This window comes from Apium graveolens, unplaced genomic scaffold (assembly GCF_009905375.1).
Source record: "Apium graveolens cultivar Ventura unplaced genomic scaffold, ASM990537v1 ctg2518, whole genome shotgun sequence".
NCBI classification, from domain to species: Eukaryota; Viridiplantae; Streptophyta; class Magnoliopsida; order Apiales; family Apiaceae; genus Apium; species Apium graveolens.
Window position 1 is genome coordinate 57,290 of NW_027417700.1, and position 65,031 is coordinate 122,320.

The window sequence follows — 65,031 nt, forward strand, 5'->3', positions numbered from 1 at the left end:
TTAAGTGTTTTGTTATCATCAAGCTAAACCCAAATTTATGCCTACAGTTCTAGTAGACATAAATAGGGGGGGATTGTTAGGAATATGTGTATTAGTTTGATGATAAGTTCAGCAAAACACTTAAGTAGAAATCTAGTGTTTGTAGCCTCAACGGATAAGACCATCTTGGCTATCCATTGAAGGAGTAGCCTTACTTAGCAATAAGTTTGGTATTGTAGCACATCTCACTATCTGGTTTCAAGATGTAATTCTTAGATGTTGTTAGGAGATAATCAGTCATGTTGACTACTAATGGATGTACAAATAGGAGGGCTAATTGTAAATATTTCATGCCTTGTAATTTTGTATAAGTGAAGAAGTGTCAACGGATATTGAAGACCTTCAACGGATAAGAAACTAAGCTTCAACGGATGTCTCTAACGCTTCAACGGATAATATCCATCAACGGATAAGTGCTTCAATGGATAAAGCTTCAACTGCTAGAGCATCAACGGATAAAGCCATCAACGGATGAAAGCTTCAACGGATGCACTGCTAGAGCATCAACAGATAAAGCCATCAACAGATGAAAGCTTCAACGGATGCTCAGTCTCATAGCAGTTGATAGTGACAGTTAACAAAGCTGACAGAGGCACATGGATTGACAGAGATGTGGTAGCCTATTTCAGGAACAGCAGAAAAAGCAGTTGTTTTTAGTCTGGTTCAAAATGGAAAGTCAACAGATAATTCCATATTACACTGGATAAAAATGGAACAGAAAAAGTGGAGAACTATTGTCTTATTGTACTTTATCTTTATCTTCACTTGTAAACTTGGTGTTATATAAACCAAGTAGTGGCTAGTAATTAGATGTGAATTTCTCTGAGCTGTTTAGAAATATCAAGAGAGAAAATCATCTAGTTTGTACTAGGAAGCAGCTGTGATTTAGTTTTGAATCACAGATTTTCTGAAATAACACATCTCTGGTGGAACAACAAATCCACCAGAAAAGTTTTTAAGTTCTTTGTGTTCATTACATTTGTGTTTGAATATATATATGTCTGCATCAGCTCCAAGCAATTCACACACATTCGATCACTCAAACATTTAGTCTTACAAACTGCTCAAAACTTGAAAAAGTTTTGAGATTTACATTCAACCCCCCTTCTGTAAATCTCATTATTAGTCCACTGGGAATAACAATAATTCTTGAACTCATTTGACATGAACTCACCACCTCGATCAGTTCTGAAAGTTTTTATCTTTCGTTCAGCTCCATTCTCAACCAGTGCTCGAAAAATCTTGAATGCAGCAAAAGCTTCCCCTTTAGTTTTGAGAAAGTACACCCACATAGCACGACTATAATCATCAACCAACAGAAAAGCATATCTCTTTCCAGAGGCTATTTCTGGAGTAATAGGCCCGCACAAATCGCCATGTATAATTTCTAGAACCTTGCTTGCTACAAAACTCGATCTGGTTGGAACGTGTTTGCGCGCTTGCTTTGACATGAGACACCCAGTGCACATATCTTTGGGTTGTACTACTCGAGGTAACCCCTTTACCATTTTATCCTTAAACATCCAGGACAATGCCTGATAATTCACATGGCCTAAGCGAGCATGCCACAGTTTAGACACCTCGTCAATCTTAGACAGTAAACATTCAGAATTCTCAGACTCAATCAGAAGCTTATACAAACGATTTAACGATCGTTTGACTTTCATGACCAATTTCTCATTTTTATCGAACATCCACATGTACTCTCCTCTGATTATAACTTTATTCCCATCTTCTGAAAGCTGACCAATACTTATAATGTTATTACGCAGACTAGGAATGAAATATACCTCATTCAGTATACGATTATGTCCATCCTTGCATTTCAGAATGATAGATCATCTGCCTTTGATCTCCACTGTTGTTCTGTCTCCAAATTTGACACTACCAGTTATTCCTTCATCAAGCATGTTGAATTTCGATTTTTGCCCAGTCATGTGATTGCTGGCACCATTATCGAGATACCAAATATCACAATCATACTTCATGTTCTCAACACCTGATGACAGTCGTGGCCTCACGTTCATTTCATTTAACATCAACTTCGAATCTTCCTTTTCATGCTTAGCAAGCAATAAAGCTGGTTCATCGTCTTCGATTCTTGTCAAATATGCCTCCTGCTTCTGCTCCTTATTTCTCTTGGGCTTTCGACATTCGGAAGCAAAATGTCCATACAGATAATAATTAAAACACTTTACCCTGGTTTATCACGAACCATGCGACCTTTGAACTGCGATGACTGACTTTCTGCAACTCCTTTACGCTTCAGCCATTCCTCTCGCGTGAATAACAGTTTTTCTTCGTTGTTTTCTCGATTTTGCCACTCTTCTTCTGTGAGTAGCAACTGGGTTTCATTTGTTTCGACCTTGCCTCTGGTTCTCTCCTCGTGAGCCTTCAGAGCACCCATGGCTTCTTCAACTATCATGGTTTCCAAGTCACTGAATTGCTCTATTGCGGACGTAATCTGTAAGAACTTTTCTGGTACTGCTCGCAGCAGTTTCTTTACTACGTAGGTTTCCCCCATAGTTTCACCCAATGCTCATATATTTGTCATGAGTGCATTCATCTTCATATAGAAATCATCGAGATGATCAGAGTCCTTCATACTCAATGCCTCGAACTCGGCCTTTAGAGTTTGAACCCGTGCTTTCTTTACTCTGTCTGCACCTTGGCAAAGAGTTTTGATCACATCCCATGCTTCTTTAGCTGATTTCTTCTCTGCAACTGAAAGTAGGATCTCCTCTGGTACCCTGATATATCATGGCCAACGCGATATTATCTGTTCTTTCATCAATTACAGCCTTTTCATCGGTTGGTTCCTGTAATACCCCCAAATCCGGGGTCGGGGATCCGGGTTATCACGAGTTCCATTTCCCTTAATAACACCCAATATTAATAAATAATCAACTACTCTGTACTGTGACCCCACAATAAATACACACACCACAAGTTATAGTCTCAGAGATGAATATCCAAAAATAATCACAAGTCATTTTATTCCAAAATTATATGCCATTACACCTTAAAAGGGTTTCTGAATAAATTTACATTTCTTTGCCATTATTACAATTCATAAATATACATAATCTGGTACATCAAACGTTGAAAGCCTAGCCTATTGGTAGCTCCTACCTCAGCTACGGCGGCATCAACGCTTCCAGAAAACTGCGGAACGTTTCATAACCGCTTGCGAATTGGAAGCTTGGTCTTGTTCATCTTTTCTATCTGTTGTTGTGTGATGAAAGAAGAAAGCAAGGGTGAGCAGCAAGCCCACCAAAATAATATGTATAATGATTTACAATATGCGAGCCTTCTCATAGTACTCATGAAAGTCTTGGTCAAAAGAAATGAACCAAGTTTGATATCTTAATGCGATGAAGTCGCAAAATATTCAATATATATACATATATACTTTTCAAAATCTTGGAAGTCCTCTTCCATGTATAATATACACAAAGTTCCAGTTTATAACTGTATAAAAATATCGTTGCAAGGTGATATCATATATCTAACCTTGTCTCAACGTTTTTCTGAAAGTCTTTGATATGCATAAGATAATCATTTACTAGATATAAGTTTAAAAGATGAAGTTACAAGATACTCCAATATACTTATATCTTTTCCGAATACTACTTGAACTACCACCATTCAAGTTATAATTAGTTTCAAAAGTTCATCACACTGATGAGACTACAAGATAAGACTTGAATAGATTCAATCTTTGAAATATTTTGAAGGAAATGAAGTTATGATATACTTCATTAAGTCCCGATATATATATACACCTATATATATACATACGTTTCCTGAAAACCTCTGTCATGTAAAGTATGAACAGAATTGCAATATCCAATAAATTTGGAAATGAAAGAATTTTGGCATAAACCTGATATCTTGCTGATCAGGCAAAGATACCAATAAGTAACCTTTTCTACTATTAGATGGACGAATTCCCCACTGGTCATCACCCTGGTCGCAATAGGACCTTATGCTGGACTGCCACTCAGCCACTTATGCATTTGATGGACTCCTACTGAGCCACTTACACTATCATGGACGCCCACTGAGCCCATGTTGCTTATGCCGACTCGATAGATGGACTTACTTCCCGAACGTTGGGTAAGTAATCAATTCATTTACCAAAACTGCAACCTTGTTGCGAATATAAAATACACCACAGAGCCGGATCCCTCTGGTTTTGAGCGAGTATTTAAATCCCCTTTAAAAAGGAAGATCATAAATATAAAAATGAGTTTTGGGATCCGCTCTAACTTTTAAAAATCATTTTGAAGACTCGAAAACACTTTAAGGAGTGGTTGGAGCAATGCTGATTTAATAAAATAAATCAGTCCTAATGTATTTAGAAAATATCTGAATATTATTATTTAAATAATATTCCCATAAAGAATAATTGAGGTAGAAGTTGGAAAACTTATACTTGAAATGAATAGTAAATAATCAAAGATATACTTATACGAAAGTAATATCTTTATTTGAATAATCAAAAGTAAGTTTGATTATCGAACATTATTCTTTAATAAAATAAAGAATATTATTAAATAATAAGCGGAGTCATAATACCTCGAATGAATATTATAAATAATATTCATATAATAAAATAAACTGAGCCATAAGCCCTCGAATGAATATTCAAATAATATTCAAATAATAAAATAAACTGAGTCATAAGCCCTCGAATGAACATTCAAATAATATTCAAATAATAAAATAAACTTAAAGTTATCGAATAAATCTTATTCGATTAATAGTTTTGAAAACTATAACCATATATATATATAAAAATATATAAATTATACTTGGGAACATCGACTCCCGGTTTAGAAATATGTTCACCTTTTTATCCCCTATACTAAGGGTAAACTCAAATACCGCTTATCTCTAGCATAGGTATTATGCAACTATAAGCATTTGAACCAACATATATATAAATCAAGAATATGAAACAGGCATGCATATATACCATATCACATGCTACAATATATCGCAAGAATTTGCTAATAACAAATATGCATTTATCACAAGATCATGCATATACACATATACATCACAACAACAGTTATACGGGTTAAAAACTTGCCTGAGTGCTCCCGGATAGACTTAAGCTTAGAGTGGGTCCGATAACCTATGAACAACAACATAAGTCGGAATTAAACCCCGGTCGCTTAAGAAACTAGACTTTAACCATTTAGAGTCCTAACGTTCGCTTTCGCGCTTAACGATTCACTTAAGTCGCTCGAGTACTCTCGGCTCCACCATTTTTAATAAATTAACCATTAAGGGTTTTAAGGCGATTCTTTCGCGAGTGTCTTACCAACTGCCTAACACACTTAACATAATTGTTTCATACTTCAATTAGTCCTTTAAGGTCTTTAACCTATGTTTCGAAGTAAGGCGAGGGGTAATGATTCGTTCGCGAAATATCGTTACTTAAAACGGCCGTTTCTCCTAAACCGTACATCGGAATCAAACGAACCACATATCAAAACGAAGCTCGTAACATGAACTATCTAAACATGGCAATGGTCAAAACCTAGCAGGGAGTTCTCAGGTCCTAATGTTATGAACAAAAGCAGTCTAAAGTAAATCGGACATTACGACGGCTATGTTTACGCGATTTCTCAATTTTATACCATGCCAATTCAACCACCAATCAATCCCAATTCATTCATACAATCAATATTCATCCAAAACACACTACAACAGTCCCAACACCTCAAGTTCTTCCAATTTATGTTATTCTCATCATGAACTTAAACTATACTTAATTCCTTTAACAAATCAACAAGATTCAACATTCATACCACTACCACTCCAACCCAAACTCTAAACAAACAAGCTTCATGCTTCACATATACTATATTACTCATAACCATTCCTAAATACTCAAAACTAAAGCTAGGATTTGGAGTTTATACCTTCTTGAAGCTTTTTAATCAATTAAAGATCCTTGGAATGCCCATGGAAGCCTTGATCTATGCTTAAGCTACCTTGAACTTTCATAAAAATCAAGAAAACCAAAGTTATTTCGTGAAGGTTACTATTCACCATCTTCTTCCTTAATTTATTGGAAGAGATTGTGAAGGAATTAGAAGTTTAAACTTATAGGATATCCATATCTATGTACAAGGAACCTTAGATAATTACCTTGTAATTTAACAATGCTTGGAACTTGATTTTTGATTTTTCTTCCTTTGAAAAAGAAGAAAAGCCGAGAGCAAGATGATGAGAATGAAATGATTTTGTGTTTTTTGATTTGTTTGGCTTAGCTTGGTTGTTTTTTGTTTTGTTTTTGGTTAATTACCTTAATAACCTTATATTTGTGTGGTTATAAACCAACCACACCTCCTCCTTCCCTATGTCATGCTTGCATCACCTTATTTTGTCAGCATCTCTTACTTGCCCTCTTCTCATTGGTTGGATGACCTCATCATCCCTAACCTCCTTGATTAACCTCTTAATTGTTTGCCTAATGACCGCTGATCTGTTATACGGTTCGCTTAACTTTCGTTTTCGTTTATCGTTTGAGGGATCATATCCGGGATCTTATTACTTGGGTTTCCTTAACCTTTCTCAATACATTATAATCCTTTTATGATCCTCTCTTATAATCCTTTAATTTAAATCCTTTTTACCTTGTTACCTTATACTCAATTCTTTCCGTATCTAGTGGATTTTCGGGAAAAATCAAAGTGTTCGGAATTGGATTCTGACGATCTTTACATACACTTATATACCATATAGAGTACTAATAAAATCTCAAAATATCCATAACAGAACCCCTACATAGTGTGGCATGAAAAATTTTCTCATTCAGCATAATCTGCCAAAATCACTATTCATAAGGGTTTCAAAAAATTCCAAAATTTGGGGTTATTACAGTTCCACAGCAGTCCACACCCCTTGGGCGAGCATGAATACTTTCATCTTGACAGACCAAGCCGTGTAATTACCCATGGCCAACATTGGATAAGTTAGCCCAAACGATCCTCCCTTTATCTTGTTCGCATCCATATACTCTTTCATATATATGGTGCAACCCAATTCTTATGTTTTTTTTTCTTTTTTTTGAATTGAACCACTTAAATATAACTTGAATAATAAGAAATTCCCTCCTTAGAGTGGCCTATGTTGTATATGTACTCTTTCGACTCTATTTTTTATCTTTTTGTGATTTTATTTTTCTTTCCTACCAAGTGTTGTAAACAACTTTGTATGTTAAACAAAGAAATGATATACTCAGAGTATTTGGAACATAAAAGACGTTGGATACTTTATTAATGTTCACCACAAGTACATATAAAGAGAAGATAAAACGGATAAATCAAACAAGCTACAAACTAGGGCCACTTGCCAACAACCTTCCTAAAACAAACTATTTATTCCAACAGTAGCACAAAACTCCTTGAAAATAGCATGACCAAGTCCAGAACAATCAAACTCTATGCTTACTCAATCAAACAATTACTGAATATTTTATACTTTTCAACATATAATTAAACATTAATAATAAGAAAAATATAATTTGCAAAAAAATTAAATCCTGGAAAAAGAAAAATATATAGCAAAAAGTAACATTTTTCTTAATTTTTATGTTATTTTTCTCAAAGGAGAGATTTATTGCTCAATTTTGTTTTATTACTTACACAATGGTAGTCATTCATCTTAACTTCAAATCAGGAGGCGACAAAGAACAAAAATATAAATACTTGTAAAGCATATATATATAGTACCAGGCTTTCCAAATTTTAGTAAATATTGTATTTCCATACCTTCTGCTTCCGATTATTCATGTTCAGAACGTGAATGGAAAGATAGTTATAATAATCATCTGTTTTAACAAGGTATTATGATTAATTTTTCCATGCAATCAAAAACTGTGTAGGACAAATACTGTCAACCAAGAAGACAAGACAACTAAAAGAAACTTCACCTTCAAACTAATTTGAAGATCCATCTTCTACATGTAGTGCCCATTATAAGTTCATTAAAATTGATATGTAAATGCTAGAACTTTAGTGAAGTCTTACGAGATAGAAAGTATATAATATTATTAGAAAATAAAGAAATGATAGATTGAAATTTGAAGAATCAAAGTATTATAACACTAATATTCAATTAGCCTAGGTAGAATAATATTTAGCGCATGCAGCTTATAAATACTATTTTCTACTAGTGCCAGTAAGTGGCCTAAATATGAATTTCACACCTTTGGATATTAACTTGCTATAAATGAGACGCATACAAGTCGTATTGAGGAAGTCTCATTAGAAACTTTTTCATAAAGGTTTGGTATAACTTTTATATAATACAGTAGCATGGAGAACTAATAATATAAGGTACTTGCCAGTATAATGGGCTGTTTGACAATATACTTATGGCTTATAAGCCCGTAACAGCTTATCGACGAGTGTTTGTCGACCCAATTTATAAGCTGAATTTACAACTTATAAGCTGATAAGTTGAAAGTTGGCAGTGACGTACTTTTTTCCAACTTATTTTCATTTTTTCACTTTTTTCTAAAGTTTTGGTTTTAAAATATAAATTTTAAAATATTTTCTAATTTAAAATTCATGAACTAAGATAATTGTATTTAATAATTATTTGTTTTAATTCATTTAAGTAATAAAAGTTCTGACTTATAAGTAAATTTATCCAAACACTTGTAGAACTTATAAGTATCTATCAACTTATCACTTATTTCGCACTTAATCATTTTAAGTTATAACTTACTTATTTTAAGATTTCCCAAACGGACATAATATTTACAATTAATGAACATATTAAGAGAAGAATTCACCGAAATGTAGAGGCCGGGATTCCCCCACCATATCCGTCATCAACGATATTCATAGAAGAATTTGAATATTGTAAAATTGAGCTATTATCGACTGCTTTAAGGAAACATTTCATTGAAGCACCAGTAGGCACCATTTGATTTACTATAGATACATGTAAATATTTACAAAAATGAATTAACATGTATATACTACTTCTAATCTGGTTAAAACAATAAAAATAAAAAGGATACGACACAAAGCAAAAACGGTACCGTGTGATGCAAGCAGCGTCCCATATATATATCAAGAATGTAAAACCCAAATATGATATCTAGCCTATGTAAGCAACAGTAAAAAGTTGTAACCATACAATTTGCATATGCATTAGTTATTGCATAATATATGCATCGGTTTATAGCTGATGTTAAAAAAAATTAAATATTGCATTAGACATCGGTTTATAGCCGATGTTAAAAAAAATTGAAGTGATGTCATCGTGTGTGGTATTAAATATCATTAGCATTTAATATCGGTTATTAGCATATGTCTATTACACTCCTACACAATGTTTTACAATGTTTTACAGATTATATCAGATGTCTTTTGCACAAATTTCAACTAAAATTGCAGTATTTTTAACTGAATTTGAGTAAATTATGAGCTATATATTCATTAAAATATGTAACCTACAAGTTATAAAGAGCCATTTATATAAATTAATCCGACAAAACCAATGTCTAAAGTTAGTATCAACATCGAAGTTTTTTATGAACTAATGTGAAAAGATGGTTAAGACATTATAACAGTAACTGATGTGAAATAGTAGTAAATAACATCATATCATTTTAGAAACCGATGTCTAATATGACACATTCAAAATTTAACATCGATACTTATACAAATGTCTTTGTTTCATTTAGGTATTGTAAAATATGTTTTTAGACATCGATTTAATGATAATAGTACTTTTTACATCATTTCCAGTAACTTTTCATATGCTTTATTATATTTATAATTATTTTACAGACATTTAATACCAAAGAATCAAACTAACCAAACTTTAATTTTCAAAACAAAACTAACCAAATTTAAGATCAAACTACAACAGAGCATAATCCAACATTCCATAACAAAAGCATCCAATATTCCAACCCATTTACATCCAATTTTCCAACTCAAAATCAAACATTTCAACCCATTTACATCCACCATCCTAAACAAAGTATTTAACTAATTAATAAGTACCTAACTGAAAGATTGTGATGAATCCAGAAATAGCCCACATTGGCCACACATGTGTTATCAACCAGTAAAATAAATACCACGAAGATACCTCAGTCATTTAAAGATTCTAAACCGAGCTTTCCGCATTCTTGTTGTCTTGAGCTCCCTAAAAATCAAATTTGTGTAGCTGATTAGTTAATCCTATATTCTACATAATAATTTGGAAATAGATCATCAACATGATATCTTTAAAAAATATATTAAAGGTTTTCTCCAAATTCAGAAATACCTCAATATTAATAACATGGTAAACAATGAAAGTTATACCTTGTAAACAGAGCATGTATGCTTCCGCCTTGCTAGCCCATACACTTTATTAAAAGTGTTAAAACCCGGTACCAAAGGCATCAGAGCAAGTGAACAAAATAAATAACTAAAACTAAATGAAGAATTAGATACAAGCATTAGGTGACCTTTTTATTGTTGGTCAGTGAATTATATATTTTAAGAATAGAATCATTTGTGAGACTAGCATGTGTTCTTTCAAAACGTCAATTTTTTATACTTCACAGATAAGTCTCAACAAAATATTACCAATACAAAGATACAAGACCCTGCAAAACCAAATGCAACTTACGATCTGCAGTCTCAACACGTATTGTAGGTGTTGCCGACATCAACTATTTAAAATACTTTGTCTAGTGACGGAAATTACAAATTATAATTGAATTGCACCAACATGAGGGTTTCAGTCATTTCAACTAATTAAAAATTAATCCCACAACACTCTCAAAAGATGATAAATTAGAAATAAGTTTTGAGATGCCTTTACATACCAAGGACTAATGACGCGTTTATATTGGACAGGAAACTTATTCATTTTGGGCAGTGGAATAAAAAATGGATCCTTCACGATCCAGCTGAAGAACCCACCTGCATAAATAGCAAAAATATACATAACCATCCCAGAAGGAATTTATGACCATAGAATACTTTGATAAACATTCTTGTCAAGATATAGATACCATGAGAAATTAAACAATATCAATTGTGCCTTCCTTAGTTGTCTTTATGTATAGCTCAACCTCCTCATGACTATCTGACCTATTGATTATTCTTTATATGCAAACTTATAAGCATTTTGTGCAGTTTTCTTAAATACCGACTGGTCATATTCTACTATTGACTATACAGAGATATATTTGGTAAATTAAAGGATACATTTAGTTAATCCAAACACACCTTAATAGCTACTCTTTACTTGAATTTATTGGTCACTTACATTCAGTAAAAACTATATTTAATTAGCTTAGAAACCTGACAATTGATCAATCATATAGTGAATGGTGCTGATAAGTAGGAGAAAGGCTAAGAGCTGAGTAAAAATTACATAGTAGAATTATAGACCTAATCTTCCAGAAGAATCAAGCCCTCGTTTTTGCAAAACTCCACTATATCCCGCTGGTTGTCCTCAGAAAGAACATAAACAAGAGAGCACAAAAAAGCATTAATTATACATTACTTTAAGAATATATCATTTGGGTTGGCAGGATATTGTCACGACCTTCAATGCAAGCACTAGCAGCAATTATTTCACCCAATCCCTTGATATCTTGTTGTAAGTCTTGTAAATCTTCAATAAGAAAGGCAAGTTATTGATAAGTTAGATCTATAAAAGCTTACAAAATTAAAGGTTTTAGTCAATCCTTCATAACAAAAACAAACAACTCGTAGTACAATAAATTACAGCTACAATAAATAAACAAAGAGGAGCATACATCTATCATAAACAAACATGCATAATGATAGGCTAAATAAACATACATAATGATAGGCTATATCGTATTACTCGCATTCTCAATATACACCTGAAGTCACTGAATAATAAAAACTCCTTCCCTTTCATCAAACAATCCTTGGTTGCTTTCATTAAAGCCAGAATCCAATCTTTCACCAATCGATTTCAAACATATCGAACCAAAGAAGTTATTTGTAAGATTATTTAGCATAAATTGAACCAATTTCGAGTTGGGTTTGTACTAGTCGCACTTAATTTGGTTATGTGGTTTGAATTTGTGAAACAGTGAATACTAATGTGTGAGGATGTGGTAAATTAGGGTTTAAGATAGGTTGGTAGAGAGATGGGAGAGTGAGAGTGAAACGGTGGGAGAGAGACGAAAGAGAGAGGAGAAAGAGATGGTTAGAGAGAATACAGAGATAAAGTGGAGAGAGAGCGCGATTTGAAGTTTAATTAGGCCCAGGTATAAATTAGGGTTTATGAGAGGGAATGGTGAGAAAGGAGAGACAGAGAGGAGAGACGAGGGAGATGGAGTTGAGGCTTGAGAGTGAGATGGTTAAAGTGTTTGAGATGTATGTTTAGGTTTGAGAGATAGTTGCAGCGGTGAGTTGAGAGAGAGAAAGAGATAGAGACGGGCGTGAGTAAAGGGGCTGAGGAGAAAAAAAGTCGGAAATAAAAATTGAGTTAAGGAGGGGGAGATTTTTATGAACAGGGGAAATTTTCGTACTGAACGAGGGAAATGACAAGTCAATCTTTAAAAAAAAATTGATCAGAGACAACGGCTCCTAAAAACAACTGATGTCAAAGTTAAATATGTTTATTTGACAGTTTTTAAAATAAAACATGGGCAACAATTGGTATACAAAATCGATTTTAATATTCTTTTTCAACATCGCTTTAAGAGAAACTGATGTTAAAAATTCTTTTAACATCGGGTGCATTACGTGCCGATATTTAAGCACCAATATCGTACGCCCTATTTCTATAGTAATGAAAAGACAGAACTTCACCTTCAAAATAATTTGAAGATCCATCTTTTACATGTAGTGCCCTTAGAAGTTCATTAAAATTGATATGTAAGTGCTAGACCTTTAGTGCAGTCTTACGAGATAACAAGTAGATGATATTATTAGAAAATAAAGAAATGAAAGATTGAAATTAGAAGAATCAGAGTATTATAACACTAATATTTAGTTAGCCAAGGTAGAATAATACTCGGCGCATGCAGCATATAAATACTATTTTCTACTAGTGTCAGTATGTGGCATAACTATAAATTTCACACCTTTGGATATTAACTTGCTATAAATGAGACGCAAACAAGTCTTATTGAGTAAGTCTCATTGGAAACCTTTTCATAAAGGTTTGGTATAACTTTTATGTAATACAGTAGCATGGAGAACTAATAATATAAAATATTTGCCAGTATAATATTTACAATTAATGAACATATTAAGAGAAGAATTCACCAGAATGTAATGGTCGGGATTCCCCCACCATCTCCGCCATCAACGGTATTCATAGAAGAATTTGAATATTGTAAAATTGAGCTATTATCGACCGCTTTAAGGAAACATTTCACTGAAGCACCAGTAGGAACCATTTGATTTACTATAGATACCTGTAAATATTTATAAAAATGAATGAACATGTATATACTACTACTAATCTAGTTAGTAATAATAAAAATAAAAAGGATAAGACACAAAGCAAAAACGGTACCATGTGATACAAGCAGCGTTCCATATATATCAAGAATGTAAAACCCAAATATGATATCTAGCCTATGTAAGCAACAGTAAAAAGTTTGTTAGGAATGTATGTGCATTAGTTTGATGATATGTTTAACAAAATACTTAAGTAGAAATTTAGTGTCTGTAGCCTCAACGGATAAGACCACTTTGGCTATCCGTTGATGGTGTAGCTTTACTTAGAAATAAGTCTAGTGTTGTAGCATATTTCAGTCTCTGTATTTAAAATGTAATTCTTGGAAGTTGAGAGAAACTATGAGTCATGTTGACTACTAGATGATATGCAGATAGGAAGGCCAATTGTAAATACTTCATGCCTTGTAATTTTGTATAAGTGAAGTGGTATCAACGGATGACTTAAAGACCTTCAACGGATGAGAAGCTAAGCTTCAACGGATGTCTCTAAAGCTTCAACGGATAAAGTCATCAACGGATAACATCCTTCAACGGATGAGTGCATCAACGGATGAAAGCTTCAACGGATAACATCCTTCAACGGATGAGTGCATCAACGGATGAAAGCTTCAACGGATGTTCTGATGATTAGCCGTTGATAAGGGGTAGTTGTACCTACAAACAGAGGCACATGGGTTGATAGAGACAACTGAGATGTGGTAGCCGAATTTCAGGAACAACAGAAAAAGCAGCCGTTCTTCTTTAGTACAAAGATGCAATAGTCAACAAAGTACTGGAGTGAACAGGAAAAGAAGCAAGTGAAGATCTTATTTTATTACTGTATTTTATATTGTTCTTCACTTGTACACTTGGTAATATATAAACCAAGGAGAAGCTAGTAATTAGGTGTGAGATTTTCCAGAGCTGTTTAGAAAAATATTGAGAGAAAATTCATCTAGTTTGTACTAGGATGCAGCTGTGATCAACATTGTTTAATCACAGATTTTCTAAAATACCATCTCTGGTGGAACAACAAATCCACCAGAAAAGTTTTTAAGGTCTGTTGTGTTCTTTACATTTGTGCTTGAATATATATCTGTCTGTATTAGCTTAAAGCAATTCACACACTTGTTCTTCTTGAACACACAACTTTCATAAACTGCTCAAAACTTGAAAAAGTTTTGAGATTTACATTCAACCCCCCCTTCTGTAAATCTCATTGTTAGTCCACTAGGAATAACAATTGGTATCAGAGCAGGCTCTTGACATACAAAGAGTTTAAAGATCTTGGAATCTAACAAAGATGAGTAAGAAGGATATTGGAGTAAAGATCCCAGTTCTTGACAAAGACAGTTATCACCATTGGAAGGTGAAAATGCACCTTCATCTACTATCCCAAGATGAAGGTTATGTAAACTGCATTGAGAATGGTCCTCACATTCCCCACAAAGTAGCAACAGTTGCTACAGCCACAGTTGCTGTTGGTCAATCCATTCCAAAACCTAGAGCAGAATGGACAATGGAAGACACAGAAGAAGTACACAAGGATAAGAAGGCTATGAACATTTTGTTTAATGGTCTTAACATGGATATGTTTGATAATGTGATAAATTGCACAACTGCCAAAGAGGTTTGGGACACAGTTCAACTACTGTGTGAAGGTACAGAACAAGTGAAAGAAAACACAAAATGCAGCTTCTCATTCAACAGTATGAATACTTTCATTTTGAAGAAAATGAATCTTTAAATGAAACATTCAATAGGTTCCAAAAGCTGTTGAATGGACTGAAGCTGTATGGAAGAGTGTACCAGGTGAAGGATTCAAATCTTAAATTTTTAAGATCCTTGCCAAAGGAATGGAAACCCATGACTGTCTCCTTAAGAAACTCTCAAGATTATAAGGACTTCACTCTTGAAAGATTGTATGGAATCTTGAAGACTTATGAACTAGAGCTGGAACAGGATGAGGTATTGGAGAAGGGGAGAAAGAAAGGAAGTTCAGTTGCATTGGTAGCTGAAGATGAGAGGAAATGCAGACAAGAAACTGCGAGATCTACATCAAACTCCAAAGATGGTATAAGAAATCAGGAATCAAGCAAAGGGAAAGAGCAAGTTGCTGAAAATGAAGACAACTCCAGCCAAGATGACTCAGATGGTATTGATGAGCATCTTGCATTTCTGTCCAGAAGATTTGCAAAGATGGAATTCAAGAAAAACACTAGAGCCACTAAACCTCACAAAAACACTGTGGACAAATCCAAGTTCAAGTGTTTCAATTGTGGTATAAGTGGACACTTTGCAGGTGAGTGCAGAAAGCCAACTTCTGAAAAGAAGAAATTTGAACAAGTAGATTACAAAAAGAAATATTTTGATCTACTCAAGTAAAAGGAGAGGGCTTTCATTACTCAAGAAAGGGACTGGGCAGCTAATGGAGATGAAGAGGATGAAGATGTGGAGTATGTCAACCTTGCTCTCATGGCTGATTCTGAAGAAAATGAAGTTAGTTCATCAAGCAATCAGGTAATCACTACTGACTTAACACAGCTTACTAAAGAAGAGTGCAATGATGCTTTTAATGACATGTCTACTGAATTGTATCATTTGCGTGTGTCTCTTAAATCTCTTGCTAAAGAAAATAGTAGGATTAGAGAGAACAATCTGTTTTTAAGTAATAGAAATACTTTGTTAGAAGATAAGATGATTGACCTAGAGAAAACAAAGTTGCATTGTATATCTGTTGAAAATGGACTAGCTGAATCTGTTAAGAAAGTAGAAATACTTTCCAATCAATTAGAGAAAGAGCAAGAGGTGATTAAAGCCTGGAAGACATCTAGGGATGTAAGTGCTCAAATTGCTAAGGTCCAAGGAATTGAATCATTCTGTGAAACTGCCTGGGATAAAAATAAAAAGAAACTGGAATTAATTGATGGGCTGTCAACGGATGTGGAATCAACGGATGATGAAAGTTATCCGTTGAAGGAAGAAAAGGAGCATCCGTTGAAGGTTCCTCAATCAAAACAGGCAGATGTTTCTAAAAGAGAGAATCTAAAGAAACTCAACAAAAAGTTTGGTTCAACTTCAAAGAACTTTGTCAAAGAAGAAGCAAGCACATCCAAAGATGTCAGTAAGGTGAATGTAGGGCACATGACCTTAGAACAGTTAAATAATAGGCTCAAGATGGTTGAGGATAAAAAGGAATCTAAAAGAAAATCCAACAGAAATGGGAAGGTAGGAGTTAATAAACACAACAATTACACACCTGATAGGTATGCTCCTAGAAAAAGCTGTGTGCATTGTAGTAGTGTTAATCATCTATCTGCTAATTGTAAATCCATTAAGAAGACTCCCATAACTGTACCCTCTTCTATGCCTAATATGTCTGCATCACCTCTGCATGCTATGCCTGTTATGTCTCAACAAAATCCTTATGCACATTTTGTAAACATGCCATATTTTAACAATCCTTATCTTGCTGCATTTAGTATGCCTCAAATGCCATACAATATGCCCATGTGGAATAACATGTTTGCACAATCAATGCCTAATAATTTTACAAATGTGCTAAATGATTCTGTGACTAACCCTACACCTCAACCAACTACATCTAAGACCAAGGTTGACTCAAACTTACCTAAGTCTAAAGATGCAGGAGGAATGAAGTCTAGGAGAAAGGCTAACAAGAATGGACCCAAGGAAACTTGGGTACCAAAATCAAATTGATTGATTTTATGGTGTGCAGGGAAATGGAAGAAATCTATGGTACTTGGACAGTGGTTGTTCAAGACACATGACAGGAGATTTCTCCCTGCTCACAGAGTTCAAGGAGAGAGCTGGCCCTAGCATAACCTTTGGAGATGACAGCAAAGGGTTTACTATGGGATATGGCTTGATTTCAACAAGGAATGTCATCATTAATGAAGTTGCATTAGTTGATGGTCTCAAGCACAATTTACTGAGCATCAGTCAACTATGTGATAGAGGGAATACAGTTTCCTTCAATTCTGAAGCCTGTGTTGTCACTAGTAAGAAAGACAACAAAGTGGTTCTAACTGGAGTTAGAAAAGGAAATGTGTACATAGCTGACTTCAACTCTACAGATGCAGAATCCATTACTTGTCTCTTCAGCAAAGCAAGCACAGTTGAAAGTTGGCTATGGAACAAGAAGCTATCTCACTTGAATTTCAAGACAATGAATGATCTAGTCAAAAAGGACTTAGTTAGAGGAATCCCTCTAGTTGAATTCTCAAGGGATGGTTTGTGTGATGCTTGTCAGAAAGGCAAACAAAGGAAAGCATCATTCAAAAAGAAGCTTGAAACAACAATTGATGAACCATTACAGCTGCTACATATGGATTTGTTTGGACCAGTCAATGTATTGTCTATTGCAAGAAAAAGATATTGCTTAGTGATTGTAGATGATTTCTCAAAGTTCTCATGGGTCTATTTTCTTGGATCAAAGGATGAAGCAAGTGAAATCATTATCAATCACATCAGGCAAGTCAACAATCATCCTGACTTGAAGGTTAGAAATATCAGGAGTGACAATGGAACTGAGTTCAAGAATTTGACATTAAGGCTGTTCTGTGAAGAAAATGGAATCATGCATGAGTTCTCAGCTCCAAGAACACCTCAGCAAAATGGGGTTGTTGAAAGAAAGAACAGATCTTTAATTGAAGCTGCCAGAACAATGCTTGAAGAATCAAAGTTACCAACATATTTCTGGGCTGAAGCTGTTAATTGTGCCTGCTTCACTCAGAATATTTCTTTGATCAATCAAGCTAAAGGCATGACTCCTTATCAGTTGTTCAAGAGAAGAAAACCAACTCTAAACTTTCTTCATGTCTTTGGATGTAAATGCTTTATACTGAGGAATCAATCTGACCATAAAGGGAAGTTTGATGCAAAGGCTGATGAAGGGATATTTGTTGGTTACTCAGCTGGAAAATCTTATAGGGTCTACAATCTAAGAACCAACATTGTTATGGAATCTGTGCATGTTGTGTTTGATGATAAAAAGATTGATGGACTAACAGATGAGGGACATAATGAGAGACTCAAATTTGACAACATTGAGATATATTGTGATGATAGTGAAGAGGAGACTGATGGAGATGACACTTCAAAAGGGATTCAAAACATGCCCTTGGATAATGCACAAAATACTGCATCCGTTGATAGAGGCAATGCAGTATCCGTTGAAAGACATAGTGCATCATCCGTTGAAGTACAAAATGAAGCATCCGTTGATCATAGTTCATCAACGGATAATCGATTTACATCATCAGTTGATAGAACTCCAAGTTCCCTGCAAAGGACCAACAACTCAGGGGGAGTTTCAACTAGTCAACACTCTGTCTCACATCATGACAATACTGAGGCCACCTCATCTAGAGCACATCTTCCACCACAAAGGAAATGGACCAAGAATCATCCCTTTGAACTGATCATTGGTGATGCATCATCTAAAGTGCAAACAAGAAAAGCCACTCAAGATGAATGTCTGTATAGTAGTTTTCTGTCTCAGGAGGAACCTAAGAAAGTGGAAGAAGCTCTATTGGATCCAGATTGGATATTAGCTATGCAGGAAGAGCTGAACCAATTTGAGAGAAACCAAGTATGGAAGCTGGTACCCAAACCAAAGAACAAGAGTCCTATTGACACAAAGTGGGTATTCAGAAACAAGATGGATGAAAATGGCATTATCATAAGGAATAAAGCCAGACTGGTTGCTAAAGGCTATTCTCAGCAAGAGGGAATAGATTTTGATGAAACATATGCTCCTGTTGCAAGACTTGAAGCCATCAGAATATTTCTAGCCCATGCAGCCCATGCCAATTTCAAAGTCTATCAAATGGATGTCAAGAGTGCATTTCTAAATGGGAAATTAGAGGAAGAAGTCTATGTAAGTCAACCTCCAGGATTTGAAGATCCAAATTTTCCAGACTATGTGTATTATCTGTTGAAAGCACTCTATGGACTGAAGCAAGCACCTAGAGCCTGGTATGAAACCTTATCAAAATTTATTTTGGAGAATCACTTCACTAGAGGTACTGTTGATAAAACTCTCTTCTTTAGGGATGTTAATGGCTCTAGTATACTTGTTCAAATTTATGTAGATGACATAATATTTGGCTCTATAGATGATAAACTTTGCAAAAAGTTTGCTAAGCTAATGCAAAGTAATTATGAAATGAGCCTAATGGGAGAACTAACCTATTTTCTTGGTTTACAAGTTAAACAAGTTAGTGATGGAATTTTCATTAGTCAGACTAAATATATTTATGATCTTTTAAAGAAGTTTGACTTAATGGAATGTTCATCTGCAAAAACTCCCATGGCCACTGCCACCAAACTTGAATTAAATAAGACTGAAAGGTCTGTGGATATTACAAGTTATAGAGGCATGGTTGGTTCACTTTTATATTTAACTGCTAGCAGACCAGATATAATGTTTGCTACATGTCTATGTGCTAGATTCCAAGCTGATCCTAGGGAGTCTCACTTAATTGCTATCAAAAGGATTTTCAGATATCTCAAGGGTACACCAAATTTAGGTATTTGGTATCCTAGAGAACCTGGCTTTGATCTAATTGGTTATTCAGATGCAGACTATGCAGGTTGCAAAATAGATAGGAAAAGTACAACAGGCTCCTGCCAATTCCTGGGAAACAAGCTTGTATCATGGTTTAGCAAAAAGCAAAATTCAGTCTCTACTTCTACAGCTGAGGCTGAATACATTGCTGCTGGAAGTTGCTGTTCTCAAGTGTTATGGATGAGGAACCAACTCCTTGACTATGGACTTCATGTTGATAGAATTCCTATCTTTTGTGACAACACAAGTGCCATAGCCATAACAGAGAATCCTGTGCAGCACTCAAGGACCAAGCACATTGATATCAAGTACCACTTCATTAGGGAGCATGTCATGAATGGTACAGTGGAACTACATTTTGTTCCAAGTGAACAACAAATTGCTGACATATTTACCAAGCCACTTGATGAATCAACATTCACAAGATTGGTAAGTGAGCTAGGTATGCTTAATTACTCTTAAAATTCATGTCTTTATTGCAATTTGAATTGAAGCCTGAAATATATTAGTTGCTAAGAACAAATTTGACTTTTAACATAGTTTATTCCATCAACGGATGTTCCCTATCCGTTGAAAGTCAAAATTGCTCTATCAACGGATAGTCATTATCCGTTGAAAGACAAATACATTTCTGGAATTTTTATCCGTCAACGGATAAAACTGAAGTACCTTTCAACGGATGACAATTTGCCTTATCCGTTGAAATGTCACATCAATCGATTCAGGTGTTTAACAGCCGTTGATTCTATTCTCTTAACCGTTGATACTCATACATACATCTGTATGTATTGGTTTTAAAGGTAGTTTTTAGAATACTTACAGTTTATTCTTAAACGGCTGAAATTCACTAACGCATATTTATTGATAAATCTTTCTTTTATATTTTTGTTTATTAATTTGAGAAAGCATATAAGTCCTTCTGATTGTTCATTTTTACTTTACGCTTTCTTGAAATTTCAAGCATTTACCATTTTCTCTCTGCAAAAACTTCAAGTTATTCTCTGCAATTTCTACTCACAACAATGGCACCAGTCGTGAAGATTATGTCTCAATCTGGGTTCATCTATGAAAAGAACAATTTCATAGCTTTGGTAGAAAAGAATGAAGCCCACTCAGACTATCACAAAATGATGGACTTCATCAAAAACTGTAAACTTAGCTATGCAATGCTGGAAGCCCCAACAATTTTCTGTGAAGTAGTTGAGGAGATTTGGACAACTGCTGAGTTCAACTCCATGGATATGACTATCTCCTTCACTCTCAAAGGTAAAACTCACTGTATTAACTGTGATGATTTACAAGCATGTTTTAAATTGCCTGAGAACAATGCCATGACACCACACACTGACAGTGATGTATCCAGCATGTTAGATTCCATAGGTTATTCTCTTAACTCTGCTAATTTAGGGAGTATTAGAAGAAAAGGCCTTAGGAAAGAATGGAGTTTCCTTGGGGATGCCTTTATAAAGGTTTTCTCTGGGAAAATTAGTAATTTTGATGCCATAACTTCATCTCTGGTTAATATGCTCTACATGCTTGTTTCTGATAGGTATTTTAACTTTAGCAACTATGTGATGCTAGAATTAGGTACTAGATTAGGTAACAAAGCTAATAGACCTAATAACATCTATTATGCTAGATTCTTTATGTTATTGGCTAACCATGTTGCTGAAGGTTTAGTCATAATCAATGAGAATAATAAACTCAAGTGCTGGGCACAAGAGAAAAGAGTTCTTGCAGACTTGATGAGAATGGATCTTAACAGCAGTGTGCCATTGGTATATTTACCAATCATGAATGCACCTCAGGTAGGTGAGGTAATTGCTTCTACAACTCCTACTTCTTCCAACCCCTCTATTTCTTTATCTTCTAGTGTGGCCATGAAATTTGTGATGCCCCAACAGATTTCTACCAAGGTCACCAAAACTAAACTTTCAAAATCAAAGACAAAGAAATCCACCTCTGTTGTTTCTCAAAAGACAACAGTTGTAACACCAACTATTAACCCTGAGGTGAGTGAACAGGGTGTGAGTGGTGAGGGGAGGGGTGAACATCAAAGAAACCCCCAGGATAAGGAAGGAAAGTTGAGTGCTTCCCAAGCTAGCCAAGCCACAGTTTCTCAAAAAGCTGTGGTGGTTGAAAAGGTATCTAGCACATCCCTAGTAGCATCCTCCCAAAAGGATGTTACTATTGAAAATAGTTCCAAACCAGGAACACAGAACAAACGAGGGAGGGACACTAAAGCCAAACACTCACCAACAAAAGCCTTTATTAGAAGAAAGAAGGCTAGAACCCAATCTTCTACACAGGGTGCACACACTGCACAGATACATCCATCTGTATCTATGCCTTCTCAAACTCAGTTTGATGTGACTCCAATAAATGTGGAGTCACAGCCCCATTCTCTCACAATAATCACACATCAATCACCAAACACTTCATCACCATCTCTGGATGTGGATATGTTATTCCCATCAATTCCTGATTCTCCCTCTTTACAACTCAGGGAGAAGCCCCACTCAAATACAGGTGATCATCATCTCTTAGATGATTTGTTGGATCACCCGCAAATTCTTTCAGATATAATTGAGGGATCTGTGTCACCACATCTCAAATCAATCTACACAGATTCAACAGTTATATCACTTTCAATTTCAACTTCTTTTCCTTCTTCAACGGATATCACTCATCCGTTGACAAGTGGTTGTTCTTCAACGGATAAGCTTAACAGCAGTTATCCGTTGATAACATCAGTTTCACCTTCAACGGATATTCCACATCCGTTGACAGTCTCTACACAAATAACTGAATTAATCCCAAGTGTAGAAGACATGAATACTGTGCAATCACTCTTAGGATTGAGGGAAGGGAGTGACAATTTGAGTGAGAGGCTGGGTTGCTCCCAGGCAAAAGGAGAGATTGAGAGCTCAAAAATGCATGCTATTTCTTCCAACATGGCAAAAGTAAGTGAGTGGAGTACCACCTTAGTAGGTGAAGGTGAGGGAGTGAGTTGTGTGAGCCAGGGGGAGCCCCTGATGCAAGAACATAGAGAAAAAGAGAGAAAAGCAGGTACAGTAGATACAAGGGTGGAACCAGCCATTGCTAATGAGTCAATGATTGTGGATGATGCTGAAAAGGAAAGACAATTTCAGCAACATTACAAAGCTGTAATTGATAACATTTCCTTGGATGCTGACACTTTTACTCATCCTGTGACAGCCTATCAACTGTTGGCTGCTCAGGGCAATGAGAAGGCAGAAAGGTCACTACATCTAGTGCACACAACAGAATCTCTTCAAAGGGATAAAGCTGCCATTAACAAAATGCCTTCTACAGCTGGTGAGCCATCTGAGGAATTTGGAGCAAATTCTGATGATGATGACTCTATTTCTTTTGATGGAAGCATGAACTTAGGGGGAGATGAAGGCCCTAGTTCAATTCCAAATCTACCTGAATGGGCCTTGACTAAGGAGTATAGATCAGGGGAATTCAATGTCTCTTTAGTCAAACAAATCAACACTATTCAACAGGCCATTCAGAATACTTCACATGCAAGTATCAAGGCTATCCTTCAAGCTCACCTGGACTCACTGCATCTCATGAAGCTGCAGCAAGTGAAGCAGAATCTGAGTATGGATGATCTCAGGAAGGATATTGCTGACTTGAAAACCTATACTTCAGAAAAATTGGATTCAGTCATGCCCTATGGTACATTGCAGGACTTGGTTTTGAGATTGAAGAAAGAATCTGTTACTGAAAAACGGTTGGCCAAGTTAGAAGACAGAGTTCAAGTTATTGAAGATTCTGTGGCCACCATTCTTCACAATCAACAATCTCAAACCAGTCTCCTAATGCAGCTGGCAAAAGCACAAGGCTTGACCCCTCTCCTTGATGATAACAAAAAGGGGGAGAGTAAAAGGGAAGGGGAAGGAGAGCCATCTACAAAAGTCAACATATCTAAAGTGCTAGTTCCTGCCATCACTACTTCTCCAATCATTCAAATCAAGGGCAAGCCTGATGGAATTGATTTGATTCAGCTAGCAGCAGCTGAAATTCAAGTGAAAGAGCAAAGGAGGAGAATTGATGAAAGGTTGCAACTGTTGTTTGGTTCTACACAAGACAAATCAACATTTGTGAAATACAGCACAAAAATTGAACCAATCAACATGGAGCTCATGCCAGTAGGGAGTCATAAGGATGGAGAAGCTTCTTCCAAAGAACTACAAGCTATAATTCTCAAGCCCAATGAAAGATCCAATAAGGACTCAACAAAGAATCCTTTAAAAGAAGTGGACTTTCCTCCTCCAAAAGCTGATGAGAACAAGATTTTAGGCAGGAGTATTGCTTATCTCAAAAAGACCATGGATGAGGCTGTAAGGAGAAATAGAGCTATTATCATTAGAGAGGGAAAGAGCATATGTGTGATGCAAGGACATCCCAAATTCTCAATAGCCAAGAAGGAAGAAGCCAAGCAATTAAAGGCTGACAAAAGAGCACAAGCAAAGCTTGAACAACAGCTAAAGTCAAGTCTAGTTGAAAAAGAAAAAGGGATTGAAGTCAGGGGTGAAGACAAGACTACAAACCTAGATGAGGTTTTAGGGAGTATATTTGGTGAGAGTGTGGAAGAAAGAGAGGAATGGCAGAAGGGAAACAGAAGAAAGGCCAAGGCACATAGAAGGAGTGGAGATAACACTGAAGTAACCAAATCTATATCTAAACCACTACTTTCCATACCTGAACCCCTTGTTGCTGATCCCACAATAAACATCCATGGTGAACCAATCATTCCAAAAGAGGAACCTATTGATTGGGACACTATCAAATTGCCTACCTTTCTAACCACTCTTCCACTACCAAAGAAACAGAAAAGAAAACCAAAATCTACACCTCCCATAACCTCTAAGAAATTCACTCAAAAACAAAAACCTAAGCCTAAGTCACCCATTTCTAAAGATGATTATGTTCACATCTGTGACATAAAAGAAATTTCAGACATTGAACTCTATCTGGATGAGCTGGAGGATGTAAGGGGAATAGCTGCCTACAGACAGCTACCAGAGAGATTAGTGTTCAGATATAAAGGAGCTGGGGAAAGAACATGGCCTCTCCACAGGATTCTGGATGAAGGCTACTCTACCTTGATTAGAGTCTTTTCAGCTATACAAAAGGATTCTAGCTTTACCAGAACTGCCAAGACTGAAATTCTCAACAAGATAGCCAATATAAGGAAAACTTGGAGGGAGCCCAATGCTTTACCCAGGACTTTACTCATTCAAGAAAGGGAAATGAAAATTCACAAATCACCTCATTGGTTGATGGAATTTAGAGATGATAAAGGAGTCAGAAGATTTTTCAGACTTGAAGACCAACTCAAGATTGCCAGCAATGAAACTCTCAAAGAAATGCAATCTAAGTTGGATGTCAGTGTTGAAGATGAAGCTGAATTCTTCAGACAACTCCAACTCCAAATTGAGGAAAATGACAAAAGGCTAGGAAAGAAAACCAGGGAACAAAGAAGAAAAAGATGATTTGCTCAGACTAAAGGAGTGTCCTTGGAAACACTGTAAATCTTCAATTACCTCCTAGTACATACACTTTTGCAGCATTTTTAAATTTCTACTTAGTTTCAATTCATATATCTGTTAAGTGTTTTGTTATCATCAAGTTAACCCTGAATTTATGCCTACAATTCTTATAGACATAAATAGGGGGAGATTGTTAGGAATGTATGTGCATTAGTTTGATGATATGTTTAACAAAATACTTAAGTAGAAATTTAGTGTCTGTAGCCTCAACGGATAAGACCACTTTGGCTATCCGTTGATGGTGTAGCTTTACTTAGAAATAAGTCTAGTGTTGTAGCATATTTCAGTCTCTGTATTTAAAATGTAATTCTTGGAAGTTGAGAGAAACTATGAGTCATGTTGACTACTAGATGATATGCAGATAGGAAGGCCAATTGTAAATACTTCATGCCTTGTAATTTTGTATAAGTGAAGTGGTATCAACGGATGACTTAAAGACCTTCAACGGATGAGAAGCTAAGCTTCAACGGATGTCTCTAAAGCTTCAACGGATAAAGTCATCAACGGATAACATCCTTCAACGGATGAGTGCATCAACGGATGAAAGTTTCAACGGATAACATCCTTCAACGGATGAGTGCATCAACGGATGAAAGCTTCAACGGATGTTCTGATGATTAGCCGTTGATAAGGGGTAGTTGTACCTACAAACAGAGGCACATGGGTTGATAGAGACAACTGAGATGTGGTAGCCGAATTTCAGGAACAACAGAAAAAGCAGCCGTTCTTCTTTAGTACAAAGATGCAATAGTCAACAAAGTACTGGAGTGAACAGGAAAAGAAGCAAGTGAAGATCTTATTTTATTACTGTATTTTATATTGTTCTTCACTTGTACACTTGGTAATATATAAACCAAGGAGAAGCTAGTAATTAGGTGTGAGATTTTCCAGAGCTGTTTAGAAAAATATTGAGAGAAAATTCATCTAGTTTGTACTAGGATGCAGCTGTGATCAACATTGTTTAATCACAGATTTTCTAAAATACCATCTCTGGTGGAACAACAAATCCACCAGAAAAGTTTTTAAGGTCTGTTGTGTTCTTTACATTTGTGCTTGAATATATATCTGTCTGTATTAGCTTAAAGCAATTCACACACTTGTTCTTCTTGAACACACAACTTTCATAAACTGCTCAAAACTTGAAAAAGTTTTGAGATTTACATTCAACCCCCCCTTCTGTAAATCTCATTGTTAGTCCACTAGGAATAACAAAGTTGTTATCATATAATTTGCATATGCATTAGTTATTGCATAATATATGCATACAATGCAAGGATAATCTTTCCACAATCACGGGAGCGAAAAAAATAAAATTTCCCACTTATGCAAAAGAATTCCAAGGTAAAGAATGAATATCATATTCTTGTAGGAAGCTAAAAATTTATTCCTATGAAATTCCTACATAAGAAGAATCAATAAACATAAACATATAATAAAGTTGAAACCTTTATTTAAAAAAAAAAACAAAAAATAGTAAAATTTTAACTATAACAAATTACCTGCTACTTTAACAATTTTAAGAAAGTTTTGTTTTGAACCCCAGGCAAATCAGTTAAGTCACAGAAATCATAACAACAGTACCCCCTTTACGTACACACTAGATATAAATAAGATACATATGAATTACGGGTTTAATTAAATATGAGTGGATGTAAACATAAAAACTTTAAGGAAAGGGAAGAATTAATGAGTAAGAAACAGAGGCCCATTTGTGTCTAAAAGAAGATAAATTAGCCTTGAAATTGATGAACTACTAGTGCTTTTTCTATTTTGCTTCAATAAAAGAACCCTGCAGCTTTTGTGAGCTTATGTTATATATGCATGCGAGTATCTAGATATCAACTCCATAAACATGAAAAGATTCCTAACATTAATCCAGATGCAAATAAAAATGTATAAGGTCTAAGAACAAATTAGCAAGCAACACTTACAAACTTACAGCATATCGATTTTTTAAAATCTTTACTATCTACAAGAAGGGTTCAAAAACCCTTACCGTCTTATGAGCGTTTTTAATAAACTCCCCATTCATAAACCCTAATTCAATACTCAATTCGATTGCAATGCATAAAGCCAATGAAAGACCCGACTGAGGGTTAAAGACCCGACCGAGAGTAGAAAACCTAATAAGAGTGAAGACCTCGTTATGAAAAAAGAGATCAATTAATTAATTGTCATCATTGGGTAAAGAAGAGAGTGAAGAGAGTGAGAGAGGGTTGCTGTGTTCCAAAAACTTTTTTTGGAGAGAAAAGAAAAGAAATGTAAAAAATATATTTCTTCAGCTTGTTCCCGAACAACTTTTATGAAAGAAAGGAAAAGAAAGTTACAGATTTGGAAAGAAGTTTTCTTTATTTTTGTCTCCAAAATCTTCTTCCCACTTTTGGAAAGATTAGGAAAGAAAAGAAAATCGGTTATTTTCTATTTTTTTCTTTTCTAATTGTAGCTCTACAATTATATTATATGGCCATCGGGTAAATGATCATTTGGTTTTGATCAATATTTGATCGGATCAACTTTTAGTTAGTTATAAGTATACTAGTTTACTAAACCGCGCTTCGTAACGGCCTTTTGAAATACTGTTACGATTTTTTCTTTCTTGTATTTCTTATCCGATCGTTGTTATTATGAAATTATGAATAATAAATAAATATAATAAATTGAAAATTTGAAAAAGTCGTTCTCTCGTTAAACATGTTTATTTCAATGAGTCGCTCTCTCGGTACTCATAAATATAATATCATAAAAATTATATTATTTATTAGTCAATAATTAATTTAATATTTTTTATATTTAATAATATTAAATTTGAGAAAATTACAAAAATATACATGAGAGGCGACACATCACTGTCATCGTCTTCTCCTTTACTATAACATATATAATATGTAATATAATTATATAACGATTTTAAAAAAAATATTGAGAAAAAATATTTATAGATACTTGTCTTTGTAATATTTCATAGGCTAAAAATTAAAAGAAAAATTTCTGGAAAATATAATCTAGGAAGGTGATTTTAAGGAAAAGGGGAGAAATGATATTAAAATGAAATTTTGAAAAATTATGAAATTGGTAAGTTGATTTAAATAGAAAGCAGAAGTTTTAGGAGAATATTATGATGACAAAGTTAATTTTTAAAAATCTTAATGGAAGATGTTGTATAAAATTTAGGAGAATATTATGAATGATGATAAATTTTTATAGATATTCGTCTTTGTAATATTTCATTGGCTAAAAAAAATATAGTAAGTTGATGTTAGGAGAAAGAGGAGAAATTGTAATAAAAATGAAATTTATGAGAATATCAAGATGTTAAGTTGATTTAAATAAAAAGTAGAAGTTTTAGAAGAATATAATTGTAAGTTGATTTTAAAAATATTAAATGGAAGATTTTATAGAAATTTTAGGAAAATTTTACGAACGATTGTAATATATTTAGGAGAATATATGGTAATTGTAGTTTTTGATATTTATTAACTCAAAACATTGAGAAAATAAGAAAAGTAGAATGAGTCGATTTGAAGTGTGACACCTAAACGCATTTGTCTTCTACTTTATATAATTATATTGATTGGATGTAGTTAAACTGGATTCGGTTTGGGTTTTATTTAAAAATAAAATTGGATAAATTTCAAATAAATGTTGGATTGAATTTAACTCAGAACTTTTCAATTCATTACTCGTTCATTTTTTTTAATCATTAAACTTTTCCCACTATTCAAGATGAGTCTCATTTGAGTATACGGTTTTAAATTTAATAAAAATGTGTTTAAAGCAAAAACAAATGTTAAAAACAAAAAAAAATATTATTTCAACAATTAAAGCAAAGTATTACAACCATTAAAATGAACATTACAATAAAAGAAAATAGTACTTCAACAATTAAACTAAGGTATTACAGCTCTTTATCAATATCTCATTATGAAAAAATAGCAAAAATATTTGTTGCATCACACTAAGAGTAGCACTTAGGGCTCGTTTGATAACAGCTGAATGAGAATTTTTATGGGCCTCGTCCAGAATGGGCCTCATTCAGAATGTTTGTTTACTTTTTATTTAGGTTACTCACTCTGGACGAAACACAAAATACAGTTGGACGACAGATCTTTATCTTTCTCGCTCAATCGTCCAGAAATCACTCCAATTCACGTAACTGCTACTATCGCATACACAATTTTCGCGGGATTTTTAGGGTTATTTGGTGCCTGTTCTTATCGCTTATCTTATTTATCTATTTAAGGGGCTATCTACTCTCTTCTTTTCATATTCTCTACTTTCATCAGGTAGGCTTCTCCTCCTATAAAGTTAATGTTAATTGATTATACTCGTATTGCTTTCTACTTGTGTATGTGTGTGTCTTTGTATATCTGTTGTTTTTTATTTTAATTGGTTATGTGTTGTGCTTTATCTTGCTAGTAATTGTTTATGCACTGTGTTTGTTCTGTCGGTCTTCTACAACACAGACATATGAATTATGTGCCCTCGAGCAAAATTTGTGCTCGATTTTGGAATTTCTGTACCCAATTCATCACTCTTGTTTAAACACACCCTAGTGAGTTTTCCTCGGATCAGTTTCAACCTGAAAGTATGAATAGAGATTTATTATGCTTTCAATTGATTTGTTAACTTTTGGTGGTGATGAAAACAACTTGCTCATGGTTGCAGCACTTCTTTAGCTCCCAATTTGGCATTTATCTATTTATGTCCACACTTGTTCTATATGATTGCAAGAAATTTAGTGAATATGTTAAAGTTGAAAACGGCTAAACTGATGCAGGAACAATTGCTCAGAAAATAAGAAATAATTAATTTTTGGTAGCTGAGATATAGATAGAGAAAGTAAATGTCATCTAAGTATGGAGATATAAATACTTCCTGATACTGAGTATGAAGTGGAAGAGAGGAGATTCTTTTGTAACAAAAGAAAATGTTCATCAAAGGTTAGGCCCTCAAACTTGGCTAACTTGAGTTAGGTTAACCACGAGAATTAATTTGTTCAATGTAAATACTGAATTTGGAAAAATAACTAATCTATATTTTTACAGATATATTGTACATTCACTCGTCTCTCTGGATTATTTAAGCATAGTCTTTAATTGTTTATAAGACATTTTGGTACTGTAGTTCACTGTCACTGGTATTGTATCTGAAAAAGTGGCCGACTCCAGTGATTTTAACCCCCAAGAAAAGTAAAGTAAAACAAGTAGAAGAAATTGTAAAAGCAACTGAAATTGTGAATGATACATGTTCCTGGTCAGACTTGTAAGATCATCAAAATTAATCTATAAGTATGACACATTGACACCCCTCACATGGTCCAGGCAGTAAAGAAATTGATAGACAAATTTTAATGCAAAACATTCGGTGTCAAGTGTTTATAAATAGATTATATGGAAACTCACATGATAATAGTTTAGTAGTTTAATCACCTATAGTCATTTACCCCTGCAAAGAGAAACTTATAACTTTATGAATCATATATTATTATATTATTTAATTTTTAACTCAATCTGGTTTGTAGGTATGGACAAAGCTAGTGAAACCCAAACTCAAGTTAGTGAGAGTCAAAGTCAAGGTAGCGAAACTCAAAAAAAGAAAAAAGTATTGTGGAGGTGTGAACTTATAACTAAAACATTTCTGGAAGCATGCATTGAGGAAGTTATAGCTAGTGGCAGGCTAGGTAGTAACCTTAAGCCGCATTCATGGATAAAAGTGGGAGAAATTCTTAAGAAAACTCACAACTTTGAGGTTGACGCTAGACAGATGAGAAACCGATATGATTACCTAAGATCCCGATATGTTGCTTGGTGTCGACTCAAATCCAAAACTGGGAATCATTATGATCCGACAACTAATACATTCAACTTCTCAGAAGAAGAATGTGATCAACTTAAAAAGGTGACTTTTTAATTCATATTCGATCAAATTAAAAACCACATCATAAATGAAATTTACTTTATTTTGTTGTCCACAGGGAAATAAGATCGTGGACACATTAAAAACCACACCTTTGAGCTATCCTGAACTTTGCTCAACTTTATGATGGAACTGCTGCCACAAGAGTTAGTGGATGGGGGCCTAGCTCTAAGAAGAACAGGACTATTGATCTAAATGATGATATAGAGATTCCAATAATCGAAGAAAGTCAGTCAAATACTCCGAATCCAATTGTCCACGAAAATCCAAAGAAAAAAGCTAAAATATCACCAAAACTTGCAAAAACTACAAAGTTTGAAGATGAGATGACCAATGCACTAAAATTGATGGTTCAGACCAATAGTGGACCATCACTTAAAGAATGTAAAGAGAAATTGAATAGTCTTGGCTGGGGAGCAACAAATCCCTTGCATCGAAAGGCTCTTGGGATTTTTTGTGAGAGTGCAAAGATAGAGAACAATGGATGCTTCTTGATGCAGAGGAGAATGAGCATTGGGTTAAAATGGTTTCAACTAAATTAGGATTTGATATTTAGTTTTTCATCTAGTTCTATTCATTTCCTACTTTTTTAAAGTTTCGTATTTGATTTGGCTTAGGACTTGATCTTTCTTCAGCTTTGTTGAACTTAGAAATAGGTTTGGTTTCAAATTTTGTCCTTTTCAATTATAATGCATATTTAATGGTTTTACTAACGCTTTTTTAGTTGTTATGATTTTTTATTAGTTTCTTTCTATCTGTTTATAATGTGAAAGTACTTTACAGGGTGATAATGGAAATTCAGGATCAGTTACTATGCTTGATGATTATGTATTGTTATCTGAGAAAACTTTGTCCAAAAAATGTGCCAAGAATAAGAGATAATAATTCAGCATTGCCCGGATTTGCTTATACATTAGAGTTGTTGGAAGGTTCCAACACTCAATGTCAAGAAATGATGCGTCTTTCTCGTGTTGCATATATTCAACTTTGTAAACACTTTAAACAACGTGGTTGGCTGGAAGATAGTCGATATTCAACAGTTGAAGAAAAAATGGCTATATTTTTATATGTTATAAGCCATAACGATCGTTTTATAAAGGTGAAACGTAGGTTCCAGCATTCTACACAAATAATACACAAATATTTGTTATGAGGTCTTGGATGGGATGATGGAGTTTGCAAAAGAAATGATAGTTCCTACAACATCTAATCAAAACTCAAATATTTCAAGGAGACACAAAGAGCAGCTAAAAATATTTCCTGTAAGTAATTACATTTTTTTGCAGTCTAATTTCTTATTAATTAACATGTCGATGTAATACTAACACTCTTTAATATGTTTTCATATTTTTTTATTATTGGGCTACAGGGAGCAATTGGTGTACTTGATGGTACACTTGTTCATGCTGTTATTCCAGTTGGCCAACAAGCTCGATATAGAGGACGAGGAAGAGGCGAGTGTTACCAAAATGTTTTAGGTATATGTGATTTTAATTTGATATTTACATTTGTCTGGGCTGGATGGGAGGGAGTAGCACATGATTCAAGAATATTGACAGAGGTCGCCCTCGATCCTGATTCCGGATTTCCGGTTCCTCCATCAAGTATGTATCTCTTACTATTTTTAAACGAGAATACTTTAATAGGGTAAAGTAAAGAATAATTTTTCTAATTTTGTATTGCAGATAAATATTATCTTTGTGATGCAGCATATACGAACACCAGTGGTTATTTAACCCCGTACCGTAACACAAGATATTGGTTAGCAGATTTTGATCGTCAACGTGCCTTAACTAAGGAGGAAAAATTTAATCATGCCCATGCAAAATTAAGAAATGTTATCGAGCGTGCTTATGGTGTGCTAAAAGCAAGATTTTCAATCTTGAAACAGATGGCTCCATATTCATTTTCTACGCAACGAGATATTGTGATTGCTTGTATTGTTGTTCATAATTTCATAAGAAAAAAGAAATTAGCAGATGAATTATTTGATTGTTGCGATCAAACCAGTGATGGAGAAGAAAATGACGAAGATTTGGAGGGACCAATAAATGAAACACAATGGGAATCTCAAGCCACTCAATACATGAATGATCTTCGAGATCATATTGCTTTGAATTTGTGAAAGTATTCTTAATAATTTTATAATTCTCTATTGATTGTGTTTTGTAATAAAATTTATTAATGACATAAACATTCTCTTCTATTATTATTATCAAAAATATCTTGCTAAAATAATTGTTAAACAAAATTATACAAATAGCAAGTTAATATAGAAAATTATCATCATCCAGATAATTTAGAAATTTTTTTAACAAACAGCATCATCCGTTCAGATTTTCTTATTATCTCTTCATCCAGATCATCCAGAAATTTCTGTCGTTCAGAAAATGTCATTCAGATTTAACAAATGACCCCTTAGCCAAGATGAGCTACTTAGCCTTTGGTTAATAATCTTATCACCGTCCTCCATCCCAACCTATAAAATATATAACAAAATAAATTGAATAAGATACAATTAGGTGGATATGATAATGTAATTAACTTTTTTTAGATAAATTTGATGGATAAAGAATTTTGTGAAAGTCAACCAATTATGCACATTACCTAATTATGTACATTATATACGTGATGTGAATTTGTATTAAATATATATTTGAAATATGTAACAACCGATTTTTTAACAAAAAATTATATTTAGGACAATTTAAAAAATTATGAAAACTCAGAAAAGTTTTTTTGATATAGGTGAAACAATAATAAATTGACAATGATTACCTGGCTAAGAGTTTGTTCAAGGTGGAGTCGATATCCATCAAACTTGAATGCAACAGAATTAACTCCATTGCCTGATGTCATTAGTTTAAGCAGCTTCACATTGAGTTTAATTTTAAAAATAATGATCTGAAAAAACAAAAATCAATACTGGTCACAAGCCTTGGCAAAAACAAAACATATATAAAGCAAAGGATAACAATTAAAAAAAAAGAGGTACATAAGCTTGTAATATGTAATTACCTCAGTTTCGGCTTCCCCAATGTTGCACATGATAGTCCATATAACTCCCGGGAGGACTACTCCTAGGCCTTCAACTCCATACAGCTCCTGGGAGGACTACTCCTAAGCTCCCAACTCCATAGGACTCCTGGGAGGGCTACTCCTAAGCTCCTAACTCCATACAGCTCCTGGAATGTCTGCTCCTAAGTTCCTAACTCCATACAGCTCCTGGGAGGACTACTCCTAAGCTCCTAACTCCATAGGACTCCTTGGAGGGCTACTCCTAAGCTCCTAACTCCATACAGCTCCTGGGAGGCCTACTCCTAGGCTCCTAACTCCATGCAGCTCATTGAAGGAATAGTCCCGCACATTACCACTCCTGACTAGCTCAGTCCCGCAAGCAGAACCTGGATAAACCCCAGCACATGAGGCGTTGGCCCAATCATGTGACGGGGACAACTGTCACACATCAATCATGGGAATAATCAGGGCACGTGTCAGAGGATCCTCACAACACTCCTCGACCGGTCCCGCGCTGACATGTGTAAAGCATCCACTCCCACCAGGTGTCCTCCGCTCCCAGAACCGATGGCTACGATTCAAAGGTACCAACCCCAAAACCCTACCCTTGGGTTATAAATAGCCCAAGAAGGTGAGGTTTTAGGGTTAATAATTCTTTCACACTCACACACACACAGCCACCCTGCATTCATATTTATCTTCATCTTCCCAAAAAGCTGGTTCTTACTCTCACATCTTCATCTTCCCAAAAAGCTGGTTCTTACTCTCACGCCGGAGGCGCCGCGGAACTCCAACCCCCCTTCCGATGTTGTTTTATAGGAACCCAACCACAGCTACACCTCTACAGCGGCGAAGGATCCAGGACACCATCGAAGGAGCAGCCCCGCCACCAGGAGTTATCATTTGGCGCTAGAAGGAGGGGCCGCTCCATCCTTGGGTCTCGGTGCCCCTAGATTCGTCTTCATCAACAAACTCTTCAAAGAGTCCATTTATTCAAACTTGTAAGAATCCAAGCAACCCACCTTTTCCATAAGCATGAATGTTGTTTATTTCGGCCACGTTTGTGTGAGTCCGTTTTGTTGATTTAAGCCACGTTTGTGTGAGCTATCGTTAGTTTTAATCGTTATTGCTCTATTTGGGATATGGCGTTTGCGTTGTACTTCATCGTTGAATAGTGACATATAATTGCTTGAGCTGCTCCCAGGAAGCTATTTGTTAGTTTTTCTTGTTATTCTGGGTAGTTTTTGCAAATTTCATAAAGCAACCATAGGCCGATATTCTCTGTGGCATATTGCTGTTATTTGTTGTTGGTATTATTGAGAAATGGCAAGGCTAGGAAAGAATACCTATGGAAGACCATCTGCTAGTGCTCAGGTCCACGAGCCGGACCACTCCCAGGCCCTTGACCCAGGAGCCGAGAGAGAAACGTTCCAGGAGCAACCACTACACGATCCCGTAGTGGAGAGAATTGTAAACACCAGGGATGCCAGGACCCTCATAGAGCTCAATCAGTACAAGTACACCAATGTCCCGGTAGCCGAGGAGCACATGGCCAACCTTACAAGCGATGAACTAGCAGAAGCAATCAGACTGTACAGGCAGGAGCAGACCCGGCTCCAAGAAGAGGCAGAACTAGACGAGGAGCCGGAGGAGTCCGGGGACTCCCAGCAATCAAAAAGGTCGGTGTTCGACCGCATTGGAGCCAAAGGAAAGAAAAGCAAAAAAGATCAAAACAAGAAAGAAGCAGAAGCTGCTAAACAGAGGAAGTTGGAAGAAGTCCGGGAGCAAATCAGGAAAGAAGAGGAAGCAAAGCTCGAGCTAAAGATCCAAAAGAGAATGCAATTAGAAGAAGAGAAGCTGTTGGCCAAGTCTAGGAGCAAAAGAACTCGGAGAGACCCTACTCCAGAGCTGATTTCTGATGATGAAGAAGAAGAGAAGCAGAAGGACCTAAAAGACATGATCTATGAATTACAGAGGAAGATGGACAAAGACTCAGGAGTGGAGATTGGAGAAACACTCACTCCTTTCAGCCACTCCCTAGAAGCTATCCCCCGGCAACGGAACTTGAAACATTACAACTTTGACTCCTTTGATGGTCTGGGAGACCCGGAGGAGCACCTGAACTACTTCGACCAGATAGCGCATATATACTACTACAATGACTTAACAAAATCAAGGTTCTTCGCTTCAACCCTTAAGGGAGGGGCCCAGAGATGGTTCAGCAGAATCCCCTCCCGCAGCATCCACTCTTGGAAGGAATTTCGAGCCTCTTTCCTTAGGAGATTTCGGGCGAACAAAACGCACGAAATGCACATGTGTCACCTGGAGACGATCCGGCAGCACGACAATGAGTCCCTCTCTGTATACATGCGCCGGTTCCAGGAAGCAATCAATAAAGTTTCAAATCTGGATGAGAGGGAAGCTTTAAGTATTTTTAGAAGAAACCTGGACCCAGAGCACAACGAAAGGTATATTGTGGAGCTAATCAATAAGGAGCCTCAAAGTCTGGCAGTAGCTTATTCCATGGCTGCCAGATTCATTAAGGAAACAGATGTGCTCCAGGCAATGAGAATGACCCGGAATGGGGGGTCCAGGAGTAAAAACACTGATGACCGACCGAAAGGGGGTTATCATCAGGATAAGAAATTCAAGCAAAGCAACCAAAGCCAAGAAAGACAAGCAAGCCCGGTTTTCCAAAGACTTGGTCCTAAGCAGGAGTCGAACAGCGACGAAGGACCCGTGAAGCAAGCTCGGGAGCCGAAGCAGGAGCCGGACTGGACTCCTCTCAACATGACCCGGGAGGAAATCTTGAAAGAAGTCAAAGACAAGCCTTTCTATTATCCTCCGAAGCCAATGCAAACTCCTCTGGAGAGCAGACCCTACAATAGGCAATGTGATTATCACGAGACCCATGGCCACAAAACCGAGAATTGCTTATCACTCAAGTACTTCATTGAAGACCAAGTGAAGAAGGGGAATATGAATAAATACTTAGTTCGGGACCACAGCAGAGGGGAAGCGCAGAAGAAAGGTAAGAATGTAGTCAATGTGGTCCTAGGAGGATCCTACTCCCCACCCCGGAGCCCGGACTTCGGCGAAGAAGTACTCTCAATCCAATCACTCCCAGACATGGTGATATCCTTCAGCAGCAAGGACTACAAAGGAGTCAACCCTCACCACAATGCAGCTTTGGTTATCACTCTAGACATCTTTGATAATGAAGTAAGAAGAATGCTCATAGACAATGGCTCCTCAGTAAATATTCTCTCCAAGCACACAGTGGATAGAATGCAGTTAGGGAGCGTCCGCTCAAATGAATGTCGAGAAGACCCACTCTATGGCTTCGGCCACAACTTAGTCCCAATCCAAGGAACTTTGTATCTGCCAGTCATTTTTAGATCTGCTCCTAACCAAGTGACTCATGTTTATGTGATCAATGCTCCTTCTTCATACAACGGAATCATTGGCAGATCAGCTCTAACCATAATGCAAGCATAACTTCAATCTCCCATCTCAAGATCAAGTTCCCAACCCCGACGGGAGTCGGAGAGATTAAAAGAGATTACGGAGTTGCTGAAACATGCTACAACCAGGGGTTAGTTATGGCAGAAACCCACCAAGATAACAAGAGGAAGGCTACGGTCCTTCGCAAGCAACAAAGCATGAAGAAGCACCGACCCTGGATAAGGAAAGAAGCGAACAAAACAAGTCCAGAGGAACTGGCAAACAACCAAGTCATGGTACTGGACAAGACAAATCGAGTCCTAGAACAACCTTGTCCTACCATGCAAGCAACCAAAGAACCCGAACAAGCAAACATCTATCTGAAGAAGAACTCTGAAGCCCGAATTCATCAAATGGTTTCAAACAAAGAGCAAGCAAAGATCGAGGCCGCAATCGAAATAGAAGAAGTCGAAGTAGATGAAAGCAATTCAAGCAAAAAAGTGAAGATTGGGTCAGGACTCGAGGAGTCCTTCAAGAAGAGATTAGTATCCCTGCTCCGAGAGTACAAAGATGTTTTTGCCTGGAGTCCAAGGGACATGCCAGGACTACATGAGTCTATAGCAATGCACAGCTTGGATGTCAACCCCAACAGGAAACCAGTAAAACAGAAGAGAAGAAACTTTGCTTCGGAGAGGCAAAGAGCCATTGACGAAGAAGTAGAAAAACTACTCAAGGCAGGAATCATCAAAGAAATCAAGTATCCGGAGTGGCTAGCTAATGTGGTGATGGTTAAGAAGTCCAACGGCAAATGGAGAATGTGTGTGGACTACACTGACCTAAATGATGCATGCCCGAAGGACCCGTATCGTCTTCCAAACATTGATCAACTGATAGATGCCACCTCAGGACATGTAATGCTAAGTTTCATGGATGCCTTCTCCGGATACAACCAGATAAAGATGAACCCGAAGGACATCCCTAAGACAGCAATCATAACTCACAGAGCAGTCTACGCTTATGTGATGCTACCCTTCGGCCTTACCAGCGCAGGATCCACTTACCAAAGAACCATGAACAAGATATTCAAGTCCCAGATTGGGAGAAATTTGGAGTGCTATGTCGATGACATGATTTCCAAATCAACAACTATACCAGGGCACGTGGAAGATCTGAAGGAATGCTTTGAAAATCTAAGGAAGAACCAACTCAAGCTAAACCCGGAGAAATGCACCTTCGGAGTAGGAGCAGGCAAGTTCCTAGGATTCATGATCAGCAACAGAGGCATAGAAGCCAATCCGGAGAAAATAAAAGCAATCCAGGAGATGAAAGCTCCCAGGACCCAAAAAGATGTGCAAAAGCTAGCAGGATCACTAGCAACACTCAGGAGATTTGTCTCAAAACTAGCAGAGAGGTGCTTACCCTTCTTTGATTTACTCAAAGGGACAACCAACAAGAAAGAGGTAAACTGGAATCTGGACTGCCAGAAAGCATTCGAGGAAATCAAGAACTACCTCTCTCAGCCACCAGTCCTAACTAAAGCTAAGCCAGGAGAGCCTCTCTACTTATACTTGTCAGCAGGACCACAAGCCGTAGGAGCTTCCCTAATCAGGGAAGAGAATGGAACACAGCAACCAGTCTACTATGTAAGCCAGGTCTTAAAAGATGCAGAAACAAGATACCCAAGACTGGAGAAGTTTGCCTTTGCTCTGGTGACAACTTCAAGGAAACTCAGGCACTACTTCCAAGGGAGGGAAATCAGAGTAGTGACAAATCAACCACTAAGGAAAATAATCCACAAGCCAGATATCTCGGGAAGACTCGTTAATTGGGCCGTGGAATTGAGTCAATTCAACCTAAGCTTCATTCCCAGGACCGCAATCAAAGCTCAAGCTCTTGCAGATTTCATAATCGAATGCAACTTCCCGGAAGAAGACCAAGAACAAATGGACATGGATCAGGAGCCAAAAAAGGAAATTAGTCCGGGAGCCTGGACCTTAAAGGTAGATGGCTCTTCAACAACCGAGAGGTCAGGAGCCGGACTCATACTCAGGAGCCCAGAAGGATTCAAGATTCAGACAGCTATATCCTTCAGCTTTCCAGCAACAAACAATCAAGCAGAATATGAGGCGTTGATTGCAGGACTAAAGCTCTTCCGGACTCTAAGGGTCCAGGACTTAAAAATCTACAGCGACTCCCAGATAGTGGTCAAGCAAACAAATGGAGAATACATAGCAAAGGACCCTACTCTGGCGAAGTACCAGGCACTGGTTCAGAGCTACTTAGCCTCAATCCCAAGCCACCAAGTCCTTCAGATATGCCGAGAAGAAAATGAACAAACGGATACCCTATCCAAATTAGTCCGGAATTCATCAGATCTGGACTGCTCAGTCTACTTCGAAGAACTACACAAACCATCCATTCAATCCGGAGAGGTCTTGGAAATAGAAAGCACTCAAAATTGGATGATTCCCTTCATAAACTACTTGGACAAAGGGGAGCTCCCAGAAGATAAAGGAAAAGCTCAAAGATTAAAAGCAAAAGCAGCCAAGTTCTTCCTCGAAGAAGGAGTACTCTACCGCAGGACCTTCTCATCTCCTATCCTGAAGTGCATTGGCCCAGAAGAAGCAAAGTACTGCTTGGCAGAAGTGCATGAAGGAATATGCGGAGACCACATGTCTGCAAAAGCCCTAGCTCATAAGATCATAAGACAAGGCTACTACTGGCCAACAATTCATCAGGATGTAATACAATTCATCAAGAAGTGCAAGGAGTGCCAGCTCTTCAGCAATGTGTCCCGGATAAGCCCAGTCCTACCATCCTCAGTCCTGTCATCTATCCCCTTCGCTGTTTGGGGTATTGATATCATGGGACCCTTCCCTCGAGCAAAAGGAGACCTCAGGTACCTACTAGTCTCTATTGACTACATGACAAAATGGGTTGAAGCAAAAGCAATGAGAACAATCAATCAGCAAGACTGCATAAGGTTTATGGATAACATTTTGATGAGGTTCGGGATACCACGAGTCCTAGTATCAGACAATGGGCCCCAATTCATTGGATCAGAGTTCGAATCCTACCTCCAAGAGCGCGGGATCAAGCACAAAAAATCATCAGTGGCATATCCCCAAGGAAATGACCAAGTAGAAGTAACTAACAGAATCCTGCTCCGAGGTATCGAGAAAAGACTCAAAGAAAGCAAAAGCAAGTGGCCAGAAGAACTACCAAGCGTACTTTGGTCCTACAGGACAAGCCCAAGGACAAGTACAGGAGAAACTCCATTTAAACTAGCTTATGGAACAGAAGCAATGCTGCCTATTGAAGTGGGCTCTCCTTCGCACAGAGCAATAAACTTTGAAGAAGAAGCAAATGAAGAAGGACTCAAAACAAACATGGAACTAATTGATGAGGTCCGGGATCAAGCTGTGGAAAGAATGGAGAAATATAAGGAGAAAACAAAAGAGCACTTCGGTAAGAAGTCAAGAGTCAAAAACTTCCAAGTTGGCGACTTAGTCCTTCGAGACACTGAAGCATCAGATCCCACAAACACCTGAAAGTTAATGCCCAAATGGGAAGGACCATACAAGATCAAAGAAGTCCTCAGGCCAGGAACCTACAAGCTCCTGAACATGGATGGCTCAGAAGTCCCAAACACCTGGCATGGACTAAGGCTAAGAAAATTCTACCAGTAGTAAAGCAAACAAAACAACCAAAAAACTTGTAGCCAATATTGGCAGGCAACCAAAATGTTTCTCCTTCTATATTATATGAATGATCAATGAAAAGCTTTCTCTTTAACTTGCATATTTGTCAAAAGCCACCACTAGTCCGGACAAGCTATGAGTCAGGACTAGAGCAACCAACTTTTACTTAGAATTAATTTTCTAACTAAAAGCAACCACTAGTCCGGACAAACTATTAGTCAGGACTAGAGCAATCAACTTTGACTTAGAATTAATTTTCTAACTTAAAGCAGCCACTAGTCCGGACAAGCTATGAGTCAGGACTAGAGCAACCAACTTTTACTTAGAATTGATTTTCTAACTAAAAGCTACCACTAGTCCGGACAAGCTATTAGTCAGGACTAGAGCAACCAACTTTGACTTAAAATTAATTTTCTAACTTAAAGCAGCCACTAGTCCGGACAAGCTATGAGTCAGGACTAGAGCAACCAACTTTTACTTAGAATTAGTTTTCTAACTAAAAGCAGCCATTAGTCCGGACAACCTATTAGTCAGGACTAGAGCAACCATTTTTACTTAGAATTAATTTTCTAACTAAAAGCAGCCACTAGTCCGGACATGAAGATTAGCCAGGACTGACCAACAAATTTTATATGCAAAAAATTCTAAGGCAAAAACAAACTAACAGCAACAAAGTAAAATAGCATCAAGGAAAGCATTCATTACAAATTCACCGGACTCAAACGAGCCCGGAGCAACGTGCAAAAATTACAAGAATCAAATGTATCAAATCCTTCGACAAATATCAAGTTCACACAAATAAAGTCAAGAGTCCGGAGCGCTGGAAGGAATGAAACTGGGACAGGGGCCGTCAAATGGCTCTGGTTCCCCCAACCCGAGCTCAATATCTTCTTTCGCCTTGATGAATTCGGAGACGAAGCTATCCCAATCGGCCTCCGGATTAGTCTTGATATGTCGCTCAACAACCAACCAGCATCGAGCTATCTCCGGAGCACCAGCATTGGCAAGAGCCCTATCGTACTCCTCAGATCTTTTAAATTCATCAATAACCTCAGCCTCCGGATGAACAGCAGACATTTGCCTCCGGAGCTCAGCCAATTCAGATTTTAGGTCAGAAACCTCCTTCTCCGCATTACCAGCCCGGATAGTCGCTTCATCCAGATGCTTATTCAACCCGGACAAAGAATTATCCTTCGCAATGATTTGGTCCCGGAGCCGGCTAATCTCAGCATCCTTATCAGCAACAGTGCTCCGGAAACCTTTGATCTCATTGTAAGCAAGAGAGGCGGATCCGGCCATATATCCACCAAGCTACAAAAGACAGATAAACTTAGAAAAATGTTCTAAGTCAAACTAACACAATAAACAAGAAGGGAAAGAAGAAGTACCTGACCCCAGAGCCGGGAACACTCCTTCATAGTGGCATCGAATCCAGACCCATTCATCTTACTCCACTGAGATTGAGTTGGAATCTCAGCCATGAAGCGAGCCACCTTCTCCTCCAGCTCCGGACCACCTTCATCCGGACAATCTTCATCAACTGCTTTACCTTTGCCAGCCCCGGACCCAGAGCCAGCTTCATAATTCTCAGCCCTAGGAGGTTTCGACCCAAGAGTCCGGAGCCTCTTCCTCCTCCGCCCAGAATCAGCACCCGGAATCTCCCCAATAGGACCTAGATCCTTAAGATTGTCAAACTCATTCCCCATATCCAGCTCAACATTGTGCTCCGGAGTAGATTGGTTCACAGGAACTTCAGGCTCCGGATTGGGGATCACATTACTCTGGGACCCTTCCTCCACAGAAGCATTCGATCCGGACCCACCGCCAGCAGTCTTCTTTGGCAACTTGAAAGCTTTACCAAGACCTTTCAATGCATCACTGTACCCTGAAGACGACATGTCCGGATTGTAATGAGGCAAACCTGCAAAGGATCAAAGCAAAAACACAAGTCAAAACTAGTACAGAATCAACGCAAATAAAGACATATAAGAAACACACAAAAGGTCCGGACAAAAAGAGAAAGTACTTACACCCTATTCTATGCATAGTCCTATACATCATAAAGGTATCCCGGGTCATTTGAAAACCCAAGCATTCACAAAATGCAAAAATATCCGGAGCGCATCTCCCTGGAGAACATCCCTTCGGAACCTAGTCCGGACTCCTTCAGCAGCTATATAGGGAAGATAAAACAAATTCAAGCCCCTCAGCATGATAAGCTCTCCATTCCAATACTTCAAAGAAGACTGCTGAATCACTAGCCTATAAGAACCCCCATAACCGCACTCAGCAGCCCGGAACCGAAGCTCATAAAGAGGAGTCTGACCAGACCGGACCAAATGAAATAAGTGATGCCATAGTTTAAAAGTGGGCTGAACTTTAAACTTATTGCAGGTGGTAATAAACCAAGTCATCCATTTTATACCGTTGGGCGTAATCTGCATCGGAGAAACCTTATATATATACTTGCACAAGTGCTTGAGAAACAAGTGCCAGTACGGGTTCCATCCGGACCGGAGATGCTCCAGCCATACCGGAACAAACCCATCAGCCGGCCTATGATAAATCCTTTCCTCCGGAGTCGGCCACCTCCACTCAATCCGTCGATCCAGTTGAAAGGCAGCCCGGACGGAAGAATCCTGTGCCTCATGGTCCAAGGCAGCGTATTCCTCCTTCAACTCATAGGGCTCCTTAGCCACTATACTACCAGCAAACTTCCTATCCAACTCTTCCAGATTGTAAGGCCCCGAAGCCGCATTCTGCTGCCTAGCATATCCGGACCTAATGCTCCTATAATAAAAGCTATCCTCAATTTCCTCACTCTTCGTCACGAAATACCCGAGGTTCTCAACCCAGAGCCCCTCCGGACTACATGGTACCTTCCTCGAGGAGATCTTAGCAACCGAAAGCTTCGTTATGGCCTCGGAGTCCGAAGTAGAAGCTTTCTTACCCATTTCAATTCACTCAGAATTACCTATTATACTCAGAATCCGAACTAGACGACCCCAGATAGCAAGTTATGTAGGCCTTGGCAAGAGCTTTAGTCCGGACCATAAACCTAAAACAAGTGACAAAGGTTAGTCTAAAACTCCTACAGTTTATTTATCTTTGAATCTACATGGTCCGGACTACCCTATCATTCATTTTTATCACAAGTTAAAAGCGACAGTCCGGAGACCCAACAAAGAGCACACCCCTAAACATGCGCTCCGGACTGCAAAAAACCCCGAAGCCAAGCAACCAAAACTACCCCATTACTCCGAACTTAAACAACACACAAACACATAAAAGCAAACCAATTGCAAATTCCAAAACCTAGCCTATTAGTCCGGACTAAGTATCCAAGTCCGGACCCTAACAGAAAACCCTAATTCCAGAAACAATATCAATACAGAATCAAACACCAAAATATAGACAAAAACACACATATACACATATACATACAAGAACATCCAACAATAACCGAAAAAAAAGCATACAAACTATAGCATAAACACAAAACCAAATCAAACAATAAATTTAAGAAAAGAAAAAAAAAGGAGCTTACAAATGAAGATATTACGGAGAGGTTGGAGAAGACCAGGCAGCGGCGACACAACACCAAATAAATCCCGACAGAAAAGCTTCGAAGGAATTGAGAAGAGAAGGAAGAAAGTAAAGAGAAATTTAGAGAAGGTAAAAAATAAAAGAAAAGATGCAGGGTCTCCTTTTATAGACGTGGTGAAACCAAAAGACTCTCGCCACGTGGCATAATCCAATTCGTCCATCAAAACTGTAATTAAGACAAGTAATGATGAGGCACGTCTCTCCAAATTCTTACAGCTGTAATAATTCAAATAATTGGGGGGGGAACCCCCAAAACCGTTTCAACTTCCAAGTCCGGACTCCCCCACTCAACTCACTCCGGACTGGGGGCAAGAAAAGCTCAACTCCTGCTAAATACAACCACCTTAGTCCTGGTTCGCCGAACTCAACGAACTCCGGACTGGGGGGCAAGAAAAAGCTCAACTCCTGCTAAGGACAACCACCTTAGTCCTGATTCGCCGAACTCAGCACAATCCGGACTGGGGGCAAGAAAAGCTCAACTCCTGCTAAATACAACCACCTTAGTCCTGATTCGCTGAACTCACCGCACTCCGGACTGGGGGGCCAGAAAAGCTCAACTCCCACTAAGGACAACCACCTTAGTCCTGATTCGCCGAACTCGACGAACTCCGGACTGGGGGGCAAGAAAAAGCTCAACTCCTGCTAAATACAACCACCTTAGTCCTGGTTCGCCGAACTCAACGAACTCCGGACTGGGGGGCAAGAAAAAGCTCAACTCCCGCTAAGGACAACCACCTTAGTCCTGATTCGCCGAACTCACCGCACTTCGGACTGGGGGGCCAGAAAAGCTCAACTCCCACTAAGGACAACCACCTTAGTCCTAATTCGCCGAACTCAACGAACTCCGGACTGGGGGGCAAGAAAAAGCTCAACTCCCACTAAGGACAACCACCTTAGTCCTGATTCGCCGAACTCAACGAACTCCGGACTGGGGGGCAAGAAAAAGCTCAACTCCTACTAAGGACAACCACCTTAGTCCTGATTCGCCGAACTTAGCGCAATCCAGACTGCAAGCAAGATAAGCTCAACTCCTGCTAAGGACAACCACCTTAGTCCTGATTCGCCGAACTCAACGCAATCCGGACTGGGACCAAGAAAAGCTCAACTCCCACTAAGGACAACCACCTTAGTCCTGATTCGCTGAACTCAACGCAATCCGGACTAGGGGGCAAGAAAAAGCTCAACTCCTACTAAGGACAACCACCTTAGTCCTGATTCGCCGAACTCAGCACAATCCGGACTGGGGGCAAGAAAAGCTCAACTCCTGCTAAGGACAACCACCCAAATTCACTAACATGTCCTACAAACATACCCAAATTCACTCCCCCATCCAGAAAATCTGCATAAGGGAGTGGGGGGCACATGATAGTCCATATAGCTCCCGGGAGGACTACTCCTAGGCCTTCAACTCCATACAGCTCCTGGGAGGACTACTCCTAAGCTCCCAACTCCATAGGACTCCTGGGAGGGCTACTCCTAAGCTCCTAACTCCATACAGCTCCTGGGATGTCTGCTCCTAAGCTCTTAACTCCATACAGCTCCTGGGAGGACTACTCCTAATCTCCTAACTCTATAGGACTCCTGGGAGGGCTACTCCTAAGCTCCTAACTCCATACAGCTCCTGGGAGGCCTACTCCTAGGCTCCTAACTCCACGCAGCTCATGGAAGGAATAGTCCCACACACTACCACTCCTGACTAGCTCAGTCCCGCAAGCAGAACCTGGATAAACCCCAGCACGTGAGGCGTTGGCCCAACCACGTGACGGGGACAACTGTCACACATCAATCATGGGAATAATTAGGGCACGTGTCAGAGGATCCTCAGAACACTCCTCGACCGGTCCCGCGCTGACACGTGTAAAGCATCCACTCCCACCAGGTGTCCTCCGCTCCCAGAACCGATGGCTACGATTCAAAGGTACCAACCTCAAAACCCTACCCTTGGGCTATAAATAGCCCAAAAAGGTAAGGTTTTGGGGTTAATAATTCTTTCACACTCACACACACAGCCACCCTGCATTCATATTCATCTTCATCTTCCCAAAAAGCTGGTTCTTACTCTCACGCCGGAGGCGCCGCGGGACTCCAACCCCCCTTCCGGTGTTGTTTTGTAGGAACCCAACCACAGCTACACCTCTACAGCGACGAAGGATCCAGGACGCCGTCGAAGGAGCAGCCCTGCCATCAGGAGTTATCAGCACACATCATTTTTTTTGGATGACATATACCGGTGTAATTAACTATACCTGACATGTAAATCTGCCGCAAACTCATCACCAGACGAGCCATGAACCATGTGTCCTATGACTAGAGAGAGAAATAGAGGGGCTTTGTACCATTAGAATGCATTTACGGGTTTAAATATAGGCAGCCTAGAGAATTAAATAAATAAATAAGTATAACATTTTCTTAATCTAACAATATCTGTAAATTACAAAATTCCTCTTTTATGTATATAATATATATATGATATCCTTCAGATTTTATATATATAATATAATATCCTGAAGATTTTAAATCTTTTTTTAAATAACCTTAAATTGTCTTAATTTCAAAGATTCTTAAGATTACTAAAATCTTACTATAACATTATATTCTTCTATATATTACTGGACAAATGAAATCTTTAATACTTATCCGGAGTTGCATAATGAAGTTTTTAAATTAATTAAATCTTTAATATCTATTCGAAGGTGCATAACAAGATTTTTAGAATAGTAAAATCTTTGATGTTTATTCACGGGTGGATATACATTGAGGTTTCTAGAATTAATATTAGCAAATCAAACAAGGTGATGTATTTAATCAAAAAATTTAAGAATTTTTTAAGGATTTTTAAAATTCATGGGTATTTAATTTAGATTTTGAAAATTTGTTTAAAATATGTAGTTATTTAAATTGCATCGTAAAAATTTCAATAAAATCTGAGTGTATTTAATATATATTTAAAAAAATTATCAAAATCTTGGGTTATTCAATTTGGGTATTCAATTTAGATTTCAAAAATTACGTTTAAATATGATGGTATTCAAAAATTCATGAATTTTGTTTTATTTAAAAAAATTGATGAATTGTCATGAATTTGATCTTTTAAAATCTCACCCAAATACATGAGATTTTGAAGAATTTATAAAAAAAAATCATAAAATCGTAAAAGAATTTACAATATTTTTTATCAGTTCCGTTAAAATTTGCGAATAAATAAAATCTACCAAAATCTTTTAAAATATATAATCATTATGAATCCTTCAAAATCTCAAATCAATACACCCCCAAAATCTTTTTAAAGTCAATGCGCATTATGGTGAGGTTTCTTCCATTTATCTCCGATACTAAAATGTAAAATGATTGGCTATCATCATTTTATTAAATTTTAGCCAAAAAAATTGATATAATTCAATGATATTATCTATATTTTAATTATTTAAAAATTATATCTAAGAAATTTCTTGAACAAATATAGTTAATCAAAAATAATTTTTTATAATTTTTGTTATGGGATATAAGATTGAAGTACAATAATTTTTACATATTATCTAAATTTTTTACATATTTAACACTTAGATGTCATAAATTCTGGCAAGGAATATAAGAGGCATCTACACTTAGTTGGCAACACAATTTTCTTTTAAAATTATCCGATACATATAATATTGAATTTGGTCAATGAGTTAAATTCAGAGGAGACTGAATTATTATTTTATAGGAAAGGCTTAATTAATTTGAGAGAAATGAATCAAAATATCAACATTTCTTAAAAAAAATCCCAAATTGTAAATTTGAAAATTATGTCTCAAAATATCAATTTAAGACGAATTATTATTTTAAAAATAAACCAAAATGCTACAAGAAATAGCATTAATGCCCCTTCTTTTTAAATGTACTTTTTTAATTTGTTAAGCTTTTTTTGCGTTTCGTTTTGGGACGGAAAATGATATTTAGTGTTACGTTTTTTTTATTGTAACTAACCCGCAGCCGCTATCCTTTGAGTGCGCAATGGGTAAACCCTACGGATTCACGCAATAGCCTGCAAATCACGTGAACCAAGGTAAAGCGCATTTAAGTGACAGATTCTGACTCAGGAGACATAATCATAAATTCTCCTCCCGTAGGATTCAAACTTGTGACCATGAGGATAGTTATCCCCTCTTTAACCAACTGATGCCAACCAAAATAATGCTTAACAATTTTAAACTTTTTAGGGTTCAATAATCGCGTTTTGTGTTTTAGAAATATTAAAAAATTGAATAAAAGACACATCTAATTTAACAAATTTTAACATTTTAGTGTTAACCTATCTGGCTATCTCCTTTTGAATTTTAGAAATATTTAAAAAATAACAAAGTTCCACCAGTTTAGGATTTAGGGTTCAGAGTCTTTATGCCCTAAATCCTAAGTCTAGAGTCTAATTTAATGTAGAATATAAGGCCTAAAGACCCTAAATCCTAGGAACCAAAAATGTAAATTTTAAATTAAATAAATTTAAATTTAAGGCTGTAATTTAATTTAATAAATTTTAACATTTTAGGGGTCAACAATCCCATTTTGGGTTTTTAAATAATTTAAAATATTTTTTATTAATAAGGGTTTAACAATTTTTATCTGGATTTAAAAATAATTTTTTTTAAAAAAAATGATATGTATAAAAAGCTACTAGTGTTTTTGTGCAAAATACTACATAGCGTTTTACGCAATAAAAGTTAAAAAAAACTCCACGATCTACATCATGTAGTGTGCATGCATTGAAAAAAAAGGCACAGAAGGCTATATTATGTAGCGTTTTATATTATTTTTCAAATTTTTTGAAATAATATTTTCAATCATAATTTTTATAAATGATATTTTAAATCATTTTTCACCCAAATTGATATTTAGGGCAAACATACTTAATTTGGAAACCCACTCTGTACTGAGCATTATATTAAAGTTGATGAATGGTTGATTTTTAAATGAGTAAATGTCATATTCGAGGGCATTGTACTGCAGTTAGGTAAATCAATGATATAAAAATATTTTGGAAATAGTATACGTATAACTGCAATGTCAATCTAGTTAGGTATGTCAATGGAGTGGAGATCCGATCTGATCCGGATTCTTTTTACTGGATATGAACTATGAACTGGCCTGAAATTTATCTGATCCACAATCCGATCCGATAAAGAAGATCCGAATAATAAATGGATTGGATATGTATTTAAGTCAATCCGATCTGATTATCCATGACCCGATCCGTTTAATTATATATATATAGAGAGAGAGAGAGAGAGTGAGTTAAGTTCTATGGGGTACATTATTTGATTGCAGTCCTTGGAGTCCATATATGTTGTGCAAGTAAAATATAGCTTAAAATATTGCAAAACATATTATTTTTCGACAAACATCATTACTCTATCAAAAATCTTGTAGATTGCATATATTTTACAAGCAGAACATTGCAAAATATATTATTCTATAAAATATGTTTAGTTTGCAGAACATAAATATTCATGTTGCAGAACATACATATTGTACTGTAAATATATGAGATTTGCATGATTTTGTTAAAGTTATGCTATTTGTGTAACAATTTTTGCAAAATAACACGTTTTGCAAGATATTTTATTTGCAGAATGTAGATGGACTCCGAGGACTCTGACAAAAAAGTGGACTCCATAGAATTCAGCCTGAGATATATATATTATATAAATATATAATATAATATAACTTAATATAATATATTTATTATAAATAGTATATAATCTAACATCTAAGTATCTAATTAGTTGGCATGCCTAACCCTAAACCTAATACTTAAAACGTGATCTTATATGTTCGTTATTCAAGTTTCATGCACAAGCACGTCCTACAACTTTAATTCAAAATCAAACTTAATCTTCATTATTATTTATGGTACGTTTATTTATTGATTCTTTCTTTGGTTTTCCTATTCAACAATATATCTGATGATTATAATGGAGTTTTGATAATTATTTTTGTTTTGGATGAATCTATCACAATTTAAGAACTGCAATATAGTGAACCAAAAATGAACGTACTAGCTCTCAAGCCATTTAAGATGAGAATGCCTTATTGCTTGTTGTTGCTGCATACACATAGATGTTTAATGCCTAAAATCTGGTATTAATTTAGCCTATAGTATAGTTATTATGATCTGAATTTATTTATCAGCAACATAGGGAAGTTAAGACTTTTTTGCAGTTTGTTGGCCTTTACTATAATTAAATCACACGAAGATGGCTAAATCAATAATCATGCCATTTTGATGGCTAAATGCACAATTATTGAGCGTTATGTGGGCTTCGTGTCCCTTCCGTTAGCGTATGTTTAACTCCGTTAGTCGATTATCATTTTAATAATAAAAGTGCAAGGATATATAGGTAAATACAAAGTGTAAAAGATAGATTTAATTTTTCTCCTTGTATCTGCTTCTTTCTTGAATCTTCAGCAAAACCCATTTCAGGTACACCCTCAATCTTGTATCCATGTGTGTGTGTCTATTCTTCAAATAAATATGTAATCCGTTCAAACAGTCGATTCTTCGTATCTTCATACAGGAATTCAAAATCAGGGAGGAACAGAAGCTCTCACCCTTGCATTAAGATCGAAAGGATTTTGTCTCTGTGCTTTTGATTATTTGCTTGATTGAAGGGTGCTTTAGTGTAGGTAAATTTGTGTGGGAGTGGGATTTATTGGTAGTTTTGGGTGGTTTCGAATTTTGTACTGGGAGAGAATTCCTTTGTGGCTTGATTTTCGGTGGAGTGTTGCAGATTTGTAATGAGATTCTGATGTTCTTTGCTTGTGTTTTCTTGAGTTGGTTATTTTTTGAGGAGGCTACAGAGGGTAGTAGTAAAAGTTGGGGTCTTTTGCTTTTGGATTTTGTTTATGGTGGTTCAGTTGTTAGCAAATCAGGATGGTTGAAGTCTGGAGTTTTATTGTTGACGAGTTTTGGTGTAGAGTTTTTTTTGTTTGGCTGTCTCGTCTTGGGGGGTTGGTTAGTAGATGCTCGGAGTTAGGGAGAGGCTGGACTGGAGTTTATCTATTTTGGGGTGTTAGTGTGTGTGCGCGTGTGTGGGTGTTCGTGGGAGGGTGGGTTTTTCTCAGGGTAGGCTTGTTGTCCTTGGGTGGGGTGTTTGGCTTGGGTCTGTTAGGTGGTTGTTGGGGTGGTGCAGATGTTGTAGACAGTGGTGGTGGGTTTTTATTTTTGTTGGGTTGGGTTTAGTAGTTTGGAATAGGGTGTAGTTCTCGGGTTTTGTCAGGGTAGCTCGAGGAGGAGGGGTTGTTTTTGCTGGTCTGGTTGCTTGGGTCTTTTTCTAGATAGTAGGTTTAGGATTAGTCTGGGCGGTGGGAACTCTTGGGAAGCTGGGTAAGGGTAGTCGATTGTTCTCTGTTCTGGTTTTTCTTGCCGGAATGGAGGACTTTGTTGTGCTTTTGTCTTTCTGTAGTCCCGGAAATTTCTTTTGGAGTCTATCAATTTGGGATGCTGCTTGGGTTTGGCGTTTTGGCAGGATTGTTTAAGTCTGGAGCTTCTGCAGGTACGGATCTCTGTGTGTTTCTGCAGGTGCACATCCACTTGATTCCTTTTATTTTAGAAGGCACGGAGCTTCATTTTTTTGCCCTCTAGAACGAAGATAATCAATAAGCATATTGTAGGTAAATTCATCATGTGGGCACCCTTGGTTATGCATATCCCTAAACAAATCCATGGCAATTTTGTAGTTGTATACACAAACCATATACAATTAGCAGTTATAAACTTCATCTGCCGAAAATACCCCTGCAGTTGTTACAATCTAACTGTGAAACTAACGGAAGGGACGCGGAGCACCCAAAATGCTACGTAATTTTGCATTTAGCCATCACAATGGCACGATTATTGATTTAGCCATCTCCGTGCGATTTAATTATAGTACAGGCCAATAAAGTGCAAAAAAGTCTGAAGTTAATGCTCGTGCATGTTTTTTGCAATTGTGTACATGTATTTTCTTTTTAATAATATAGAAAAGAACATCAAACTAAAGATATAGTTTTACAAGGTGAAGTGAGTGTCGTGTTGTTTATGTTTAATAAGGGTGAGTGTTGATATGCTAAAAATTATTAGTAAATATAAATGAATTAATGGATATCCGAAATCCGATCCATTATCCATTAAATTAAATGGAGCGGATATGGATTGACATGTAAAATATCCGGGTTGTGACCCGATCCGATACGAATTCGATAAACTCAAATGGATTTGGATATGAATTTAGGCAAATCCGATCCGTTGACATGCCTAAATCTAGTCCACGAATTCTTTTTGCATTACACGGGTAGTTGAATTCTTTTAATTCAAATTCAACCCGCTTAAAATTGGTAAATGACAATTATCAATAATAGATAGTGACGACAACATCGTTTGTTGGTAATGGATATTTTTTGATGAGAAAGATAACAGTAGGTATTCAGGAGACGACACCGCGTATTTTATGAAAAAATCTGAAGAGTGAAAAAGTACGAATTTTCAAGGAAAGAATTGGTTTGGAACAAATAAGCTTTGTTGGGGATGATGTATACCAAATATGGAATCATTTGGCTTCTTTAATTAGGGGTGTGGCTAAAGATATGTTAGGAATCACCTCGGGGAAAATTCATGATCAAAAAGAGGCTCGGTGGTGGAATGAGGATGTGCAAGAGCGAGTAAAAGTTAAACAAGCACGTTTTAAGGAGTTTATATGCTGCAATGAACAAGAGGAATTTGATACAAAGAAAATTCTCTATAAGGAAGCAAAACGTCTAGCAAAAAGGGCTGTTGTGGAGGCGGAGGATAAGGCTTATGAAGAAATGTATATAGGTCTATCCAGTGGCGGAACCAGAGGGGGGCTAGGGGATGCTAGAGCCCCCTGACCTCAAAAAACAGTAAAAAAAATAGCTATAATTCTTTTGAGCCCCCGCTGAATTATTGATGTTAAAATTATTTTTTTTAACCCTTGCAGAATTATAATTTATAAATGTCATGGATGGACTTATTTTGTAAAAAAAATAATAAAAAATATAAAAAATAATAATTAATAAAAAGTAATTATTTTACAAATAAATACAAATATTATAAAATTAATTAAAAATTTAAGTAATTTAACAAAAAGAAAAAAAGAAAAGAAAATGGATAGCAGTTGGTCTCACTGTCTCAGTTGCTCTCTCACTCCGAGTCTTGCTCAGTTGCTCTCTCACTCCGAGTTTCCCTCCCGACTCCCTCTCCGGCTCTCTCACAGTCACTCCGATTCAGATTTCAATTCAAATATCAAGGTATGATATTTTGATTGATTCTTGAATAAATTGTTATTATTTAAGCTTTTTGTATCTGCTTTGATTTTGTATAGTCATAAAGATATTGTTAATTGAGGGTTCTGAATAAGCAGTGTATCTTTGTGATTTGGGGGTTCCCCCTGTTTGATATTCTGATGAACATAATTTGATTTGATGTTAGTTACCTAGTTACAATAATTTGGTATGAAGTGAATTTGCCTGTGTGGAATTAAAATCAGTAAATGTCTGACCAACAATTGATAATAATCTGCTGAGTTTCTCTGAACTATTCCTTGTGTGTTTTTCCAGGGAATCAAGATAAATGGATAAATTCGTGATTAGGACTAAGAGGTCGAGATCCCCATGTTCTGTGAATATACATCAAGATGCTACCAGTCAAGAATTAAAAGGTATTGCAGAAGGCTTACTTGAAAAAATGGAGACCTTTAAATTTGTCTTTATGTTGTATTTGATGAAAGTTATCTTGGCAATTACTAATGATTTTTCAGAAGCTTTACAACAAAGAACCCAGAATATTATAAATGCTATGATAATGGTTCGCAGTATGAAGATTAAATTACAGCTATTAAGGGAGGAAGAATGGGAGACATTTTTAGAAGATGTGAAGAAATTATGTAATGATAATTTGATTGAAATACCCAATATGGAAGACGTATTTCCTATCCGAGGTCACTCAAGGCGTGAGGGACAAGCTATTAATTACTTCCATATATATCGTGTTGAGATCTTTTGCGGGGTTAGTTACTTACTTACTTGATTAATTAAATATTTTATATTATGTTGACTGTTGTAAAACTTTTTACTAACCTTTTTATTTAACATGTTATTGATCTTATTTCCCAAGAGATGTATAATCGTTTTACAGAAGGAAACACAGAGCTACTACTTTGTATTGGCTCCTTGGATCCTAGGAATTCATTTTTCAAGTTTCAATAACTCAAAACTTGTCCGTCTTGCACAATTTTATCCAGAAGATTTCTCTATACTAGACCTAGAGTTGTTGCCAAATCAGTTAGACAATTTTATCTATGATGTGAGAATGGATAAAGATTTATCTGGACTTCAAAGTATAGGAGATCTTTGTGTCATGATGGTTAAGACACGCAGACACACTGCTTATCCTTTAGTTTATCTTTTGGTTGAGTTAGCTCTGGTTTTACCTGTTGCCACTGCTATTGTTGAGAGAGTTTTTTCTTCTATGAAAATAATCAAGACTTATCAACGTAATATGATGGGAGATGTGTGGCTGAATGATAGTATGATGATATATATTGAGAAAGCTATTTTTGCAAGTTTGGATAACGAAGCTATTCTACAACACTATCAAAATATGCAAAATCGCAGGATTCAACTATCATCCATCACTTCTTCAGAAAAGAATAGTAAAACTACTTGAAGTTAAAAGTTAGTTGTATTTTTTTTAATATTGTATGTTTTTTCATAGTATGGATATTCTATAATTAAATATTTGAGCCCCCTCTGAATTTCAGTCCTGGTTCCGCCACTGGGTCTATCTACAAATGAGGGAGCAAATGAAATTTATAAACTAGGAAAGGCTCGAGAAAGGCGACAACGAGTGGGATTTGTCAGATTTATTAAGGATTGCACGCGTGTTAGTTAAGTATGATGATATTAAATGTAGATGGTATCACTATTTCATACAGTTATTTAACGAGTCTCGTATAAGTGGAGAGGAGATTGAGTGGGAATTAGTTCGTCAATCACATTGCGATTCTAATATACAACCTATAAATGGTGAAGAAATTGAGTTGGCATTAAGGAAGATGGGTAAAGGTAAAGCCACTGGTCCAGAAGAAATACCTATAGAGGTATGGTGGTGTTTAGGTAAGGAGGGTGAGTAGTGGTTGGCTCCACTCTTTAATCTTATTTTTAGGACTGATAAGATATCACATGAGTGGAACTTAGTGTAGTTATTCCAATTTACAAGCGCAGAATTGTAGTAATTTTCGTGGTATTAAAATTTTAAGCCATACTATGAAATTATGGGAGCGAGTGATTGAAATTAGGCTTAGAAGCAAGGTTACAGTATCAGAAAATCAATTTGGTTTCATTCCTGGAAGGTCGACAACGGAGGCGATTCATCTTCTTAGGCGTTAATGGAGAAATATAGGGAACGTAGGACGGACCTGCACATGGTGTTTATAGATTTGGAAAAAGCTTATGATAGTGTTCCGCGCAACGTAATTTGGACAAGTTTGAAGAGTAAAAATGTGTCATGGATATATGTGAGGGAAATTCAAGAAATGTATTCTCAAGTATTGACTTGTGTCGGGACACCTGTTGGTGATACTCAATATTTTCCGGTAAAGACAAGACTTCGTCAAGGATCATCATTAAGTCCATTTTTATTCGCAATAATTATAGATGTACTCACTAGAGGAATCCAGGATGTTGTACCATGGTGTATGCTTTTTGCGGATGATATAGTTATTAGTAAATGAGAAAAAGTCGGAGATTAATGAGAAGTTAGAACAATGGAGAGAGTTACATTGGAGACTTCGGGCTTGCGTATTAGTCATTCAAAAATTGAATACATATGGTGTAATTTTAGTAATGAACCGGATGAAGAGGGAGTTGATGTTAGCATTGGAGAGCATTTATTAGTTTCAAAAGCAAGTTTCAAGTATTTGGGATCTATGATTCATAAAGATGGTAAGATAAATGCCGATATTACTCATCGTATCCAATCTGGATGGTTAAAGTGGAGGGCTGCTTCGAGAGTACTGTGTGATAAAAAGATTCCTTTAAAATTAAAAGGAAGATTTTATTGAATGGCTATTAGACCAGCTTTATTGTATGGGGCGGAATGTTGGGCGGTAACGAAGGCCCAAGAACAACGCCTAGAGGTAGCAGAAATGAGGATGTTGCGTTAAATTGTGGCCGCACCTTGTTAGATAGATTGCTGATGGGTTATTTCATAAGGCAATTAAGAGTTGCATCTATAATAAAAAAAGTAAGGAAAGGTAGACTGCGATGGTTTGGACATGTTCGGAGGAGGCGTATAACGGTTCCAGTACGGAGAGTTGAAGATTTAGTGTTGCCGGGTGTGAGAAGGAAAGGAAGACCGAGAAGAACTTGGGATAACCTACTTTCACTAGATTTGTATTGTTTAAACCTTCGGAGGATATGGTATTAGATAGAAGGTCTTGGAGGCGTCGAATTAGAGTGGTTGATTAACTTATGGGATAGATTGATCTTGTATTTTGAGGTCTTAGTAGCATACAGTGTTATTAACATATAGTGTCAGTTTATTCATTCTGTTAAGGTACTTAATTATGTTATTGTTATTCCTAGTGGACTAACAATGAGATTTACAGAAGGGGGGTTGAATGTAAATCTCAAAACTTTTTCAAGTTTTGAGCAGTTTTAAAGGCTTTGTGTTCAAGATAAACAAGTGTGTGAATTGCTTTAAGCTAATACAGACAGATATTTATTCAAACACTAATGTAAAGAACACAACAGACCTTAAAAACTTTTCTGGTGGATTGTTGTTCCACCAGAGATGGTATTTCAGAAAATCTGTGATTCAAGAAGTTGATCACAGTTGCGTCCTAGTACAAACTAGATAATTTTTCTCTCAAGATTTTTCTAAACAGCACTGGAAAAATTCTCATCTAATTACTAGCTGCTACTTGGTTTATATATCACCAAGTGTACAAGTGAAGACAAAGATAAAAAGTACAATAATAAAATAAGTTCTCCACTTGTTTCTTCTCCATTTTACTCCAGTGCATTGTTGACTATTGCCTCTTTATACTAGAGTAGAACGGCTGCTTTTTCTGATGTTCCTGAAATAGGCTACCACATCTCAGTTGTCTCTGTCAACCCATGTGCCTCTGTTTGTAGGTATAACTACCACTTGTCAACTGCTATTTAACAGAACATCCGTTGAAGCCTTCATCCGTTGATGGCTTTATCCGTTGATGTGTTAGCAGTTGAAGCTCTATCCGTTGATGCACTCATCCGTTGAAGGATGTTATCCGTTGAAGCTTTAGAGACATCCGTTGAAGCTCTGTTTCTCATCCGTTGAAGGTCTTTAAGTTATCCGTTGACACCATTTCATTTATACAAAATTACAAGGCATGAAATACTTACAATTGGCCTTCCTATCTGCATATCCTCTAGTAGTCAACATGACTTATAATTTCCCTCAACATTTAAGAATTTATATCTCAAATTCAGAGACTGAAATGTGCTACAACACTAGACTTATTTCTAAGTAAAGCTACACCATCAACGGATAGCCAAAATGGTCTTATCCGTTGAGGCTACAAACACTAGATTTCTACTTAAGTGTTTTGTTAAACATATCATCAAACTAATGCACATATATTCCTAACAATCTCCCTTATTTATGTCTATAAGAATTGTAGACATAAATTCAAGGTTAACTTGATGATAACAAAACACTTAACAAATATATGAACTGAAACTAAGTAGAAATTCAAAAGTGCTGCAAAAGTGTATGTACTAGAAGGTAATTGAAGATTTACAGTATTTCCAAGGATGCTCCTCTAGCCTGAGCAAATCATCTTTTTCTTCTTTGATCCCTGGTTTTCTTTCCTAGCCCTTTGTCATTTTCCTCAATTTGGAGTTGGAGTTGTCTGAAGAATTCAGCTTCATCTTCATCACTAATATCCAACTTAGATTGCATTTCTTTGAGAGTTTCATTGCTGGAAATCTTGAGTTGGTCTTCAAGTCTGAAAAATCTTCTGACTCCTTTATCATCTCTGAATTCCATCAACCAATGAGGTGATTTGTGAATTGTAGTTCCCCTTTCTTGAATGAGTAAGGTTCTGGGCAAGGCATTGGGCTCCCTCCAAGTTTTTCTTATGTTGGCAATCTTGTTGAGGATTTCAGTCTTGGCAGTCCTGGTAAAGCCAGAATCCTTTTGTATGGCTGAAAAGACTCTGATCAAGGTAGAGTAGCCTTCATTCAGAATCCTGTAGAGAGGCCATGTTCTTTCCCCAGCTCCTTTGTATCTGAACACTAATCTCTCTGGTAGCTGTCTGTAGGCAGCAATTCCCCTTACATCCTCCAGCTCATCCAGATAGAGTTCAATGTCTGAAATTTCTTTTATGTCACAGATGTGAACGTAATCATCTTTAGAAATGGGTGGCTTAGGGTTAGGTTTATGTTTTTGAGTGAATTTCTTAGAGTTTAGGGGAGGTGTAGATTTGGATTTTCTTTTATGTTTCTTTGGTAGTGGAAGAGTGGTTAAAAAAGTAGGCAAATTGATGGTGTCCCAATCAATAGGTTCCTCTTTTGGGATGATTGGTTCACCATGGATGTTTATAGTGGGATCAGCAACAAAGGGTTCAGGTATGGAAGGTAGAGATTTAGTTTCTTCAGTGTTGTCTTCACTCCTTCTATGTGCCTTGGCCTTTCTTCTGTTTCCCTTCTGCCATTCCTCTTTTTCTTCCATACTTTCACCAAATATACTCCCAAAAACCTCATCTAAGTTTGCAATCTTGTCTTCACCCCTGACTTCAATTCCTTTCTTATTTTCAACTAGACTTGACTTTAGCTTTTGTTCAAGCTTTGCTTGTGCTCTTTTGTCAGCCTTGAGTTTTTCAGCTTCTTTCTTTAAGCTTTTGGTTTCTTCCCTCTTGGCTATTGAGAATTTGGGATGTCCTTGCATCACACATATACTCTTTCCCTCTCTAAAGATAATAGCCATGTTTCTCCTTACTGCCTCATCCATGGTCTCCTTGTGTTTTATGATGCTAGCACCCAAAACTTTGTCTTCATCAGGCTTTGGAAGAGGAAAGACCACTTCTTTCATCTGAGCAAAGTCTAGAGGGTTCTTTGTGGAGTCCTTGCTGGATCTAGTGTTGGGCTTGAGAACCATAGGTTTTAGATTCTTGAAAGAAGTCTCTCCAACCTTATTTCTCCTTTCTGGCTTGTGCTCCATATTGATTGGTTCAACCTTTGTGCTATGTTTCACATATATTGATTTATCTTGTGTAGAGCCAAACAACTGTTGCATCCTTTCTTCAATTCTCCTCCTTTGCTCTTTCACTTGAATTTCAGCTGCTGCTAGCTGGATTAAATCAATTCCATCAGGCTTTCCTTTGATTTGAATGATTGGAGAAGTAGTGATGGCAGGAACTAGCACTTTAGATATTTGGATTTTTGTAGATGGCTCTCCTTCCCCTTCCCTTTTACTCTCCCCCTTTTTGTTATCATCAAGGAGATGGGTCAAGCCCTGTGCTTTTGCCAGCTGCATAAGTAGATTTGTTTGAGATTGTTGGTTGTGAAGAATGGTGGCCACAGAATCTTCAATAACTTGAACTCTGTCTTCCAATTTGGCCAGTCTCTTTTCAGTATGTGATTCCTTTTTCAATCTCAACAAAATGTCCTGCATTGTACCATAGGGCATGACTGAATCCAATTTTTCAGAATTGTAGGATTTCAAGTCAGCAATATCCTTTCTGAGTTCATCCACACTCAGATTCTGTCTTACTTGCTGCAACTTCATGAGATGCAGTGAGTCCAAGTGAGCTGTAAGGATAGCCTTTGTACCAGCATGAGAAGTTTTCTGAATGGCCTGTTTGATAGTACTGATTTGTTTGACTAAGGAGACATTGAATTGCCCTGTTGTAGACTCCTTTGTTAAGGCCCATTCAGGTAGATTTGGAATAGAACTAGGGCCTTCATCTCCCCCTAAGTTCATGCTTCCATCAGAAGAAATAAAGTCATCATCATCAGAATTTACTCCAAATTCTTCAAATGACTCACCAGTTGTTGAAGGCATCTTGTTAATAGCAGCTTTGTCCCTTTGAAGAGATGCTGATGTATGTACTAGATGTAGTGTCTTTTCTGCCTCCACATTGCCCTGTGCAGCCAATAATTGATAGGCTGAAACAGGATGAGTAAAAGTGTCAGCATCCAAGGAAATGTTATCAATAACAGCTTTGTAATGTTGCTGAAATAGTCTTTCCTTTTCAGCATCATTCACAATCATTGACTCATTAGCAATGGCTGGATCCATCCTTATATCTGCTGTACCTGCCTTTCTCTCATTTTCTCTATGTTCTTGCATCAGGGGCTCCCCCTGGCTCACACAACTCACTCCCTCACCTTCACCTACTAAGGTGATACTCCTCTCACTTACTTTTTCCATGCTGGAAAAAATAGCATGCATGTTTGAGCTCTCAATCTCTCCTTTTGCCTGGGAGCAACCCAGCCTCTCACTCAAATTGTCACTCCCTTCCCTCAGTCCTAGAAGTGATTGTACAGTAATCAAGTCTTCTACACTTGGAATTGTTTCAGTTGTGTGTGTAGAGACTATCAACGGATGAGGAATAGCCGTTAAAGGTGAAACTGATGGTATCAACGGATAACTGCTGTTAAGCTTATCCGTTGAAGAACAACCACTTGTCAACGGATGAGTGATATCCGTTGAAGAAGGAAAAGAAGTAGAAATTGAAAGTGATATAACTGTTGAATCTGTGTAGATTGATATGAGTTTTGGTGACACAGATCCTTCAATTACATCTGAAAGAATTTGCGGGTGATCCAACAAATCATCTAAAAGATGATGATCACCTGTATTTGAGTGGGGCTCCTCCCTGAGTTGTAAAGAGGGAGAATCAGGAATTGATGGGAATAACATATCCACATCTAGAGATGGTGAAGAAGTGTGTGGTGATTGATGTGTGTTAATTGTGAGAGAATGGGGCTGTGACTCCACATTTGTTGGAGCCACATCAAACTGAGTTTGAGAAGGCATAGATACAGATGGATGTATCTGTGCAGTATGTGCACCCTGTGTAGAAGATTGGGTTCTTGCTCTCTTTCTTCTAATAAAGGCTTTTGTTGGTGAGTGTTTAACTTTAGTGTCCCTCCCTCATTTGTTATGTGTTCCTGGTTGGGAACTATTTTCAATAGTTACATCCTTTTGGGAGGATGCAGCTAGGGATATGCTAGTAACCCTTTCAACCACCACAGCTTTTTGAGAAACTGTGGCTTGGCTAGCTTGGGAAGCACTTATCTCTCCTTCCTTATCCTGGGGGTTTCTTTGATGTTCACCCCTCCCCTCACCACTCACACCCTGTTCACTCCCTTCAAGGTTAATGGTAGATGTTACAACTGTTGTCTTTTGAGAAACAACAGAGGTAGTTTTCTTTGTCTTTGATTTTGAAATTTTAGTTTTGGTGACCTTGGTAGGAATCTGTTGGGGCATTGTCACAGATTCCATGGCCACACTAGAAGATAAAGAAATATAGGGGTTGGAAGAAGTAGGAGTTGTAGAAGCAATTACCTCACTTACCTGAGGTGCATTCATGATTGGTAAATATACCAATGGCACACTGCTGTTGAGATCCATTCTCAATAAATCTGCAAGAACTCTTTTCTCTTATGCCCAACACTTGAGTTTATTATTCTCATTGGTTATGACCAAACCTTCAGCAACATGGTTAGCCAATAACATAAAGAATCTAGCATAATAGATGTTATTAGATCTATTAGCTTTGTTACCTAAACTAGTACCCAATTCTAGCATAACATAGTTGCTAAAATTAAAATACCTATCAGAAACACGCATATAGAGCATATTAACAAGAGATGAAGTTATGGCATCAAAATTGCTAATTTTCCCAGAGAAAACCTTGATAAAGGCATCCCCAAGAAAACTCCATTCTTTCCTAAGGCCTTTTCTTTTAATACTCCCTAAACTAGCAGAGTTAAGAGAATAGCCTATGGAATCTAACATGCTGGATACATCATTATCAGTGTGTGGTGTCATGGCATTGTTCTCAGGTAATTTAAAACATGCTAGTAAATCATCACAGTTAACACAGTGATTTTTACCTTTGAGAGTGAAGGAGATAGTCATATCTATTGAGTTGAACTCAGCAGTTGTCCAAAGCTCCTCAACTACTTCACAGTAAATCGTTGGGGCTTCCAGCATTGCATAGCTAAGTTTACAGTTTTTGATGAAGTCCATCATTTTGTGATAATCGGAGTGGGCTTCATTCTTTTCTACCAAAGCTATGAAATTGTTCTTCTCATAGATGAACCCAGATTGAGACATAATCTTTACTACTGGTGCCATTGTTGTGAGTAGAAATTGCAGAAAATAACTTGAAGGTTTTGCAGAGAGAAAATGGTAAAAGCTTTGAAATATCAAGAAAGCGTAAAGTAAAAATGAAAAATCAGAAGGGCTTATATACTTTCTCAAATTAAAAAGCATAAATAAAAGATTAAACAATAAATATATGTAAGTGAATTTCAGCCGTTTAAGAATAAACTGTAAGTATTCTAAAAACTACCTTTAAAACAAATACATACAGCTGTATGTATGAGTATCAACGGTTAAGACAATAGAATCAACGGCTGTGAAATACCTGAATCGACTGATGTGATATTTCAACAGATAAGGTAAACTGTCATCCGTTGAAGAGCACTTCAGTTTTATCGTTGACGGATAAAAATTCCAGAAATGTATATGACTTTCAACGGATAATGAACATCCGTTGACAGAACAATTTTGACTTTCAACGGATAGGGAATATCCGTTGATGGAATAATCTGTGTTAAAAATTAAATTTGTTCTTGCAGCTAATACATTTCAGGCTTCAATTCAAATTGCAATTAGGACATAAATTTTATGAGTAATTAAGCATACCTAGCTCACTTACCAATCTTGTGAATGTTGATTCATCAAGTGGCTTGGTAAATATGTCTGCAATTTGTTGTTCACTTGGAACAAAATGTAGTTCCACTGTACCATTCATGACATGCTCTCTGATGAAGTGGTACTTGATATCAATGTGCTTGGTCCTTGAGTGCTGCACAGGATTCTCTGTTATGGCTATGGCACTTGTGTTGTCACAAAAGATAGGAATTCTATCAACATGAAGTCCATAATCAAGGAGTTGATTCCTCATCCATAACACTTGAGAGCAGCAACTTCCAGCAGCAATGTATTCAGCCTCAGCTGTAGAAGTAGAGACTGAATTTTGCTTTTTTGCTAAACCATGATACAAGCTTGTTTCCCAGGAATTGGCAGGAGCCTGTTGTACTATTCCTGTCTATTTTGCAACCTGCATAGTCTGCATCTGAATAACCAATTAGATCAAAGCCAGATTCTCTAGGATACCAAATACCTAAATTTGGTGTACCCTTGAGATATCTGAAAATCCTCTTGATAGCAATTAAGTGAGACTCCCTAGGATCAGCTTGAAATCTAGCACACAGACATGTAGCAAACATTATATCTGGTCTACTGGCAGTTAAATATAAAAGTGAACCAACCATGCCTCTATAACTTGTAATGTCCACAGACCTTTCAGTCTTATTCAATTCAAGTTTGGTGGCAGTGGCCATAGGAG

The 65,031-nt window shown here is 36.9% G+C and overlaps 2 protein-coding genes and 1 long non-coding RNA gene across 5 annotated transcripts; 2 read left to right on the forward strand and 1 right to left on the reverse strand.

Moving 5' to 3' along the window:
• Positions 1-9,960: 9,960 nt before the first annotated feature.
• Positions 9,961-12,585, reverse strand: LOC141700571 (uncharacterized). Of its 3 annotated transcripts, XR_012566427.1 has the most exons (4): positions 11,886-12,585; positions 11,452-11,694; positions 10,389-10,994; positions 9,961-10,227 (listed from the first exon to the last, which is right to left on the reverse strand). It is a non-coding gene; the product is annotated as an uncharacterized LOC141700571 (long non-coding RNA). The 3 variants fall into 3 exon arrangements; XR_012566428.1 differs by having other exon boundaries at positions 9,961-10,994; positions 11,930-12,585; XR_012566426.1 differs by having other exon boundaries at positions 9,961-10,994.
• A 23,867-nt stretch (positions 12,586-36,452) lies between these two features.
• LOC141700569 (uncharacterized) lies at positions 36,453-38,114 on the forward strand. The gene has a single exon (XM_074504278.1). The coding sequence runs from the start codon at positions 36,453-36,455 to the stop codon at positions 38,112-38,114; it is 1,662 nt and encodes a 553-aa protein (XP_074360379.1).
• An 18,673-nt stretch (positions 38,115-56,787) lies between these two features.
• On the forward strand, positions 56,788-57,132 carry LOC141700570 (secreted RxLR effector protein 78-like). Its single transcript, XM_074504279.1, has one exon. The coding sequence runs from the start codon at positions 56,788-56,790 to the stop codon at positions 57,130-57,132; it is 345 nt and encodes a 114-aa protein (XP_074360380.1).
• The last annotated feature ends 7,899 nt before the right edge of the window (positions 57,133-65,031 follow it).

Bases quoted from the DNA above. Each gene is read 5' to 3' on its own strand.
- LOC141700569 (XM_074504278.1), top strand. From the start codon at position 36,453: ATGCAATTAGAAGAAGAGAAGCTGTTGGCCAAGTCTAGGAGCAAAAGA.
- LOC141700570 (XM_074504279.1), top strand. From the start codon at position 56,788: ATGGAGAAATATAGGGAACGTAGGACGGACCTGCACATGGTGTTTATA.